This window comes from Gymnoscopelus braueri (genome assembly GCF_963280865.1).
Source record: "Gymnoscopelus braueri genome assembly, chromosome: 17".
Lineage (NCBI taxonomy): Eukaryota > Metazoa > Chordata > Actinopteri > Myctophiformes > Myctophidae > Gymnoscopelus > Gymnoscopelus braueri.
Window position 1 is genome coordinate 39,716,615 of NC_137617.1, and position 72,089 is coordinate 39,788,703.

Below are 72,089 nucleotides of genomic sequence, written 5' to 3' on the forward strand. Positions count from 1 at the left end.
GACACCTACACAGACTGGGGCACCTGCATCGCTACTGCCTGTGTAAGCACATAAATAATTATGATTACTATACAGGATATCAACATTTTAAAACATTGATATTATGAATGGCCTAAGCCTAAAGCTGTTAACATATGTTCGCCTATAATGAGTAATGACATGCCCAACATAAGGATCAATTATGAATCAATTATTTTGTTGAATGAGTTTGATCAACTGTTGCACCGTACATGATTTGACCATCTGCTGTGTTGTTCCATAGGAGGGTCGTGACCCCAGGAAGCTCCACTGGCTGCTGGAGCTGCTCATGGAGAGTCCACTCAGTGGGGAGGCAGGTTCCTTCAGAGATGCCAGGTCTGTGTGTGCGTGTGCGTGTGCGTGTGCGTGCGCGTACGTGTGTGCGTGTCTGTGTGTTTGTGTGTGCGGCAGGGATGGGACGATAATCTACAAATAGTTATTATCGTTTATCGCTTTGTCGTATATATATATATATATATATATATTAGGGCTGGGACTCGATTAAAAAAATTAATCTAATTAATTAGAGGCTTTGTAATTAATTAATCGCAATTAATCGCATTTTAATCGCATATCAATATTTGACCTGAGAACAGTGAAAAAAATTTTTTTCAAATGGATTTTGGCATACGTCTTTAAGTACATGTACTCAAGAACTGTACTTAAGCACAATTTTGAGGTATTTGCACTTGACTCTCGAGTATTTCCAATTTCTAATACTTTTACTTCTACTCCAGTAACTCCACTATATCTCAGAGGCAAATATTGTACTTTTTACTCCGCTACAATTATTTGAAAACTTTAGTTACTAGTTACTTTGTAGATTTCGATTATTATTATAAAACATTACAGTAACCATGTGAAAATAGCAGATCTACAAGCGCAAGGCATTGTGAGCTTGTAGATCTGCTATTTTCCACCACTGGAGGCTGGTAGAGTGTGTTGTTGTTACTGTTGTTTTATAGTAGTTTAATTAATTATGAATAAAAATCGTGCGCATGTGATCCGCACCGCATCGTGGAAGCCCCCCCCCCCCACCAGCGCACCGCCGCCCCCCCTAAACGGGACAAACGCGCGCGTAGGGGGGGGGGGGGCATCCATTACAGATTCTGATTTGCCCGGCCAACATTATCAAGCAGGCATCATGTTTTCATGCACTGTGCTGGCTGCTATTAACTTTGTTTATATATATATATATATATATATATATATATATATATATATATATATATATATATATATATATATATATATTGTGCATATATCGTGTATTGTGGTTCATATCGTATCATATCTTTGTGTACGTGTGCATGCATGTTTGTGTGTGTATGTGTGTGTGTGTGTGTGTGTGTTGTGGTGTATATTTTCATGGGCATCTGACTTCAGACAATATTTGGTTTCCAAATCAGATTTCAGAGCACAGTAGGGGTAACTGGAGCCACACTGAGATAGAGTGTCCCACAGCAATAACACCTCTCCTCTCCTCTCCTCTCCTCTCCTCTCCTCTCCTCTCCTCTCCTCTCCTCTCCTCTCCTCTCCTCCTCTCCTCGATTATAAGGACACATTCAAGTATCTGACAGTGTATAAAGTCACCATACCAACTTTGATGAGGCAGTGTATTGTGTATTGAAAAATTTAAATACTGAATACTTGAGTACATATACTACTTACTTTACACCATTGGTTCTCAAAGTGTGGTCCGGGGACTCCCAGGGGTCCTTGGGGGGGGGGGATACCAGGGGGTCCCCAGCAAAATGTGTTAATATAGCGTCACAATAATTTGAACCACTTTAATATATTTTATACTTTGGCTATTTTTTTTTTAAATCCCTGGAACAATAAAAAAAATTAGATGGGGGGGAGTCCTAGCCTGGTTCCAGACGAATCTGCCTTTGCAAAATTGCATCGCACTTTAGCCCTCGGCAGATTAGGTCTGGCCCCCCTCAATAGAGATTTCATTTCTCTCCCTCCGAAGTCGTGAGGGACCAATCAGGGCCCAGTATCCAAATGTGGGCGGGCTTATCACCTTATTCGGAGCAACGACGCACAATGCAGGAGACTCATTTTCAGTTTTTCACAACAAAGATGGACGCCGCCATAGCATCGGTAGTAAACGCGTTAGAAAATATTTCTTTTCTAAAAGACGAACAAACAATTGCCCTTAAAGCTTTTGTTGGAAAGAAAGATGTGTTAAGAATAGTTTCATCTGGTTATCAGACTAAATACGAGTGGAGCTAGCTTTCGTTGTTTACTATTTCATAGGCCTGACCTCGACTAAGTCGAATAGTCGACTGGTTAGTCGCGGGGGGTCCGAGTCGACTGCGTGTCTCTTAGTCGAATCTAGTCGAGGACATTTTTGGTGAATTTTGGATTTTTTTCCTATTTTTTTTTAATGGCCACATTTTTTTTAAATAGTTTTTTGGCCAAGTGTACACCTGCAACCACACGTAACTTCCACTTTATTCTTCTTATTCCTCGTCTTTGTATTGGTATTGTTTGTGTTGGAGCGCCTCAGTGCGGCTGCAGAGTTCATGTGCAACCTCTTCCAGAGAGAGATAGAGACACTAGAAACTCTGCTGGAGACACAAAACAAACTGTGTAGACTTGGCCCTTTGAAATAAAATGTATTTTGGCCCTTTTTTTTTGCATTAGTCGACTGCCAGTCGACTATTGGCAATTAGTCGCCAATTAGCCTAGTATTTCAGCACCGGCGATTGTGTGTGACGTAGCAGGAAGCACTGCTCTGATTGGTTTTAGGTCTAACCAATAGAGTCCGTTTGGATCTTTTTGTAACCGCCCCTTGGAAAAAAATCTATCGTTGATAGGGACCAGACTAATATCCACGCAGTGTGTCGTGTGATATTGTCTGGCCACGTGAGGCTAGGGGAGTCCCGCAGCCAAATGAGTAATCATTTTGGGGGTCCTTGACATGAAAACGTTTGAGAACCACTGCTTTTTACACCACTGATGGTAGTGACAACATCTTCCTCATCTTATGGTTCTTCCTCAGCCTGCTGTACGTGCTTCAGGGAGGCTTGGCCCAGCAGCAGTGGAGAGTCTCTGAGCTGTTACACAGGCTGCTGTCCTACCTGGAGCCCCAGCTCACACACGTCTACAAGAACGTCAGGGAACGGATCGGCAGGTAAAAAAAAAAAGCTGTACGGTGCCCACTGGTGGTGGTGTGGGATTTTTTAAAGATTTATTTTGGGCTATTCAAAAATAGCAGATAAAAAGGCTCATATGAGCTTGTAGATCTGCTGTATTTTCAGTTGGGCCCTGATCCAGAAACGGGGGCTCACCCCCCCCCCCCCTTTTTAGCATCTATAATCACCTTTAAAGGTCAATGAAACCTGTCCTGTAAGAGGTTAAAACCACAGAAGGCTGACCTTATACCAGAACACTGTAATGTAAGAAACACAGCTGCAGTTAACCCATTAAGACGGGCAAAGCATATGTGTCATTTTAATATTTCTTTGGCTATTCAAAAATAGCAGATATACAAGCTCATAGCGCGGCACCGAGTGCCGCACTATGAGCTTGTATATCTGCTATTTTTGAAAAATCGTGAAAATGTGTGCACATTTTTGAATATATAGTTTTTTAAGTGAGTAACTAAAATCTTTGCTTCTGGGGGGTCCCTGAAACAAAATATCTTGAGATGGGGGTCCGCGGCCAAATGCATGTCATTTTGGGTGGTCATTCACATGGAAAAGTATGAGAACTACTGATATTTCTTTTCAAAAAATGGCAGATCTACAAGCTTGTATATCTGCTATTTTGGAATAGCCAAAGAAATCTTAAAATGACACAGATGCGTTCCCGGTCTTAATGGGTTAATAAAATGAATGTGTGTGTGTTAGATTTAGGCGTGCCCATGTGCAATCACAGTGGTGTTGACTGCTGTCACACTGCTTGCACAGTGGCACACCTAAATCTAACACTCCCATTATTCATTGTATTATGGCTGCAGCTGCATTGCTCACATGACAGAGTATTAATGCCATGCCTGGTTTTTAGCTTCTGTAGTTCTTTAACCTGTACAACCACTTAAAGGGATAGTTCACCCCCCATTATTTTTCTATCGATTAGTCACCCCATGGAGACTTGAATTCATGGAGATTTTTTTATTTTTGTAATGAAATCATTTAATGACCAGCGGACCGGTAGGCAGCGGTTCCTGTAGGAGACACAAAAGAGACTCTTTGTGTCTCCTACCGGAACCGCTGCCGGTCATCAAATTGACTAATCGATAGAAAAAAAGATTTTTTTTTGGGTGAACTATCCCATTAACACATTGCATGCCAGTCGCGTAGATCTACGCGAACCTATTTAAAGCCGCAGCGTGCCAGTCGCGTAGATCTACGCGAACCGCCGATTCCCATGTTAAGTGCCCCAGGTGCACTTTCCGAATTTTTTTGATCCATTTCCGTTTCCGGTTTCCGGTCGGAAACGGAATTATTCGGGTTCCGGTTTTTTCGATCGTATCCGCTTCCTGTCTGGGATCCTGTTTAAAACTCGATTTTCTCTGGTTGTTGTTTTTCTCCTCGCTGATCACTGTTTACCGTTCATCGGCTGTAGCTTCAAGATGGCGGCACGGATTTGGAAACTGTTTTCGCTCGCCGTTTCTCACGGATCCGCTGTGTGTTTAGAACCAAATGAACGCGCACTTTTAACTTATTTAGTGAGGTCTGTGGCGACATGAAAAAAACTAAAAAACAACAATAAAACGCTGGCACTGGTGAGTACATTATGAGATTAAACTCTGGCATGGAATGTGTTAAGCCCTATTTTATACTTTCAGAAATAACCGAAAATAGCAAAAATATAGCCGATTCAGCTCACAATGCATCTCGATGCGGCACGTTGTGAGCTTGTAGATTGGCAGTTTTTTTGCTATGTTTTTTTTTTTACAATTTGAGACAATTTCTGTCTATAATAACATGCCCAAAAGTGGTTAATTGCATGCTTTTATCCAGATGGGTTTTGACAGCTGATTATCAATCCTCAGTATCATTATCCTACTATTCCCTCTCCTCTAATCTCTCTCTGTCTCTCTCTCTCTCTCCCTCCCCCCCTCTCTCTCTCCAGTGTCCTGACCTACATCTTCATGCTGGACGTGGCGCTGCCCCACACGCAGCCCACCTCCTCGCCCCGCGTGGCGGAGTTCACCACGCGGGTCCTGGAGCGCCTCAAGCCCCTCACGTCAGGAGAGCAGGAGATCCACAACCACGTGCACGAGGAGAACACCCAGGAGACGTCGGACACGGAGCGCACGCAGGCCGTCAAGCTGCTGAAGACGGGTCAGTGTGTGTTAGAGGGGTGTTAGAGGGGTGTGGGGGTGCATCATGTGTACCTGTTAAGGTCGAGGGTCCTACGCCCCACACTGTGCCAACATACATAATGATTTAGTTAGGTGAACTTTGCTTATTCTGCTGCAATAAGCTGAATACTGAGCAGGAAGCCTTTCTGGGTTTCATTTTGGAAACTGAAATAGCTTCTCTTTTGGCTGAAAAGTTATGTTATGTTTTTTGTTTATTTATTTGACATGGACATCACAATCACATTGGACAAACGAGATGCATCGTTTAAAGTGTATATAGCACGAGTGCTAGTTTTCAACACCTGTCCACAGGAGGTTTTTCTAAAATAGTGTAACACTGGTCTCAAACCCAATCAAGTACAAAAATAAATAATATATATACTAGTAATAATTAACATCATCAGAATCAGACCCAATACATTAACTTGTGAAACAAAAGTAGACATAATCATTCAGATAACCAGTCAGTAACTATACATGTGAGCACAGTTGATTTGATTTCAACCATAATTTGAGTCATTTGTAGGCAAAGAGTTCCAAAGGTTTGCCCCCTTTACTGAGAAGACAGACTGTCCGAATATGTTTTTGTTTTGCTAATGGGAACAATACAGTCACCATTTGTTGATGCTCGTGTAGTTGCTCTACCAGAGCTCTGACGTCCACCAACCAGTCCAGAAAACAGAGGTGAAACATGATTATGTAAACATTTAAAAAACAATTTGATAGTACAAAATGTTCAAAAGTGAGGTTGTCATCTCACGATTTGTTATTATCTTCTGTTTTGGTGTGAATTCAGTTTTTTTTTCTGGTTTAGGTTCCATTAGCAATCATGTTCTCTCGCTCTATTGTTGTGATGAGCGCCATTCACACTGAGCATGATAACTATAACTATAATCATAATTAAGTTGGTGTCCGCACTGAAGAACAATAAACTTATGTAAACAGTGTATCAAACACGCACAGCACAGTCCAGCTGTGTCTGAGGCGAGCACACACAGAGGGAGAGATTGAATATTTGATTAGACAAAAATGCAAAACAGCACGAGTACAGTCAAACACTTGGTCTGAAAGGATAACACCAAAAAAGTTGTTTCCATTGGGGTCCTAGGTATTCAATTCATCAACATATAAAACATAACATAAAAATTCAATATCATCACAAATATAAAACACTATATGTACAGAGTAGGAAAAAAGGGGGGAATGGGGGTAAAGAAAGAGGGGGGGTCGCTTATCTAAGGGAGAAGTGATAATTACCTCCCCCTTTGGCTTCCTGAAAGGTGAATTTTCAGGTCTGTTTTAAAGGAAGCCAGTGAACCACATTAGATGAGAGACCTCCACCTCCGTGGTGCTGAAAGACTAGATTTATGGATCATTTGGTGATTTATTATCAATTATAAGGAGGTGACAGCCAACCTGCAGTGATGTCAGCTAGCCTGCCAGCTAAGGGTTAGCTATTCATAAACGTCTCCTCCTCATCTCCGTTACTAACAAAGCTTTCTGAGGGTCAGTGAGACCGACTGCAGTCCAGATGTCCTTCTGATGGATTTTTTAATGGCTGTTGAACCAGGCGCGGATCTACTGTAGGCACAGTAAGGCTCAGGCCTTAACCGAGTGAAGCCGTGCCTTCCTTCAGCCATGGGCAGTGTATTTGATATAAAGGCTATCACCCCTTGACTCAAGGCCGACAGACAGCCTCTATTCATTCATTGAGTCTTTTGTGTGTCTGTGTGTATTCTGAGCTTCTTATGTCATTAGGTGTGAAGGTGTCTGTCCGTCTCCCCATTCACAAACCCGCTTTGTAGTGGTGGGAAAAAAACTTTCATTTCAGTGAACGAACGATTTAGTTCACATTAACGTTCACGACAATGATTCGTTCAAATGATTCGTTCACGTTCTCGTTCAGTAGCGCTTCCGGTTCCGGCCGGCAGTGGTAAACAGCGTGAATGGTCCGGTGACAGGTCTAAGCTTAGCCCGCGCCCTCCCGTCCTCCTCTGTGCGTGACGTGCGCGAATCGAATAGCCTACTGTCCTGCGGAGAAAAAAAAAAACGCGGCACTACTGTCATAATCCTCCGCTAACGTTCTGCTGTGTTGAGAGACTTTTCTCCGCAAAACAGAATCAGACGCGCCTGAGAGAGATCACCTCGACTCGTCGCTTGAACTTGATGCTTTCCTCATTTGAAAAAGAAATAGACACTATTTGGATTGCGATGACATTATCAGGGGTTTCAAGTTTTTGTATTGGCCTGTTATTGTTTTAGTGTTTTTCATACCCTGTGTAGGCAATTTTGTATTGCCTGTTGTATGTTGATTGGTCTTTTAAGTCGTGAAAGGCATTTTGTTCATTTTATTTAATTTAATTTCAAACCTTTATTTATTCTCGAAAGACATTGAGGTTGCCCTCATTTGCAGTGTCGTCGAGATACATCACAGTACAATTTCATTTCATTGTAGTATAAGTATGTATGGCTACATCATCTAGCCTGCCTGAGTGGCACATTGATTGATATATGCTTTAAAGCTTGAACAATCGTTTGGAGAAGTTATCCATTGCAAAGCATATTGTAGCCTAATATCAAAGCTAAAAGATGTAAAAACATAAATAAAAATGTTGGCCGCCTTTTATTATTTCCCTCCATTAAAAGTTGAAATATGGAGATATGAGGTTTCTGCTCAACAGCAACAATATGATCACAATAACATAGTTATAAACATACAGTACACTTAGACTTGGTTCTATTTTCTGTTCCTGGATGCGAGCCTAAGAATATCCTTGTCTCCTGCCAGTTTCCAACAACAAAAAGTAAACACAGATAAAATTCTGCAATTATACCTTGATGACACCCGTTTATGACGCATAATTTCTCCTCATGCCTCCGCAGTGACGTGGATTATGCTGATAAATATCCTGCTTCCAAAACAAATGATTCTAAATCATTAAATACTAAATCACAACCCTGGACGATATGCAGTGACTGCCAGAGCAGAGCAGAGCAGAGCACTAAAGCCCCGATGTTGTTGTTGTTGTTGTTGTTGCTGCTTTCTCCTCCTCGCTGGCAGAAACCCAGCAGAATAATGGTGTTTTATGCATTCTCTGTGTGCAGTTTTAAAATGGTTGATGGCCAGCGCAGGGCGCACGTTCACCACCCCTGTACACCAGCAACTGCAGCTTCTGCCTTTACTCTTCAAGGTAACGGCACACACACACACACGCACACACACACACACACACACACATACACATACACATGCACGCATGCACGCGCACACACGCACGCACGCACGCACGCACGCACGCACGCACGCACGCACACACACACACACACACACACACACACACACACACACACACACACACACACACACACACACACACACACACACACACCACACACACACACACACACACACACACACACACGTGCACGCACACGCCACCAGGTCCCCAGCACAGCATTATTACCCACTCAATCTTACTTGCCCATTAAACTCAATTTCTCTCTTCATTTACTCAAAATGGTCCATATCTCTCTGTCTCCCTACCTCTCTCTCTCTCTCTCTCTCTCCCTCTTGGTCTCTCGCCCTCCAGATTGCCCCGGTGGAGATTGATGAGAGCTATGATGAGATGAAGCAGGATGCGCGCACGTGTCTCTCTCTGATGTCCCAGGGCCTGCTGTACCCCCAGCAGATCCCTTTGGTCTTGGCAGCCCTGGAGGAGGTATACAGCAAAAACATACGTGCACACGTGCACGCACTCACACACACACACACACACACACACACACATACGAGCACGCACACGCCACCTGCCTCCGTGATTTACATGTTGCGGTACGGAGGTGTCGTGCGACGAAAATAGCTGATCTACAAGCTCACAAGGCGCCGCGTCCGCGGCGCCTTGTGAGCTTGTAGATCGGCTATTTCAGGTGTTTTTTTAGCCTCGAAATGACCTGTGTTCTTTTAATAATGTGCTTTCACTGACCCAGACGTTTTGAGTGGCAACCCCTTTTGTAAATTGCCAGCTTTTTGAAATTGCTCTTGTCAAATGGACCTCCACACACACACACACACACACACACACACACACACACACACACACACACACACACACACACACACACACACACACACACACACACACACTCATTACGGACCACAGGGTCATGCAAGTCTCCTTTGCCCTCCACTCCACTATAATGCATCTCCCACACACACACACACACACACACACACACACACACACACACACACACACGCCCCCAATCTATGCAGCATCTTATTTCACTTTTCATATTTGATCTTAATAAACATGCTGAGGAGGCGGAAAATTAAACTTACTCACCCTCCTCATACCCAAACACCGCACCTCCCCCCACCCCACACTGTCTCTGTCTCTGTCTGTCTCTCTCTCTCTCTCTTTCCATCTCCCTCTCTTACTCATACCTACACAGTGGTGGAAAAGTACTCACAAAGTAAAAGTATCAATAATGCAATGCAGAAATAGTCTGTTACTTGTACAAGTCTGATATTCAGAATTTACTTGAGTAAAAGTACAAAAGTATTGGCGTAAAAATGTACTTAAAGTACCAAAAGTTAATAATGCAGAAATCCTCCATTTCATGTTTTCAAAATGTATAAAATAATTTGAAAATTGCCAAAGTCTATTTAGGGCTGAAGTGGGTAATGTATCATTTTTTTTTTTTGTAATAATAATCAAAATCTACAAAGTAACTAGTAACTAAAGTTTTCAAATAATTGAGTAAAAGTATAGTATTTTCCTCTTAGACGTAGTGGAGTAGAAGTAAAAGTATTGAAAATTGGAAATACTCCACTAAAGTAAAAAAAAGTACAGTACTTGAGTAAATATACTTATTTTATACTTAATATTACTTTACACCACTGTACCACTGTTTTTTGTTGGCTGGCTGCTACTCTTGGCCAGGTTTTCCTTTCCTTTTCCTTCCAAGAATCTTCATCTCAACGGGGGAACAGATCCGGTTAAATAAAGGTTCAATAACAAACAAAACCCTCTCTCTGCTCCCTAGATGGTGAGCAACAGGTCGTGGCACGCGCGCTACTCTGTGCTGACCTACGTGCAGATCATGGTGTTCTACAACCTGTTCACCCTCCTCAGCCTGCCCGCCGAGGTGCTGCGCATCCGCACGCTGGTGATGCAACTACTGCTGGACGAGCAGCTGGAGGTACAGTAGTAACACAGTAACATCAGAACGTTATGGGGCACTTTGATTGATTGATTGAATATTTTATTAGACAGAAATGTCAAACGGCACCAAGAACAGTCAAACACTTTGTCTAAAAGGATAACACCAAAAAGTCTATTATATATATATTACAGTGGTGGAAAGTAACTAAGTACATTTACTCAAGTACTGTACTTAAGTACAATTTTGAGGTATTTGTACTTTACTTGAGTATTTCCAATTTTCAGTACTTTTACTTCTAATCCACTACATCTCAGAGGCAAATATTGTAATTTTACTCCACTACAATTATTTGAAAACTTTAGTTACTAGTTACTTTGCAGATATAAATTATTACATTATAACACATACATTAAACACTTCAGCCCTATTTTATGCATATGCTATTTGAAAATAGCCGATCTACAAGCTCACAACGCGTCGCATCGCGACGCGTTGTGAGCTTGTAGATCTGCTATTTTCAAACATTTTAGTACTTTTACTTTTTGTACTTTAAGTACATTTTGATACCAATACTTTTGTACTTTTACTCAAGTAAATTTTTTATTCCAGACTTTTACTTGTAACGGAGTACTTCTACATTGCAGTATCGATACTTTTACTTAAGTAAAACATTTGAGTACTTTTTCCACATATAAAGGTATTCAATTCATCAACATATAAAAACAGCACCAAACATTCAATATCATCACAAATATAAAACACTATATGTACAGACTAGCAAAGGGGGGGGGGGGGGGTCGCCTGTCTAAGGGAGAAGTTATACACTGGATAACTACCTCCCCCTTTGGCCTCCTGAAAGGTGAGTTTTAAAGGAACCCAGTGAACCACATTTTTTAAGGGATGGGGGCAGGGCATTCCACACTTGGGTGGCAGTGCTGTAGAAGGAGAATTTACCCATGTTTGTTCCATAAGTGGGTGTTACCAGATCGTACGTTGTTTACACTCCCTCTAGTGTTGTGGCTGTGGCTGTGGCTATTTTTTTTTAGGTATTTAATCAGATATGCGGGTATTGAGGGTATTGATGGCCAGGTGGTTAGGGCACGTATACCACGTACAGTAGCCTTTGATGCCGGACAGCGTGTCCCGGGTTTGATTTCCGAGCCCGTCGGTGGATTCGCTGCGTGTCACACCCAGGGGTGTAATGATACACACGCCCAACATGTTTGTGTTGTAGTGGTGATTTTTTTTAGGTGAGGACGCTATTTTAATGACGGATTTTAATTTCAATGACACACGTGCACATCCGTGCATGTGCGTGCACGTGCTCCTGCTCGTGCGGGACGCCGTGGTACCGTGGAACGAGCACCACACCACTGCCCCTGCGTTCGGAAACATTCGGTACAAGGCTTTCGGTTTTCGGCACGGACTACGAACTGAATGATACGCTATTTTTTTTCTTTCATCAACTTCACATCATGCTGCGCTCAACAAGGCAGTCCAAACAACGCCAGGCAAAGCTGCAATATGCTGTCTCCCTCCCCCCCCCCGAAAATAAACACTACTAATAATATGCTAATAATGCCATTAGAAACATCAGCCGGTCTGGTGTTCCCTGTGAATTAGGAGGCCGACGGCTAAGAGAGAGAGAGAGACTGGTGGATAAAAAGGTTCAGCATGTTGCATCTGCTACATGAGAGCAGGTGACATCAGTCAGACATCACCCCAGTGTGTCGAACAAGGAGCAGCGACATACGCTACAAACATAACCCGCAGCATTTTAGTCAGCCGTAGCCACCTGCCTGGTTCAGAAACAGGGCAAAGTCAATCACCACAGCATTTGGTACAGTACACGTGTTGCCGCTGATATCAGACCGTAGTGCAAAAAAACCTCAGGCTTTATAAACACGCTTATTGTAATTTAGGCCCATTACAACCGTTCCTCCAGGAGGCCATTAACCCATTCAATCCGGGGACGCATCTACAAATGTCTTCTAAATCCTAACAGTTTTTTGAAAAACACTTATGTTGCTATTTATATCAGTGGTGCTCAAACTTGTTCATGTCAAGGACCCCCAAAATGATATGTGTTTGGCCGCGGACCCCCATCTCAAAATATTTTGTTCCAGGGACCCCCAGAAGCAAATATTGGAGTTAAAAATGTTCGCTTTGAAACATATATCTATTCAAAGATTTGCCAAAATGTTCACGTTTTTTTTTTTTTTTTTTTTTCAGATCTACAAGCTCATCGCGCTATGAGCTTGTAGATCTGCTATTTCTGAGTAGCCAAAGAAATCTTAAAATGACACAGATGCTTTCCCGGTCTTAATGGATTAAAAACAGAATTGTTTGTCTTGTCTGTTTTTGTTTATACTGTTAACTAGCCTGCTACAATACCTCAGCTGTTCAGGTATAGCTCCATCATTGTTCAATTAAAGTAAAAACATATATATTTAGACGGAACAGTACATCATAATGCAATTTAAATACACTGGATTTAGCAAAGATGCTAATTTTCATCTGCAGTCCCCACAGAAAACATACAAACAGGCAACAAAACATGCATTACAAGAAAAACACACCATCATAACATTCAAAACATACTTTACGTTTCTTATTTTTCTATTGATTTTTCTTATTTTTCGAGCTTGCGTATCTGCTACTTCTGATGCTTTTGTGTGACTAACCAACTAAAAGTTGCGTACTAAACAAAAAATCACAAAAGTTGAAATACAGTTTTTTTCCAAATAGTAGCCCTACCACAAATAGCCGCCCACTACCTAATACCCACCGGGGGTCTGACACCATTTGACGCCCCGTCCAAATAAACAACCCGGTCTGTGCGTTTATTTGTAGTTTCTTAAGCCTAATTAGAACTGTAACCAAATAATGGCCCGGCGCAGGCCGGTGCAAAAATAATAAAAGCCTGGTGGAAATAGTCGCCTGGTTCCTTTTGATCGATTAAGACCGGGAAAGCATCTGTCATTTTAGATTTGAACCACTTTAACCATTATTTTATACTTTGGCTATTAAAAAATAGCAGATATACAAGCTCATAGAGCAGCACTGAGTGCTGCACTATGAGCTTGTAGATCCACTATTTAAAAAAAAATCATGAACATTTTTGAAAAAAAAATTGCACTTTGAATATATATATTTTAAATCGAACATTTGTAACTCAAATCTTCTGCTTCTGGGGGGTCCCTGGAACAAAATATTTTGAGATGGGGTCCAAGGCCAAATACATATCATTTTGGGTGGTCCCACTCCCTGACATGAAAAAGTTTGAGAACCACTGATATAGAAACATACGTTTTTCATTAAACTGTTAGGATTTAGAAGACATTTGTAGAATCGGCCTCAGGTCTTAATGGGTTAAACGCCCGGGCTACTATTTGGAAATATACAGTATATGGAGATAAGAGGTTTCTGCCCGACAGCATCGATACACTATTCTATATCCAATGCCAAGAGATACAGTGATATAACTAATAATAACAGCTTTGTAATGTTTGAGTTCCACCTCTCTTTGAGCTGAATCTTTCAACTTTTGTCAGAACTTCTAAGTCCCTGTTTGAAGCTCCATGATCCCCCTGATTCTGCCTGTCACCTTCAGGAGGTGAAAATTAATAACAGGGTGTTTTTACTGGGTGTATTTCATTCAGTGTTTCATCAGTTTTGGGGCTTTTTCGTCGTGAAAAGAGCAGAAGGTACTGTTCTCAATTAACCCATTCAATCCGGGAAACGCTTCTGTCATTTTAGATTTCTTTGGCTATTCAAAAATAGCAGATATACAAGCTCATAGCGCGGCACCGAGTGCCGCACTATGAGCTTGTAGATCTGCAATTTCTTTTTAATCGTGAACATTTGTGCAAATCTTTGAATATAATTTTTTTTAAAGCGAACATTTGTAGCTCAAATCTTTGCTGCTGGTGGGGTCCATGGAACAAAATATTTTACAAATGTTCGCTTTAAAAAATAACTCGGTGCTGTGCTACAAGCTTGTATATCTGCTATTTTTGAAAAGCCTAAGAAATCAAAAAAGATAGTTCCCGGATTGAATGGGTTAACAGTTGGGGCAAATATTTAAGCTTCAAGCCTAAACATTGCCGTCACTCAGACCCGAGCACAGCACACACACACACAGAGAATACCGGAGCGTTTCATTTAAACTCCCAGAGCTTTCATTAAAGGTGAACACTCCGGAATTTGCCGTGTATGATAATATCGGCCATCTGCAAAGACAGCTTTGATAATGGATGATAAGGCGGGAAGCATTTCTCATGCTTTTATTTCCCTGCGTCATCAGCGCTTAATCATAATTTGCATGAAGTCGTGCAGAAGAATGGCAATTTTTTTTTTTTTTTTAGGGACGTGCATTTCACCTCACCTCAACTAGACTCACCCTCTCCTCCCATCTCCTCCTCAACCCTCCCATCCCCTCACCTCCTCTCCCCTCCCCTCCCATCTCCTCCCCTCCCCTCCCCTCCCCTCCCATCCCCTCCCATCCCCTCCCCTCCCCTCTCCTTCCTCCTCTCCTCTCCTCTCCTCTCCTCTCCTCTCCTCTCCTCTCCTCTCCTCTCCTCTCCTCTCCTCTCCTCTCCTCTCCTCTCCTCTCCTCTCCTCTCCTCTCCTCTCCTATCCACTCTACTCCCACCTCCTCTCCCTTCCCATGTCTCCCCTCCCCTCCCCTCCCCTCTCTCCCAGTCTCCTGACTCTCCTGTCTACTCTTTCATTAATTGTGAATGTGTTTTCTGCCTCTCAACATGCCGCCTCATGCTTTCTCCTCTTTGTTCCCTCTCTCTCTCTCAGTGTCTGTGTCCCCTCTCTTTCTCTCTGTATGTCATTTCTTTCATTCACTCTCATTCCCCGTCTTCACATAAAACGCTGTCCCCATGGAATAAAGATAAATAAAATCTCATGACTGAAGTATTTTGTCAGGCCAGGTCTTAATCTGTCATTTGTGACACAGCTTGAAAAGAGACTGGTGCTTTGTTTCCTAAGAAAAAAGAATTACACAATATGTAACATTATAGTGTGTAGGTATTATGATTCTAAACCTGTTCTTGCTTATATAGCCAACCAGTTTAGTTGAAGAAATTACAAATTGAGGCTGTATAACCTTTCCTTTTATGAAATATCTAAGACCATTAAAGAGTTTGTGGAAGATGCTTCAATCTGAGTGTGTATTCTGTTATAGCTTGACCACTTCAAATACTCTTTAATCTTAAAAAATAACGAACAACCTGAAATAGACAATCTACAATCTCACAACACGTCACAGCGCGACGTGTTGTGAGATTGTAGATCAGCTATTTTCGGTGCCCAACCAACCCGTTCTCGCTCCCAAGGCGTCACATTTTGCCCCTCTGTCAGTAGCCCTGAAACGTCAAGTTTCGGGACGCCATGGCGACGTCGCATGTTGACAAAACTATGCCTAAACCTAACCCTAATCCTAAACCTAACCTCACAAAACTATGCCTAAAACTAACCCTAAACCTAACCCTAACCGCACAAAAACTATGTGGAGATAGAGAAAAAAAAGCTGAGAGAGAAAGAAAAAGTCACACCCGCGGTGAGATTCACTTGAGGTTGCGATTACCAGCTATGCGCTGCTACCAGGTAAGCCACCAAGGTAGCTGGTCAAACCCTTGATTCGAGTATTTGAAGCCCCAATACTTGCCTTGTAGTTTTTGTAGTCTTAGTGACGCATTAGGGAGTGACAATGACAGAACGGCAATAACTGACGCCTATCTGTCAGAATGTGTTGGCACAACACACTTCCCAAATGACTGAAATGATTTGTGACAACTGAGAACTTTGAATCCCTGTGTTCCTTCCCATTCTGCAGGTGAGGGACATGGCGGCCACCACCCTCAGCGGTCTGCTGCAGTGTCAGTTCTTCCCTCTGGACTCCAGTCTGCAGACGCAGCTCCAGACGCTGAGTCAGACCCGCCTGCCCAAGGCCAGGGGAGAGCTGGCCTCCACAGGTACACACACATGCACACGCACACATGCACACGCACACACGCACGCACGCACACACACTCACACACACATGCACTCACACACACAGGCGCACATGCAGACATGCACACGCACACACACACATACACGCACGCACACATGCACGTATTTATGCAGATATGCATATGCATGCAGATATGTTCCTCTCGTACTCTCATGCTCACTTACATACACACACACGGACACGCGGACGCGCGCGCGCACACGCACACACACACACACACACACACACACACACACACACACACACACACACACACACACACACACACAGGAAGGCAATCATAGCCATACTTGCCCTATTACCTCTCCTTGTCCTGGGGGAGTTATTAGCCTTGAAATTCTCTTCTCTTTCTCCTCTGTGTGTGTGTGTGTGTGTGTGTGTGTGTGTGTGTGTGTGTGTGTGTGTGTGTGTGTGTGTGTGTGTGTGTGTGTGTGTGTGTGTGTGTGTGTGTGTGTGTGTGTGTGTGTGTGTGTGTGTGTGTGTGTGTGTGTGTGTGTGTGTGTGTGTGTGTGTGCGCGCGTATGTGTAGACCTGGTGCGGCGCCATGCTGGAGTGTTGGGGCTCAGTGCGTTTATCCTGTCCAGTCCCTATGACGTCCCAGAATGGATGCCTCACATCCTGATGGAGCTGAGTGACCATCTCAACGACCCCCAGCCAATAGAGGTACACACACACACACACACACACACTCTCACACACACACCTTTGTATTACTACACTTTTGAGGACATCAACGTTTTAGAAAATTGCGAGCATTGTGAGCTTGTAGATCGGCAATTTTTCCTGTGCACGACACCAGCGCGCAACTAAGTATTAATCAGGTATAACTCTAACACTAAACTCCTAAAACTAACCTCTTAAATGTCTAATTCTAACCCTAACTACAACCTGAAAATAGCACAAAACAACAATTTGTTCTTCTGAGGACATTGTCAGTTTCTAAAATTATACTATATACTTGTGAGGACATTTGGCCCTCACAACTAGTAATACAACACACACACACACACACACACACACACACACACACACACACACACACACACACACACACACACACACACACACACACATGCAAGTGTACAGTACACACACGCTCACACACAGGCAAATGTTCAGCTCGGCACACAGTGAGCTGAACGAACATAATTTCATTGTCCAGTTGAGGAGAAAATGATGTATTTGGCCATAATTGATGCGTGAGGACATGCCACGTACCGCCCGGTGCAAACACATTACAGTGATCACTATCAATACGCTGATAGTTATGTCAATTAATACGTTTGTTTTCTTTGTGTGCAGCAGCATTGTTATCTGTTTTTTTTACACATAGTTTAATGATTTAACTTGCTCTTCTTCTCAAGACTATACTGTAGAGGGAAAATGATGAGGCCAATAGTAAACATGTCGTGCCCTATTAGTGATGTAATTTCCCCCTTGGGTCAGTCAGTCAGTGACTGACAACTATTTCAATGTAGTAACATTTATTTCTTCAGGCTATGTGACTATGCTGTACGTTCTGACTGTGCTGACTATGTCTGCCAGATTGCACACAATCCTACCTAACGTTATACGCTAACTTCACCGTTGATAATAGGAAGTTTTGTCCAAAAGGCTAATATGGACATTAATTATGTTGTTTATATAATATACAACTATAAATAAATCCTCAGTGTTATTGATGATCAGTTGTATTTCCAGTTGTCGTTGTTTTTTGCTGCCCTTGTGCAAATTTCTATGCTCACCAGACTCCTTACACCATGCATAATATTTTTTGTGGTAAAAATACATTTATAGGTATACTGTAGGGCCATTCGTAAATGCATAGGCTACATAGATTTAGTATTTATACATATGGTGATAATGATGATGATGGTGACGGTGGTGATGGCTCCACAGATGACGGTGAAGAAGACGCTGTCTGACTTCAGGCGCACTCACCACGACAACTGGCAGGAACACCGGCAGTGTTTTACCGACGATCAGCTACTGGTGCTCACTGACCTGCTGGTGTCTCCCTGTTACTACGCCTAGACGCTGGCTCATCGACCTGCTGGTGTCTCCCTGTTACTACGCCTAAACGCTGGCTCATCGACCTGCTGGTGTCTCCCTGTTACTACATCGAGGCGGTGCGCTGCGCTGGTTCCCACTGGTCATAGAATCACGTGATCACCACTTGAAGGGAAGATCACCGATTTGGTTTTAACCACTTGAACTCTCTATTCTTAGAGAGACGGACTTGAGTTACAATTGTACTCTGACCGTTTTTACCCCCTCGGCTACACCAAATAGCAGATCTACAAGCTCAACACTGCTATTTTTGGGCGAATGTGCCACCGCTGGGGTGGCACATTAAGTATGCCGTTATTGACTCTTTAACTGCCAGAGTAATAGTGTAATAGTGTGACGCTACTGCAGCGAAAACAAGTGATTTCACTGACCTTTGAAAAATCATGGAACATTATCCGTGATCGCTGCCCTCACGGAGTTCGCCTCATTACACACTTACGGTGCGTTTTAACAGCGGGCGATTCAGGAGAGTATTCTCCGGAAGTGCATTATATGTCTATGAGAGCCGGCAACTACTGGCGATAGCTGGGCGAAGAGGCGAAGTGGGCAGGGGGGGCGATGTTGATCTGAAAAGATGGATTTTATTTATCTTTTGGACGATGTCGTCCGGCGATCGTCCGGAGAGTCGCCCGCTGTTAAAACGTACTGTTAGGGGTCTCGGGAGTCTCGGGAAAAAAATGTATCCGGTTGCGGTAATCCATTGCATAGCTGTGGCCAGTTGAATGTGGCTTGTTTTTGCCGTAAAGCAACATAAACTGAGATAAAGCCATTTTCCCACAGGAGAGTAAACGAGCGGATTTATTTTTTAAGTAACATCAATTCCGGGTCTGTCGTCATCTGGCAGTGAAAGCATCATTCATAGGGTAGCGAACAGCGCCATCTGGTGGAAAACCACTGAAAACACGAATCTCGTCATTCTCGTCAGTGGCAGGCTGCGCCTTGGCAGAATCCGACGGTGGCAGGCAAAGAGTTAAGGCGATTTTCACTAACTTACCACCAGCACTAAGATGTGTAAAAATGAATCTCTATAATCTGCACCTACTGTGCATTTAGAGGGGTTTATAGCGGAGTGGCGTGTCTGCTGCTTGTGTTGTCCCATAGCGCGAGCAAACAAGGATGGAGATATTTACAAACTAGTTTTTTGTCTCTTTTCTATGGAGCTGACAAAACGTTGCTCCACACTCCATGTGAGTAGTTAACACATGGATATCATTTGGATTGTGTTATTGAAGATAAGATAATGTTAAACGGAACACGATGCTGTGATATTGTCACACCAAGCACAGACACCTACTTTTTCAAACGGGAGCTGTTGTCAGAATAGCGGAGACATTGATATTAAATAGATGTCTCCGCCCGCCCCCAGGAAGTTTTGAGAACTCTATTAGGAGCCCTGTGGCTCCCCAGGCTGCCTCAGTGTGTTAGCAGAAACATCACAGTTAACTTCTTGTGCCGAAACTTCTAATGTTGTTGGGTATATAGAAAGCCTGCCTCTTGCCTCCATGTTGGCCTTGGATTGAATTCCTTCCAGAAAGCAAGACGTGGGCGAACTATAGATATCTGACCGTGGTTTCAATTATTTGACGTAGGCAGTGTGCTTTTTTTTTTCTTCTCTTTTTCTTATCAGGCACGACAACCACCCCCAAATGAGAACACATTCCTCTAGAGATAAGATAAACTGAACGCTCCTCTTGGTGTTGTTGTTGTCTTTTTCAATCCAAAACGTTCAACCACTATTTTGTCCATGTCTACCAGAAAGCTGTCTCTCTCTCTCTTTCACATTTCAGTTCTGTGACACAAACCCTCTCTGTTTCACACTTTCTGCCATGTCAGCAGTGTTGATTTCGTCTAAAACTATGACGAGAAATATTCGTCGACTACCTTTTTTCACAGACGAAAACTAAATAAAAACGAAATAAAAACTAAGCTACGATGACTAAAACTATGACTAAATATATTGACAATTTCGTCAACAAATAAAAACTAGACAAAAATGTTAAGGAGGGACTAGTGGAGAAGTGATCCAGTAGAACTAAAAGACGAGTCATTTGGTTGTTGCGCACTGAAAATAGCAGATCTACAAGCTCACAACACGTCGCGCTGCAACGCGTTGTGAGCTTGTAGATCGGCTAGTTTCAGCCATTACGCGCCATCAAGGCACCGCCAAAATACATTTTTGTCGACTAAATCAGCTGTAGATTTAGTCGACTAAAATGTTATAATATTTAGTCGACTAAACCTAGACAAAAACTAAAACATTTCAGATGACTAAAATATGACTAAAACTAAATGGAATTTTATTCAAAAGACTATGACTAAAATGAAATCAAAATTTGCTGTCAAAATCATCTGCGTGTCAGTAGTGAAAAGAAGTATGTAGGGATATGGGACTGCCTAAGACAGGGGTCTTCAACAGGGGGTCCGGGACCCCTAGGGGGTCCTCAGAGTTACTACAGGGGGGCCGGCAAATCTTTGTGCGATTGGATTCTCTTTTTTTTTTTTACATTAACCACATGAACCCTATTATCCCTATTGAGTGATTTCCTCCCCCTAAAACATAATCATCAGGTATTATGGTTATACTAGGAGGAAGATTTTTTTCAAAAAATGTGTACAGAAAGTGTTAAAATTATGTTTTATGTGGACACGCCTCCAGTTCATTAAGTATACCTGGTTCTCACCTTAGCACCTCCTCCACCACCTTAGCACCACCCACCTGTCCTAGTCCCTCCTCCTCCTCATGCCCACACCTGTTGTGTTATGATAATGAGGGGGAGGGTATATTTTTACTGTCATTAAAGTGCTGTTTTTCTATCGGCACGTTTGACCCTCAAGGTTTCAGCCTCCAGGAAGAAACTAAAAAAATCACACCCTGTGTGAAGTGGGCGGTGTCTTGCTAGCTAATCACAATACTGAATGGAGTCAACCAATCATGTACAAAAGATAAATACATTTATTGAAACACTCTTTATGATGGACGAAACCATAACTCGAAAAAAACAAAGGTTTGGTTTTTTTCGAGTTATGGTTGCTTATATAGGGCTATGCACATGTGTCATGTGACACTGGCCAATCACAGTCCTGAATAGATTGTGATTGGCCAATCACAGCGCAGGATAATTCTACTAATTTCCTGGGCCCAGATCACAGCGCAGGAAAATGTACATTTTTCCAAATCTCACTTATAGGGGCGGTTTCACCGCCCAAAAATATTTATTTTTTTGAAGTGAGTGGTGCTATTTATAGGTTATTAATTTCATCATGCGTCTCGCTAGCCAATCACAGTACTGAGCAAAGGGTGTGAATAGAGTCAGCCAATCACAGTACAGCGAAAGACACATTTTCACGACAGTCTTTTCACGACGGTCCCAAACCCACTTCTAGGAGCTGCTACACCGCTCAAAAACACCACCAGGAGGCTTAATGAAGTTCTATCAACCTCATAGACACATGAAAAACTGAAAAAGTGCAAAACAATGGCTACACCTCTTTAAGCCAAAAATAGCAGATCTACAAGCTCATGAGCTTGTAGATCGGCTATTTTCGGCAGAGAGGTTTGGTGTTGGTCAATGAAATCTATGAAAATACAAATGTATACAGTATGTAGTGGGGGGGTCCCTGCTACATCTCTTTTTCAGCTCGGGGGTCCTTGGGCTGAAAAACGTTGAAGACCCCTGGCCTAAGACCATGATAAACCACAATGAATATAATATTCATATTATTTAAATACATCAACATTATAACTATAATACTGTACTAAAATGGCATTGCTATAATGTGTATAATCATATTATAATAATACTGTGTTATGACATAGTATATGAAAATGTAAATGCAGAACTTTATCATTACATTAGTAAATAGTAAGCGCAGTTTTTCTGGGAAAAGACACAATTGTATTGTATTGTACATTGTACATAAGTCAGTGCTGAGTTTACCATTTGATAAATCTATTATATAACTTGTGTAGTGGACAATAATGAGTGTGGTGTGCTGTTTTTGTATGCCAAGATGAGTCATTCTCAAGTGTATATATTTATATATAATTATATTTATAGCTATTCATAGTTTCTTGTACTTGGCACAAAGGACTGGCAGTATGCGTGGCGATAAAGAGATCTCTTTAAAGGAATAAGAGGCGTAGTTTAGTGCCAAATTGTTCTATAGCTGTGCTGTAGAGCTGCTATTACTGAATAAAGCCAATAAATACTGCCAACTGGCTACCATGTCCTCTGTGTCCGTGAGAGAGAGCGTGTGTGCGTGTGTGCGTGTGTGTGTGTGTGTGTGTACTGTGTGTGTGTGTGTGTGTGTGTGTGTGTGTGTGTGTGTGTGTGTGTGTGTGTGTGTGTGTGTGTGTGCGCGTGCGTGTGAGGGCCAATGTCCTCACTCAAACATAGTAGAATTTGAGAAATAGACATTTTTCTGGTCCTCAGTAGAAACTAGAAATTGCTTTATAAATAGATATATGGAGTTGAGAGGGGGGGGTCCCTGGAACAAAATATTTTGAGATGGGGGGGGGGCGCAGCCAAATACATATGATTTTGGGGGTCCTTGACAACGAAAAAGTTTTGTTCCAGGGACCCCCAGAAGCACAGATTTGAGGTAAAAATGTATATACTCAAAGATTTGCAAACATTTTCACGATAAAAAGAAAATAGCAGATCGGCAAGCTCATAGCGCGGCACCGAGCCGCGCTATGAGCTTGTTTATCAGCTATTTTTTTAATAGCCAAAGTATAACATAATGGTCAGAGGCTATATAGCTTGGGCTTACTATTAGGGAAAGATCCAGGTTGAGGTAAGATTTGTATTGACGTTAGGTTTAAGGGTTAGGGTTGGAATAGTTGATCTACAAGCTCACAAGGCGTCGCAATGCGATGTGTGAGCGTGTAGATCAGCTATACTCGGTTGCACCGGCATTCAAGTATTAATAACTGGCTTTAGATTTAGGGTTAAAAAATGGCATTCATACAATTACAAGTACCAACGTGTATGTGTAAGAAAGACAATTAACAAGACTTTTATTTATTTATTATTATTTTATAATTTTATTTTGTTCTTCATGTTTTCAGTATGTTACATGTTTATGACATTCCAATAGGCGAACATAGTTTGACAAAGACCAGAACAAACAGAATGTACATCTATGGCTTTAAAGTATGCTTTATTATTAAGACCTTCCTACTGTACTTTCTCAGTACGTTGATTAGTTAGTGTGCGTGTGCGTGTGCGGGTGTGTGTGTCGTTGCTGTGTCCTGAGTGTATGGATGTGGTTTATATAGAGGGGGGATTTATACCGTATGGACTTTTTTTTCGTCCTTTAAAAGCCTAATTGAAAAAATGGTTTGTAACCATTTCTTTCAGAACATATAAAGGATTCTGAAATCCTTATATCCTGAAAGCCTGACTATACTGTGACTGTGAGTGTCCTCTTTTAAGCTTATTAAGGCAATGCTTTAATGTTTAAAGCTACTGTACCTGAGCATGATATAAGACCGAATAGTGTCCTTTGTCTGCTGTTTCTGTGGGTTCATGAGTGAGAAACTGAAGGTAGTGATTCCATTCTAATTGTCTGATGAAAAAGCTCTCAAAATCACAGCCTTAGTTAGCACATAATACAAACTCTCTACCAATATGAAAGAACTGGCCCTGATCTTGTACTTGTACGTCATTTTGGTAAGGTGAAACGGCTGCATTCATGTTAAATCGCCCTCAATGGATGCTCTCAAGTGCAACACAAATCGATACGTCACCAATATCGGTGTAACATGAGCAATGACGTCAGCATATTGGCAGAATCATCTTAGTTTGTGCTCATTGTACATTGTGTGCTAAAAGTTTCACTACACAGAGAGCGAATATAATTGATACTTTTGGTCCCTCGATCACAGCGTGAGAATCAACATACCTAGATAAAGATGATGGAGAATATTTGGACTTATATCATGAGCAGGGAACTATACCAGTGGTTCTCAAACTTGTCAAGGACCCCTAAATGTATGTGTTTTTGGTCACGGACCCCCATCTGATAATATTTAGTGCTCATACAAGATTTGTGTTGTCAAAATGTTTCAAAACTATTCAAATGTTTTCAAATTATTTTTTAAAATCACATATACTGTATACAGTACTGACGGTTTAAAGTGGTTAAACTGATTAACTCATTTTGCTCGGGACCCCCTGGAACCCCTCCCCAAGGACTCCTGGGGGTCCCCACACCCCACTTTGAGAACCACTGAGCTACACAATGCAAGGCCCCACCAAAGTTCAACATCGCTCTAAACAAATCCCCTGAAGGATTGTACTTGGAGGCTGATATTGAGATGTACTGTGTTTGGTGTGCTGGCAGGCTACTGAACCCATCAGTGCCCTGTATTTATCACAATCATGCCAAACAAGTTGATAAATAGGGCCCAACTTCAAGAACAGCTAAGCTATTCTTTAAATAGTCGTTCCTGGAGGGAGAAGAACCATCATAATATGGTAATCATATTGCACAGACAACAGAAATCAGTAGACAAAGGAAAACATTATCAGGCCCACTCAACTGACATTATTAGTTCATCTATGAAGCAAATCTTCAATGTGTTTTAGAAAAAAAAATTGTAAGCTTGTCACAATATTAACTTGCCTTTACACATTGGCAGTCTCTGCTCTCCACAGACAGTAAAATGTCATGATTAAATGTCTTTGTTACACTAAGAGGAAAAAAAGAAAAAGACTGTCAGCATTGCTAATGAGCTAGCAGTACGTATATGGTCGAAGTGTATTTATATATATTAGGGCTGTCCCCTTATGGCTGATTAATGGTTGTTTTGGTCGTTTAGTTGATGATTAGTGGGGGTTTTGTGCTTTTTCCCAAGCACATCTCTGGCTGGCAAACTGATATAATTCTTTAATTATGCCAATCTATAACTTTCAACAGCCATGGATTGTTAGTTTCTCAACCTCACCAACCTGTAAACGGCTGCATGATTATGTGCAACAAACACAATTTGACAGATTTGTTGATTAAAGAAATCGATTCCTTTGACTATTAGTCAGTGGTGTAAAGTAACTAAGTACATTTACTCAAGTACTACTGTACTTAAGTACAATTTTGAGGTATTTATACTTTAGTGGAGTATTTCCAATGTTCAATACTTTTACTTCTACTCCACTACATCTCAGAGGCAAATATTATACTTTTACTCCACTATAATTATTTGAACACTTTAGTTACTAGTTACTTTGTAGATTTTGATTATTATTACAAAACATCCATTACCCACTTCAGCCCTAAATAGACTTTGGCTATTTGAAAATAAGCGATCTACAAGCTCACGACGCGTCACATCGCGACGCGTTGTGAGCTTGTAGATCTGCTATTTTCAAATGATTTTATACATTTTGAAAACATGAAATGGATTCTGCATAATGAGTACTTTTACATTTGGTACTTTAAATACATGTTGATGCCAATACTTGTGTACTTTTACTCAAGTAAATTCTGAATACCGGACTTGTACTTGTAACAGATCATATTTCTGCATTGATACTTTTACGTAAGTAAACAATTTGAGTACTTTTTCCACCACTGCTATTAGTTGACTAAAAATATCTTTAGTTGAAGATAGCCCTACTATCCATCTATTACCCTGAGATGAGTTGAGGCCGGTTAAGATGTGTGTGCGTGGGCGTGCATGTGCGTGTGTGCATGTGTGTGTGTGTGTATATGTGTGTTACTCCCCAGTCTCTAGTCTCTCTCTGACCAGGGTTTCTAGAGAGAAGAGGTGTGAGTCTGCGTCCTCGGGCAGCAGTGTCCTCAACGCATCAGCGAGCTGAAACAGGTACTCCGTGTTGCGCCCGCTGGGGCCCGTGGCGCCGACGATCTGGCTGGCTATCTGCTCCAGAGGGGCGGGGCCGAGGTAGTCGGGGTTGTCCTGAGAGCCGATGTAGAGCAGCGTCTGGCCGGGCGGCGGGTCGGGGTCGACGTCGACGAAGGGCGGACGGGGGTGAAAGGTCACGTTGATGACCTGGTAGCCACCTTTCTCCCGGTGGTCGAGGTAGCGCTTCACTTCCTGCTCCCGGCCCGTCGGCAGCTTGTAGGCCACGCCCCAGACACACCCCTGAGGAGAGAGAGAGAGAGAATATTTTTTTAATGAACCACTTTCAACCTGGGGTCCCTGTTTTGGGCATGTTAATCCAAGACCGGGATCGCATCTGTGTCATTTTAAGATTTCTTTGGCTATTCAAAAATAGCAGATATATTAGCTCATAACGCGGCACTGAGTGCCGCACTATGAGCTTGTAGATCTGCAAAAAAAAAAATATCATGGAAAATGTGTGCAAATCTTTGAATATATATATGTTTTAAATCGAAATTTGTTAACTCCGATCTGTGCTTCTGGGGGTCCCTGGAATATATTTTGAGTTGGGGGTCCGTGGCCCTTCAAATGAAAAAGTTGGAGCGCCACTGATATAGCAACATACTGTTGCTAGAAAACATTTTTAGATATCTATTTGGCCGCGGACCCCTATCTCAAAATGTTTTGTTCCAGGGACCCCGAGAAGCAAAGATTTGAGTTAAACATTTTCGCTTTAGAAAAATATGTATTTAAAGATTTGCAAAAAAATATATATATATTTTTTAAATAGCAGATCTACAAGCTCATAGCGTGGCACTTGGTGCCGCACTATGAGCTTATACATCTGCTATTTTTGAATAACCAAAGAAATCAAAAAAATTACACAGATGCTTTTCCGGTCTAAATGCGTTAATAGAGGCAAAGATTTTCAAAAATACTGAATATAGCCGATCTACAAGCTCACAACGTGCTGCGATGCGACACGTTGTGAGCTCGTAGATGGCTATTTTCGTGCACGCTAAACCATCGTACAACGAAGTATAAAAACAGGGCGCACTGTATGTGGTTAATTAAGAGATACAGCAGCAGTTCAGGCAGAAAAACCCTTCCAACATAAGAGGATGAGAGAAATTACAGCACAGTGATTCATTTGTGTATTACCTTTTAAAGGTGTTAAAATGTGGAACAGCACCCCAGACAGAATAGGATGAACAAATTGGAGCTGAGAAGAACTAGTTCAGGCTGCTTAGACACTTGACAATAGGTCCAGTTCAGCTTTATTTTTCATGTTTATTATAATACAATGCAATGCTTAAGAAGAGGACACACACTAAAGAGGACACACCATCACCAAAAACCCAACAAAATACACATAAGACTGTGTTCAAAAAGACTTTCGCGTGTACATTATCCCATTAAGACCAGGAACGTATGTGTTTTTAGATTTCTTTCTTTCTTTGGCTATTCAAAAATAGCAGATATACAAGCTCAGAGTGCCACGCTATGAGCTTTTTGAAAAATCTTGAAAGTTTGTGCAAATCTTTGAATATATATTTTTACCTACTTACTCTGTTACAACTCCTGGGGGTCCCTGGAACAAAATATTTTGAGATGGGGGTCCACGGCCAAATACGTATCCTTTTGAGAACCACTGATATTATAGCAACATAGATTTTTTTTTTAACTGTTAGGATTTAGAAGACATTTGTAGAATCCCCCAGAAGCAAAGATTTGAGTTACAAATGTTCGCTTTAAAAATATACATATTCAAGATTTGCACAAAATGTACATGATTATTCCAAAAAAATGCAGATCTACAAGCTCCTAGCGAGGCACTCAGTGCCGTGCTATGAGCTTGTATACAGTATTTTTTGAATAGCGCAAAGAAATCTAGAAATGACGCATGCGTTCCCGGTTTGAATGGGTTATATACACAATGTATATAATCTTTGTTCCAGACAGAAGTCCATTGTATATAAAGGTGACAACCCTAACAACATAAGAGACATACAACAAAAGTAAAACGGATAAAAAGTGCAATAGTGCAATCCTACCTAATCAGCAGCAGGCACTGTCAGGCTGAGCCAGTGTGCTTGCGAACGCCTGGACGTGACCCGATAACGGCTCTTCACAGGGTTTGTTAGAAACCACTGTGATGCTGTTATTAGACACACACACACACATCCAGGGCGCCTCATAAAATTGTACATCAGTCGCCTTCAAACAGCAGTGCCTCACAAGTGGGCACACCACCAACCAACAGAAGTAAAACAACTGACTGACACGGTGCCACCTGGGAAACACAGCCTCATGGCATCGTTTACCATACAATAATACAGTACACAATAACATTACATATTACACTGTGTGTGGGGATTATATAAGGGTGCGTCGGCTGCTTGTGGAAACAAAACTGCTTACTGAGATGGTATGGTATGTGTGGTTTAATGCTCCGGTAATGTTTATGAGGAGGAGAGAGAGAACAGAACATGAGCAGGGTGGCTAGTGTTCTTATTAACCCCTTCAATCCGGGAAAGCATCTGTGTCATTTAGTTTTTATGTTAGCTATGTATCGTAGCTGTCGGGCAGAAACCTTGAATCTTCATGTTTCAACTTTTAATGTTTTTTCTCCGTAAATTAATGCCCTACTTCAACATACAAGAGTGTCGAAAAAGTAGTGAAAATAGCCGACCTCACAACTTGTAGCTTGTAGATCGGCTATTTTCACAATTTTAAAGGGATAGTTCACCCAAAATATATATATTTTTCTATTGATTAGTCACCCCATGGAGACTTGGAATTCATGGATATCTTTTAGTTTTTGTCGCATTCCTAAGCCAATAATTGCGGACCGATCAAATTATTGGCTTAGGAATGCGACAAAAACAAAACAATATCCATGAATTCAAGTCTCCATTCGGTGACTAATCGATAGAAAAAAAGTCATTTTGCGGGTGAAGTATCCCTTTAATGCCCTACATCATCATACAAGAGTGTCAAAAAAGTAGTGAAAATAGCAGACCTACAAGCTCAAAACGCCTCGCGACGCAAGGCGTTTTGAGCTTGTAGATCGGCTGTTTTCATCATTTTGAAATGTTTTTTTGTACTTTGTAATGGTTCATGTATTGCACGTTTTGGACATACAGTACAAGGTTTTCCACCCCAACAACGATGACATAGCAACTTTCAGAAAACCGTTTTGGATTTGGAAAGCATTTTTTGGGGAATCGGCCTACAGGTCTAAATGGTTTAATGATGTTTTGGACGGTATTTATTTTGCAACAAGTGGTGTAATTGTTATGAAGTTGTGGTATACAGTAGTTCTGCACCAATGGTTTTTGTTGCTGCTGTCTTTATACGGTCTCTCTATGTTAGCAGTCTGCGGTCCTGAGCAGTCAGGTTTGCCAAACCACACCGTGACACAGCCTGTCAGAACACTCTCAATTATGGTACGTACATACAGTGGTAAAAAGTTTACAAGAACTCTAGGTACCAAAACAAAAAGTGCTTTCTTATGAGGATGCAGTTTGGTGTTTAGAGACCATGTGAGGAGGGGTGTCTGAGATGTGTGTATGCCAAGAAAACTAAGACTATCAACAATTATTTCCAACAGAATCTCTACAGTACAGAATTTCATCGATCTTCTCACTACAACACACACACACACACTTTTCGTCGACTAAAACTATGACGAAACACTTCTGTTGACTACCTTTTTTCACTAACGAAAACAAAATAATAGTGAGTGACTACTAGTGGAGAGGAGATCCAGTAGAACTAAAAGACAAGTCAGTTTGGTTGCGCTCGGGTATTGCGCTCTGAAAATATCAGATCTACAAGCTTACGACGCGTCACGCTGCGACACGTTGTGAGCTTGTAGATCGGCTATTTTCAGCATGCAACCAAGTGTAAAATCAGCCATTACGACGCCATCAAGGCACCGCCAAAATACATTTGAGTCGACTAAATCAACTGTAGATTCAGTCGACTAAAACTAGGCAAAAACTAAAACATTTCAGATGACTAAAATATGACTGAAACTAATTGGAATTTTACTCAAAAGGCTATGACTAAAACTAAATCAAAATTTGCTGTCAAAATCAACCCTGCAACTCTGCCTACAATATTCCACTTCTCAGTTTGCAGTCCCCCCCCCCCACCCAAACCCTGCATTTCATCACACCCAACTCAACCTATAGGATCTGATTCTATAGACACAAATTTTAACCATTTATTTATGTCCACACAAAGGAGAGCATACAAGGACACAAATATTAAGCAGTAAGTTTACATTCACAAAATCATGGCATATGTCTTCATGAATCATGATACAATAAGCATGTCACTCAGTCAGTACTCTATGGGTATAAGTAACAGCATCTCCGCCATATGTGGGGGCTGCCAATTATAGCAGAGACAGCACAATACTTTGCCAGCCTTTTTGCTTCCTTTTTGGGGCATCCCAAGTTGTTGAAACCCTCTAACAACCAGTCTGTGGGTATGTCCTATAGGCTGCCAAATATAAAAACAAATAGTCTGCACCTATAGCTCAGCTCTGGGATGTTATGTACTGTAGAAGTGGTTGCTATTTAATGACCTTGGTCATAAAAGCTTCCTCTCTAGGCTAGGATCAGAGGTGCAGGCTATCTGTAATACAGACACTTCTCTAGACTCTTCATCAACCACCACAACATCTGGTGTATTAGCTGTCAAAGATGTAAAGACACGCACGCACGCACACGCACACACACTTCCTCTGAACTACAGTAGGTAAACAAGCCCTCAGGGCTTTTTCATGTTATCCTCTTATGACTTATGACTGTACTCCCGTTCTGTTATCAAACATGTTATAATAAAGTGTTCAATCAATCAATTAAAAGTACCTCACGTCAGATAAAAACAACCACTAGCTGATGGTCTGTTTGATAGTTTGAACCGGCATATAAATGATCAAGTAATGAGGGTCTCGCTATGTACCTGGTGACAGTTTGAACAACCCCCTGAGATATAAATATGAAGTGTGTGTGTGTGTCGGGAACAAAATGAGATGGAGAAGCCACTGTGTTTTGCCTGGTCCACTATGCAATTTGAACATCCAATTTCCTTCACTCTTAACCCATTTAGACCTGGAAAAAGCGTATACGTAGTTAAACCTTTCAATCCGGGAAAGTGTCCGTGTCATTTTAGTTGTTGCTATATATCGTCACTGTCCGGCAGAAACCTTGTATCTCCAAGTTTCAAATTTGTATGTTTTTTTCTATAAATTAAAGCCTTTCTTCATCATACAAGAATGTCGCAGAAAAGTAGTGAAAATAGCAGATGCTATTTTCACTATTTTAAATAGTTTTTAAAATAATAATCAGGTGATAAGAAGCGGCCTGCTTAGCTCCTCATGTATTGAAGCAGGCATCAGCTCAGTTCGGGGCTCTCCCCAGCCTGGTAGAGGGAGAGTAGCGCCCAGGATATTGATTACAGCTTAGGCATTGGCACTGGGTGAAAAAATAGGGGTTACAAAATCGTGGGATTAAAATTATAAAAGAAAAAAAAAAGAAAACTTAGGTTAGGATTTAGAAGGTGTTTGTAGAATCTCAGCCTCAGGTCTAAATGGATTAATAAAGCTTCTGCCAATCAAAATAGCTGTATTCCAGGAACGGTCGCAAAAGCAGCGTGCAGCAGATCTCGACCAATATACAAATTATTTGGGGTGGGGACACGGCCACACAAAAACTCGCTAAAATAGAGAGAGGGGCGAACGAATATTTGAGGGGTGGACATCATCACTGGCACAACTAGCGCTGTCGCTCGTGTTTCAATCAGGATCAGTCTGATTGAAACACACTCCTTTTAATGACTTTTTCTCGCTCGTTGGGCTCACGACGGCTGTATGCCAGGGTGGGTTGTATAACTAAGGACCTTTTAGGGTACAGTGAGCCACTAAATGCACGAATACAGGGGAGTGGCCAATACATGTCAAAGGCTACATCTGCATCAAATCTCACCAAAGCTGAAACCAATGCAAGTACACCAAAGTAAACAGAGTAGAGCAGCCCCTTTTGTGTGTGTGCGTGTGCGTGTGCGTGTGCGTGTGCGCGTGCGTGTGCGCGTGCGTGCACGTGATACGGTACCTCCCTCATTCCAGTGCAGTGCGAGTGTCATTGACCCTTTCTGTCAAGGCCTTTAACCCATTAAAAACCCCGAAAGCATCCGTTTCATTTTAGATTTTAGCTATATATATATATATATATATATAGCTGAGGAAAACATGAAAAAAAATTTCATGAACAAAAATCCCACACACTGCTCTTGCTCAGCAGCCTCTGCTTTTATTTAAATTGACAGACGCTTTGGTCCCACTGGACTTTCATCAAGAGTGTCTTACAGCAATGATACCAACATCTTCTCATACTGTATATATATACACCCCTTGGAGAAGATGTTGGTATCATTGACTCTTGATGAAGGTCCAGTGGGACCAAAACGTCAATTTAAATAAAAGCAAGGACAGTGTGCAGGATTTTTCATGAAAATATTTTTTTCATGTTTGCTTCAGTTTTCATTGTCCAACACACCTGCATCCGAATGAAGTGGATGTGTGAATAATTCCTTTACATAGATGTATATAGCAACATACGTTTCTCAGAAAACTAGAACAGTGGTTCTCAAAAATAGCAGATATACAAGCTCACAGCGCGTCTCTTCGTGCCGGGCTGCGAGTTTGTACATCTGCTATTTTTGAACATTTTTGAAAAATCGTGAAAGTGTTTTTGAAAAGTTTTTGAATAATTTTTAACACAAATCTTCTCTTCTGGGGGTCCCTGGCACAAAACATTTTCAGATGGGGGGGGGGGGGGGTCCGCAACCAAATACATCATTTCGGGGGTCCTTGACATGAAAAAGTTTGAGAACTACTGATTTAGAAGGCATTTTGTAAAATCGGCCTCGGGTCTTAACAGTTTAAAAAAAAAATATTATGTTATAATCAGGGGTTCTCAAACTTTTTGTGTCAAAGACCCCCAAAATGATATATATTTGGCCGCGGACCCCCATCTCAAAATCTGTTGTTTCAGGGACCCCCCAGAAGCACAGATTGGAGTAAAATATGTTCGCTTTAAAACATCAACTGTGTACCATACCATACCATTCATTCTCAATACATCTGTTTGTCTGGACTGAACTGAACTACTAGAAGCTGGATTGTGTCTCACCTGTTCCTAATTGGGCTTATTCCTTGTTCTAGTCTTTACCCGACAAAACAGAAGAAAAGACTGTCTGTATTGCAGTACAGTGTGTGAAGCTGGATGCGAGCCTTAAAAAGCCAGTCAATCAGGCCCATTTGTTATTTTGTTTTTCTGTCTTGCAGTGAGTTTGTCTGAGGCTTATTCCTCGTTTAAACTTCCACAACAAAAGAGAAGAAAAGACTGTTGTATTACAGTTTGTAAAGTTGGCTGTCAGCCCTGAAAAAAAGAAGAAAAGAAACCAGTAAATCAGGCCCATTTTGTTCTTCTGTGTTAGGGTGAGTTTGAGGCCAACGGACGAGACACCTGCAAGCCATCGCGCAACAAAAATAACTGATTCGCAATACGTTACGAGCTTGTAGATCGGCTATGTTCGGCAAATCTTTGTGCGACAAGGTATAAATCGGGCTTTAATCTGAAAGAAAAAAGGCAGAGGACAAGAGGAGAGAGCAATGCAACCTGACGTTGATCTGCCGGGTTTTAATTGTGTGACAGAGATGAGGTAATTAACCTGCAATCCCAGTAGTATCAAAGGGTGTTGTTCTTTTTTTTTGTCGCAGATGTCACAGCTTGCTGTATAGTTCTCTGCATAGATTTGGTATCTCCCCACGCACTCTTCAAATCATTAACTTATTATCCTTGACAAGCTTCAGCTACTTGATAATGAGTTGATAGTTAGAATCAGGGGTGTTAAAAGGATCCCTTGCTAATAAGCCAAATATGCCTTAATACATTATAATTGCCCTCTATAAATTAAATTAAAAACACCTTAAATATTTTATTTATTTTATAAATAGTTCATCTTTTACTCAGAGGGACAATGCCTGTCACAAGTTGATATCATTTGTCCATGTGTGGTCTAGCCCTATGGAATGTATGGAATGCATGTGCTAATAAAAAAATTAATTTAAATATTGTTTTGATTCTCATATTAACCATAGGAATTAATAAGTCGTTTTTTATTAAGACATTCTAATAACATTCCTTAGGGCTGGACCACACATGGACAAATGACATCACCAACTTGCGAAGGGCATTGTCTCCCTTGAGTAAAAGAGAACTATTATATAAGAACTATTTATGTGAAATAAATAAAATATTTAAGGTGTTTTGAATTTTTTATATTAGTTATAGAGGGCATTTATAAAGAAAAACATCACATGGATGCACCTGGGACGTACCATCAGTGTTGTAGCCTGGGGTCGACGGGTGTTTCGGTTCTCGCAACAACATACACCCTCTCCCAGGTGACCCAGCCGGGGTTGATCAAGCCCCCCCGACTCACGTCCCAGTAGCTACCCACGGTCAGTCCTCTTTGGGAAAGACAGGGCCACTCAATCTGCTTCTCCGGAACTACTCTGACGGGACTGGGGAGAGGCTCTGGCACGTGGAGGGACTAGGCTCTGTGCGTGGCCTCCTGGCCGGGCTCCTCCTTCGTCTCACCAGGTCCAGGACCTGAGCGTTGCACCAGACTCCCCCCGTTCCAAACATTTCCTTCTGGCGTGATGGTTTTTAGAATGTATTAAGACATATTTGGCCCATTAGCCAGGGATTGTGACATTCCAAAATCACTTTCTGCCTAAGTCATTTTAGGTCAACTCTTTGACTAATAGGCAAAAAATGTGTTTTAATGTAACAAGCATTCTGATAGGCTGAGGACATAGGCAATAAGGCAGGATGAATCAGCAGTGTGAGGAGAGTAGAGTTAGGCAAAAATAAATAAAGGCAGATAAACATGACTTAGGCTAAATTAGTTTTTTTTCCTCATGATTGCCTATAAGTCAACTAGATGACTTAGGCAGATACTAGTGATTTTTCCATTTCTCCTTTTCTGAAAACCTTTAAAATATGACTCAGGCAATTATGCTATATGAGGCTAACGATATTGATCTTACTGCTCTTCAGCTAATCTGCATTGTTTTTCCCTTTAGCTATTTGTGGCACAAACACAGTTATGATGATTATGTGCATATATTAACAGGTGTTTAATCCATTAAGCCCGGGGAACGCATGTGTGTCATTTTAGGATTTCTTTGGCTATTCAAAAAAATAGCAGATCTACAAGCTCATAAGGCGGCACCGAGTGCCGCGTTATGAGCTTGCAGATCTGCTATTTTTTTTAAATAGTGGATTTTTTGGCAAATCTTTCGATATATATTTTCTTAAAGCAAATATTTGTAAAATATTTTGTTCGCTTTAAAAACATATATTTAAAGATTTGCACAGATTTTAAAGATTTTTCAAAAATAGCAGATCTACAAGCTCGCCGCGCTATGAGCTTGTACAGTAGATCTGCTATTTTTGAATAGCCAAAGAAATGACACAGATGCTTTCCGGTCTTAATGGGTTAATTAGTGAACAACGCACCTCAGGGTCCTCTGTGAGGGTCACCACACGGCCAGGCTGTGAAGAGACAGACAGAGACATGATGAGTCATTTATTTTACTCTGACTGCACTGAGCTCTCTCACCCAAACTCACTGACTCACATTCAGTGGTGGAAGAAGTACTCAATTTTTTTAACTTAAATAAAAGTACCAATACTGCAATGTAGAAATACTCTCTCTGCTACTAGTAAAAGTCCGGAATTCAAAATGTACTTGAGTAAAAGTACAGAAGTATTGGCATCAAAATATACTGAAAGTAAAGTACCAAAAGTAGAAATTACTCATTATGCAGGATGTCCCATTCCAAGTTTTCAAATGTATAAAAATCTTTTGAAAATAGCTGATCTACAAGCTCACAATGTGTCGCATCGCGGCGCATTGTGAGCTTGTAGATTGGCTATTTTCAAATGGACGAAATGCATATAGGGCTGAAGTGGTTAGTGTATGTTTTGTAATAATAATGAAAATCTACGAAGTAACTAGTAACTAAAGTTTTCAGATAATTGTGGTGCAGTAAAAGTACAATATTTGCCTCCGAGATGTAGTTGAGTAGAAAGTACTGAAAATAGGAAATACTCCAGTAAAGTAAAAACTCATCAAAAGTGTACTTAAGTAAGTACTTGCGTACATGTACTTAGTTACTTTACACCACTGTGCTGACTCACATTCATGCATACAGAGACAGAGAGATGGGGGAAGGACTGATGGTGGCTTTTCAGCCAGTAAACTTGACATTAAACTGTGTTCCAAAGAGCTGCCGGGCAGAAACCTCATATCTCCACTATATTTCAACGTTTTCTTTTTTTCTCTCGTAAAAATGCATGCCCTAAGGCTACTTCAGCACTGTGACAAGAGTGTCACACAAAAGTAGTGAAAATAGCAGATCTGTGAGCTTGTTCAAGTACTGTACTTAAAGTGTAAGTACAATTTTGAGGTACTTTTACTTACCTTGTACCTACTTTTTACTCCACTATTTTAAAACTTTAGTTACTTTGTTGATTTTGATTATTATTACTAAACATACATTAACCACTTCACCACCTACACTTCGGCTATTTTGATAATAGCCGATCTACAAGCAATTTTTTATACATTTTAGAAATTTGAAAACTTGTGAAATGGGGACATTCTGCATAATGAGTATTTTTACTTTTGATACTTTAAGTACATTTTGATAGCAATACTTTTGTACTTTTACTCAAGTACACTTTGAATACAGGACTTTTACTTGTAATTACAGAGTATTTCTACAATGCAGTATTGATACTTTCAATACTGTAACACATACAATGTTTTGTAAAACAATGTGAGTACTTATGTGAGTTTTACACCACTGTTTATTAATAATAATAAAAAATAAAAAAGGAACTGATTTGGAGTGGACATACAAGGTTTCCACCCGACAGCAACACCCCTGAGGCACAGCATGACAGCCAGGGCACTGTACGGGCCATATGGACTCACTCACCTTCCCAGGGACTCCTCGGTGGTCCGTGGACCCCTGCCAGAAGCGGCGGCTGAAGCCCTTGATGTAGCCGATCCGCTTCTCCTCGTAGGGAAAGTCCACTTTCCATATGAGAGACCCGTATCCGAACACCCACATGATATATATGACTGACTGACAGCTGTCACTCACTATTACAGGGTAAGTGACAACTAACTAACAGCTACACTAAACGGTACAGGCTGTACAGACTGCTATAACAAGTACTAAACATTTATAATAACTGCCTACATTTATAATGTATACAACAGCTGATAATAACACTCATTTGCTCTAAAGCTCATGTTTACCTGCGGTCAGTGTTACAGTATTACTGTAACATTATGTTATGAATAGATTTACTGAATGGCTCTGGCTGTGCCAGCCAAACGCTTCCGATGACGTTGACGTCAAACCACCACGTAACTCCACCCACACGACGTCTTTGTTAATACCCCATAGCCCAGAGAGATGGTCTGCGCTGTGATTGGCTAGATCGTTCTGGCATAAAAAAAAGAGGAGAGAGTAGAGAGAGAGAGAGAGAGAGAGAGAGAGAGAGAGCAGGGGGCTTAGCGGTTGCCACGACAACCAGTTCGTTCCCCTGGGCTATGGGATTGACACTCTCCATGTCCTGACAGCAGGGGGTGCAGACCTTCCACAGTCTTATTAATACCCACACAGTGTAAACAAACAACAGTGTTGTGTGTGTGTGTCCGCCGTTCAAACACACGTTCAGGGTCAGACAAATGGACATTTTGAGACAGTCTGAGCTGAACATTTATAAAACACAGCAAAGCAGGTAAGAGCCCGAGCCTTTACACCAGTGTTTCTCATCAAACATTTTCATGTCAAGGACCACTAATTGATATGTATTTGAAAAGGCTTTGTAGAAACCCCATTAAGACAAGAATTGTGTTGTTAAATTCTTTCCAAATTATTCCAAATAGTTCACGGCTATTTTTGAATAGGCAAAGTTTAAAACAGGGTTAAAGTGGTTAAACTGATTTTTTGTTATGCCATATTAACAAATTCAGCTGGGGACCCCCTGGAACCCCCTCCCTCAAGGACTTTTTACACCACACTACAACATTCCACTTAATACAGTGGTTCTCAAACTTTTTCATGTCAAGGACCCCCAAATTGACACTTATTAGCCTGCGGACCCCCATTTGAAAAGATATACTAGGGACCCCCATAAGAGAAGATTTTTACGGCTCTAGCAGTGATTCTCAACCATTTTATTTTCGAGGACCCCCAGTTTGACATGCATTAGGCTACGGACCCCCATTTAATGGCATTTATATCTCTGGGACCCCAATTTATATTGTAAAATCAATGTTAATTTAACTCTGAGAGTATACAAATGGAACCAAATGGACCTGTTAGGGTCCATTTGGTTCCATTTGTACATTCTCTGAGTTATAGACCCATAAGGCTCTATTTGGTTCCTATTCCTAACTATCCATCATTTAGCTGGGGACCCCTTGGAACCCCCTCAAGGACCCCTGGGGGCCCCCGTACCCCACTTTGAAATGACTTAATACCTCCATCTGTACCGTACCACACCACAGCTCTCAACCACTTATTAGCTTTTCTCAGAAATGTTGAAGGCTCTCTGAATTCTTGCTACGGAGGTTATACTGTAGAGAGAGACTCTACAGTCGGTACTGTAGCATGTCAAATACCCAATGAGGCTTTCAGCGGCTTCGGTATGAGCTCATTTGCTGTGGAAATATCTGTGCTTTTTTTGCCAGTGCCATCTTATGTGAACTCTTTAGTGAACTGAACTCCACTTAACGATGAAGGCCAGATTAAAGACCTTTTTAAATGCTACTGCTGTACTGTAGTCTAAACCCTGTCCAGCAGCGTTTTTAAATAGCATATTTCCGTGCGGATTTCTGCTGACATTTTTAGTTATGTTTGGTGTTCTAACTGTCACATCTGAAATTAATAAGGACTATTTCTGTCAAAGTGTAAAAAATAAAAAATGAAAAATAAACTTGAAATAGCTAATGCTACTGTATTAGGATGTTGAAAATGGATGAGAGACACAGCACTTGGTGGTGAGGCAGCCTACTAGGTGGTATCCAGCACTATCCAGCATAGACCGCCGAAGTCTGACGTAATTTACACATCCTTTGTTTGTCTACCTGGTTCGCAGTTTTCCACCCCCGTTCTGAATCCCATAGACGTATTTAATATCGCGTCAAATAAGAACTGTGTTCCAAAAATAAACACATGACCCCGGCGTGTTGACTCTTATGGATATGAAGCATCAACTGACGGTGAGAAAACGCTAATGTTACTTCCGCCGAATTAGTTACATTTTCGCCAGAAACAGACTGTATCAAATATAAGTGACTGACTATCATAAACGATACAGAACCCCCTCCCTGACAATAACGCCGACACGCGGTGTTTATTTTTGGACCACAATTCTTATATGAGACGATTCTAAGATGACCCAATGTTATTCTCCATAGAGAAATTACTTCCGCAAACCTGGGGATGAACGAGTCACGTCAGGACTTCGGTGCTCTATTACCTTGCCTTCATGGGAACAAGGGCCCAGCATTGGCCTTTGAAATTGAGTCTATATAGGAAGTGACAGTTCATATGAATGGCCTGTATAGTTTCGCTGTTTTACCCCTGCTGGTGTCAGAAAGATTTATTTCTCAATGCAAGCGTATGGGTTTTGATTGACAAGCTACCCAACCAATAGCATTCATTTCCGGTTGCATTAGCTATATGACGCGATATGATGCGATATAGAAAGATGGCGGATTTGAAATTCCTGAACCATCAATCGGCTTCAATTAAGGTCTGTAGAAATCAATGGCGTCGCTTTGTCCTTCATTTTTACAGTCTATGCTTGGGAACCAATGGTTCCTGAGCCATGTGGCCCTATAGGTCAGGAGTCGATCTCCTGTTTCCTTGATGTACAAGCACACCCCCTGGACATGACACTATGTCGCAGGGACTTACCCCCAGATGCTGAGTGCCAAGCAGGGAGCTATCGGATACCGTTTTTATGGTCTTTGGTATGACTCGGCCGGGGATTGAACTCGGCCGACCTCCCCCACTGTCTCAGGGCGGACACTAAACGGACACTAAACACAAGCCAAGGCCACTGAGCAGTGTTGCCAGATTTTGTGAGAGAAATAAGCAACCAGGTCTAGGAAAACAAGGTTCAAAAGAAGCGACTATTTATGGGCCACATGGGCACTTTAAACCTACAGTATATACTGTGCATTGGCTATTTGAAAATAGCCGATCTACAAGCTCTCAACGCATCGCTTCGCTAATCTGCTATTTTCAAAATAATCTTGATTTTTTTTTTTATATATTTGGAAGATTTTTTAAACATTCTAACAACACAAATCTGGTAGGGGCTCCATGGCACAACACATTTTCAGATGGGGGGTTAGGGACAGATACATTAATTTGGGGGGGTCCATGACATGACATATTTGACAACCACTGGTTTAAATAATAAATAATAAATAATAAAAATAATTGGAAGCAAGCCCAAATAAGCAACTAAACAACACTTTAGAAACAAGCCCAAAAAAAAAACACAACCCTCAACTACCAATATTTTACAAGCAACTTTACAGAAAAACAAGCCCAAAATTGCTTATAATAAGCGGACATGGCAACACTGCCACTGAGCTGCATGGTGCATCACAGTAACTACTGTGTATAAGCAGCATCTGCCAGGTGAAAAGTGCAAACATGATGTAAAACGTTTCAGACTTGGACTTGATAAACATTGTATCAATTAAGATGAAGACATGCTAAATAGACAAACAACAGCATGCTATCTGTCTGTCACAGTAAATGGTGTAGAGTGGAATAATTTAACTGCAGATATTGAATTAAGTTTTTTTTTTAAATCTGTTTGCTTTTGCTTGTTTGTTTTTATTGATTTCTTTGTTAGAAGATACTATTATTATTTCTGTTATTGTCCCACTATTAGTGGGAGAGTGAATCGATACAAGAATAAAATAAATAATAGAAAACTATTAAATGAGATAAAAATGTATGGATGGAGATTGATTCAAGAGGGGGGGTTTGAAATATGCGTTGTTACAACTTTTCCTGCCTTTTCTCCGTCTTTGCATCACCCTGGGATCCATGGGATGATGAAATTACCATAGAAAACAAAAAAAAATCCTCCTGGTTTTGTCTTTTTGATTTAAAATTGATTAATTCCAAGAAAATGAATACGAGACAAGGGGAAGTCTATCCTGGAACGTGTTTTTGTAACAAACATAAATAAATGTAGTTATTTTCCTTTTTTTCCTCTCATTTCATCTTTGTGAGCGAAATAACAGATGCCATGTTAAAGCAGCACTATTGTAACTTTTTAACAACTATATAGGATATTATGTCCCACAAAATTATAAAGTTGCATGTTTAAGCAATAACAATCATCCTTCCATAAATGTATAGGGGGTCCCTGATAGGGGCTTGACTGTATTACTATATGTATAGGGAAGAAAATGAGTTCCATCCTGGAATTTGCCACGGCAGAACTGCCAGTCAAAGCGAAGACTGGCCATGCAGCTCGTCCTCGCATGACATGCTTGCAGAGACTCTTGGGTAATGAAGTCAAAGACTTTATTGTGAAAGCTTTACTGCTGACAATAAAAAAGCAGCAAAAATAAATGTGCCGGGCAGGAGCCTTTTATCTCCATATTTCAATTTTTTATGTTGCATTTCTTTCTTAAAGGAATGCCCTACTTCATCATACAAGAGTGTCGCACAAAAGTTGTGAAAATAGCCGATCTACAAGCTCACAACGCCTCGCAAATCGTTTTTAAAATAATAATAAAAAAGGAACAGTTTTGGACAGGTTTTATTTCCACCCGACAGCGACTATATACTGTATATATAGAATAAAAGGATAATGGACACGTTTTTTATTTACATTTTCTTGAGCTTAGAAACATGTAAAAACCCAACCTAACCTAATCCCCCAGTCACAGAAAGTGACTCGACAAGTGGCCTCCTAGGAGACAGTTCCAAAAGAAACGTCTTTATTCGGGTTCCTGCTTGCGTCATGCGATTTGGTGGCAGCAGGCATCCTCAGTGCAGACAGCCTTTTTGCACAACAGTTAAGGTCTAAAGTACTGTACAGTATAGACAGGCATGGGATTGGAGGTTTTGTACACCAAGACGTGTAAGTCACCGGAAGTCGTGGACAGACAGTGGAAGAGTCAAGTGCAGTATAAGAATCAGTTTGAGTCCAAGTTATAGAGAAAGAGAAAGCTAGTGCCACTAAGGAAGTTTCAGCTGCTGCCCTTTCTAGAGTTGAGTGGGCGTCAATGCCAGAGGAGACTTCACTTCCGCGGAGAGAGAGAGGAAGAGATGATGAAGAGGAGTCAGAGCCGGAGTCTGTGTCTGCGTCAGTGTGGAACCAACCAAATAATTGCTGGAAGGGAGCCAGGACCAAAGCCGGTAGGAGTCTGAGCTGATGTCTGCGTTGCAAGTGGAGTGGAGGAGGAGGGAGTGCAGACCACAGGGGAACTGGAGCCGAGAGAGATGGGGGAGCCGGAGGAAAAGGAGTTGGGGGCGAGCCAAGGCATGATCACAGGAGTCTGGAGAGAATTGGGAGAGCTGAGCTGGAAAAAGATGAAGAAAGAGCAGATATTAACTTTTTGGTGGAGTGACAAAAGGACTGAGTAGAGATGACAATTAAAGATTGTGCCCGTCAGTGAAGACGTTTTTATTTTTCTTCTAAATTTAGAGGAGCCAATTATTTTTTAACCCCCTATTTTCTCCCACTTTAGTTGTTATTCCATTTAATTCCTCCCCACACGTTTCTGTTTTGCCACTGCTATTGTATCATGCTGTGCTGGCTTATACCTGATACCTGTCAGTGAGTAGCCCCTATGAGAACGTAGCTCAGCTACGCCTCCATCCTAATCCTCCCGTATAACATGTGCATGTTTGCTCCTGGAAACACTGTGCTACACCAGTGGGTCTCAAAGTGTGGTCCAGGTACCCTCATGATTCCTTAAAGGGTTAGTTCAGATTTTTTGAGTATTTTCTGTAGGAAATACTTACCATTAATGTAGTGGTTGCAAAGGTATTAATTGATTGCCCGAGTCCCGTGGTCAGAGTTATGGTCCGTTTCTGATAAATATTTCGTTCAATTTCGACCCCTCTGTCACATTGTACTATTTTTTGTGTCATATATTTTGTGCGTGATTAGGCTGCCGCGGCGCAGTGATTCTGGACACAAACATTAGTACCATGTGACAGAGGGGTCGAAATTGAACGAAACCTGCTCTATATGGTAGAAATAGGTCAACAATACAAATGACGCTAGTTTTTTTAATTAATTTATTTTTAATGAGCGGCCCCCACCAAATCTACTAATCTACCGGTACTACTTCATATTTATCAGAAACGGACCATAACTCTGACCACGGGACTCGGGCAATCAATTAATACCTTTGCATTAATGGTAAGTATTTCCTACAGAAAATACTCAAAAAATCTGAACTAACCCTTTAAGGGGGTTCCAAATGGCCCCTTACGGGTGTGTAACTCTGAGAGTGTGCAAATGGAACCAAATGGATCCGTAAGGGTCCATTTGCACCCTCTCAGAGTTATGGGGGTCCCTGAAATTAAAATGTCTGAGAGAACCACTGTGCTACACTAAATGGAACAGAGCCTTTATTAGCATCATTGGTAACACCTGTGAAGGAAGTAAGGAAGAAGCCCAATTTCTTGCCAACATGGCTTCTGTGCCTAGAGATCAGCCAAGTCAGATATGCGCCACGGTTGATTCAAACCCCTAGTGGGCATATACTTTACCCCCTGTGCCACTCGATTACCTATGAAGATGTTGTTGAACGTCACTGTGTAAGTGATGATGGTGAGTCATGAAGAAGTTGAGAATATCAACTATAATGTCTGGCTGAAAACAGACGGGAGGGGGTTGATGAACTTCTCTGCTTATCTGCTCCTCCCCTCATTGCTGGGAGTGTGGAGAAAACAAAAACATTTTGACTCTAATTTGGTTTTACATTTTCATTTGCACGCCCGCATACTGACTACCGAAAACAAGGCTCTCAACCAAAATAATCATTAATCTAATTTAGCGTTCAGGATGACAACTCTAACCTATACCAACAGAGTAACCACTCTGATAATCAAGTGCTCTCTCTCTCTCCTGCCGGAGAGTGTTTGTTTGTTTTATTTATTTCATTTCTTTATTTAATGATTTATTTATCTCCCCTAGATTCCTCTTTCGTCTGGCTTCAGCTGGCCTGTGTTTCTGGTGTGGGCCCGTTTCTCTGCCATCAGCATCTTGTTCGCTGCTCTCTAGCTGTGCTGCCTGCCGCTGAAGATAGATGCTGTTCATATTGAGTATGTTGGTTTTATTTATCATCATAATCCTCTTTCTCACTTCTGTGAAATTCTCCTTTGTCTTCTTTAAATGTGCCCGAATGACTCTCTTTCTGCCCTCGGGAGGTATTGTTGCTGAGATGACCTGTCCAGCAGATTGTGGCTGACCCTCCTCCCTGCCCTGCACAGCAAAATCCTCGAGTGTTTATGAAACAGTTCAACAAAAGTACAATACCGGAGGTCTGTCATGTGTCGACTACGGCTCACGGTGTTATACTTGACAACGCTGCCAACCATTTTCTAAAGCATACTGTGTGGCTTGTTTGATTTTCTCCTCTGCCTTAGCTTTGTTAAAGGAGCTTCTTCTCAGCTCTTGAATGTCTCGCATTTCCATTGTTAGCCTTCGGCTGCATGATGGACTGACAAGCCTCTAATCCTCCAGATATTTGCTTGTTTCTCCGCACAGCATTGATCGCCACCGAGGCCAAACCTACTGTATAAGCCCTCATTCATATTGAAAAGAATTAAGCACAAAAGAAGAACAACTGCAAATCTTTTTCAACCACATGAACCCTATCGTCCCTGTTCTGGGGGGGCGAAACATTCAGTGGATATAGCTAGATTTTCAAGCTCCCAATGCGTCGCACCGAGATGAGTTGTGATCTCTCTGAGCCGTAGATCGACTATTTTTTGCAGAATATAATTTAGTATAGAGCTAAAACAGGAGGAGGCCGAGTATAGAGCCCTGGGGGGACTCTGGTCAATATAGTTTATCCCATTAAGACCTGAGGCCGATTCTACAAAATGTCTTCTAAATCCTAACAGTTTTCAGAAAAACTTAAGTTGCTGCATCAGTGGTGCTCAAACTTTTTCATGTCAAGGACCACCCAAAGTTATTATGTATTTGGCCGCCGACCCCCATCTCAAAATATGTAGTTCCAGGGACCCCCAGAAGCAAAGATTTGAGTTAAAAATGTTTTTTCAAAAATAGCAGATCTACAAGATCATAGCGCGGCACGAAGTGACGCGCTATGAGCTTGTAGATCTGCTATTTTTGAATGGCCAAAGACAAAGTATAAAATTATGCTTTTTTGGGTTAAAATCTAAAATGACACAGATTCTTTCCCGGTGTTAATGGTTTAAGTGGTTAACTGCTGCTTTAACCTTGCCAGACATATTCAGAGTTTGGAAGAACTCCACAGCCGTGGTGTATGAGACGTTATGGGGGCGCAGGAGAGTTGTTGTAGCGCCCCCCAGGCCTTCAGTCTCTTTGATTTGCTTAACTTTGGATAATTCGATAATTAGGGATGTCAGCCATGTCGATCCACTACTTATTTTAATGCTCCTCGGGTGTTCTAATGTTTGAAACATAATATGGAAATTATGGAATATAATATGGAAATTATGGATTTTCATTTACTCACCTCCTTGACTCCACTTAAGTTCAAAGCATAGCTTTTACTTAATGTTATTGCTGAAATAGTGGGCCTGTACATACTATATTATGTGACTGACACACCCGTGAGAAAGACAAACAAAGGACCGTTTTCGAAGGCCCTGCTCGACTTGTGCTAACCGTATAGAGTTATAATATATCTAGAGAACGGACGGCCCCGCCCCCCCCACCTATTCATTTCAATGAAAGTTGCTCACAAGTGCATGAAGCACCCGAAAGTACACTCTTCTTCTGGGATTGGCTCTAACGTTGGAGCCAATAGAGCAGAGCGCACTAGCGTTTCAGACAATAGAAGCATGCGCAGTAGCGTCCTAAATGTGGGAAGTCTTGCAATACCAGATTTGGCCACCAGGCTTTGTGGCTTCGATAATCGTCCGCGGTTCTGGGGGCTTGATGCTAACCAGACCCATAGAGAGAGAGAGAGAGTTGCGTCACGCTTTGATCTCGCCGCAAATCGGCATGTTGCCTCCTGTAGTTCCAAACATTGGATCGTCCTCATTGAGATTCCCATTCTTACAATAAGAGTCTATGCTAGTGACGTAACTCTCTCTCTCTCTATGGGGCTTGGTGCTAACCACCTGTGTCTACACTGACGTGAAACGTCAGAGACGTGAGAGATACCATACTGGAGGTCATGTGATAATCACTATCCTGTTGCTTGTTATTGCTGTTGTCTTGTTATTGAACAACACATAGCATTGCATTCTATGTCATCGAGCAGTTGATCAAAACCCCATATTCACAGTTCATATGTTTTCCACACCCGCCCCGTCGGTACATTCGTCTGTCCAACACTATGGTCCCAAACAAGATTATCTCGAAAGCTACTGCCTGAATGGCCATGGAATTAGATGTGTAATTAAATGTGCGCTTTCATGCATGGCAGGATGAACCCTACTGATTTTTGTGACCCCATGAAAAGATGCAAAAGTGATAGGCTGCCCTATGTGGAAGCTTCTTTCTTCCTTAATTTAGTTTAATTTCCTGCACCGGGGATACTATTGTTGTTATCAAATGACGACTTTAATCCCATAAATTATGAGCTCACAGTGAAACGATATGGTCAGTGAAATGAAAAAGATGGAAGGAGCCTCTGTTTTATATCCTTATTCATCTTATTTGTTTATGAAACTACAGTGGATAATTCCGGTGAATGATGCTGGGCATGTATTGTGGCCGACTCAACGTCGAACGTAACACAATTTTGTAGGACTTTTCACAGACGACTGCAGAACGCAGGTCACCTCAATTGTACTCTGAGTGGCTCTCTCCAAAATTGTAACGGAAAGAAACATCAATTATAAAGAATGAAATATGTTGGCTGTTTCAATGAAAATCACCTTTTTATAGATTAAAAATCACAACAGCTTACAGATCTATTTAGATTATTTCTCCTTTATTTCCATTTCTGTGAAGGATTTGTGTAAACAGAAACACACACACACACACACACACACACACACACACACACACACACACACACACACACACACACACACACACACACACACACACACACACGGGATATACATTTATCTCAACCGTGAGCCATCTAATTGACAGTTATTTTTGCAAGAGCAGATGTGGAATACTGGAGTAATAGTTCGACAAGTTCAAGCTGACATAAAGACAAAGCCAGAACCTTAGCTGTGTTCACTATATTCTTGCAGTTTAATTGCGCTGGTCAGTGGGCAAGATGTTTACTGTTCCTCGGGGTCCATTAGTGTGCACTCGTAAATGCCTTTAAGCTTACTTTAATTTCCTCCTGAAAATGTACTAACGACGTGATCGGAATATACTAAATTCCCCTTAATTTGGCGACTGGGTCCCCTAATTTCACTTTGGAAGACATCCCTTAATCCTATATGAAGATGTACAGTCAGTCCTCTTCGCTACACGTTCCCATTGTTTGATTTTCAAAAAACAACACAAAAAAACAGAAGGGGGACATTTTCTTAACCATTTCAACTCTATATGATAAATAGCTAAAATATTCTATCTACAACCTCACAATGCATCGTGATACGGCATGCTGTGAGCTTGTACATCGGCTATTTTCACCATTTGTCATATAAACAAATAGCTAAAATTGCCAATCTACAACCTCACAAGAGCTTGTACATCGGCTATTTTTGATATATCCTTTCATTAAAAGAACCTTCGCAACATTTTGACAAACATTGACAAATTTGATAATTTTTATCAAATAGGGACACACCAGGGTTCATCTGATTTTAACATGCATTTAATTTGATCATAAATCTCAATCATATCAGACAGTCTACATTTACAAAAAGGAAATGCATGTCACTGGCGCCTGAATATTTCCCCCGCGGGACCAATAAAGGTATCTGTCTATCTATGTATTGACGACAGTCTTACCAGAAGCAGGGATAAAACACACCCCCATCAGTGATAAGAACTAAATGGCCAGAGAGAGGGGGATATCGAAAGCAGAGGCATGGATTTCCCAGCAAATCAAATTAAATCCTGTGCATTTCCACTTCTCGTGATTTACCTTCACATTTACATCCACTGTACAGCACTGTAACTTTTTACATTTAGATCCACTGTAGACACATACTGTATACAGTACAGAACTGTAACTGTTTACATTTAGATCCACTGTACTGTACAGCATTGTAACTGTTTACTTTTAGATCCACTGTAGACACATACTGTATACAGTACAGCACTGTAACTGTTTACATTTAGATCCACTGTAGACACACATACAGTACAGCACTGTAACTGTTTACATTTAGATCCACTGTACAGCACTGTAACTGTTTACATTTAGATCCACTAGACACATATACAGTACAGCACTGTAACTGTTCACATTTAGATCCACTGTAGACACATACACAGCACAGCTCCATACAGTAACTGTTTACTTTTAGATCCACTGTAGACACATACATTACAGTACAGCACTGTAACTGTTTACATTTAGATCCACTGTAGACACACATACAATACAGCACTGTAAGTGTTTACATATAGATCCAGTGTAGACACATGCATTACAGTACACAGCAGTGTAACTGTTTACTTGGCAGCTTTATGAGCATCCACATACTTTCACACCAGAGTAACTCGCAGGGCTTCGCAGTCAGCTTCCACTAACAAGCTCAGCGTGCATCATCCTCCTCCTCCTCCTCCTCCTCCCCTCCTCCCTCCCATTTCAAACGCTTTTGTTTTCAATTCCTTCAGTTTTTTATCCGGAGTGTTTTGGAGCGGGGCAGGCAAGGCAGGCAGGCAGGGTGGATGGAATGGTACCAGATTCCAGGCTTGGTTGATGTGATTAGGTGGCCAGAAGTGTGCGCGGGGGCCATGATTGGAGAGTTAACCAGCTCCACCAGGGGGAACCTACGTAATTGTTTTTTTTTCTTCTTTTTTCCCGGGGTGATAAGAGGTTACACCAGGGTACAGAGAGGGAAAAAAGGAAAAGTATAAGGGCAGAGAGTGGAAAAGGTATGGGGGTGGGGGGCTGGGTAGGAGGGGGGGGGGGGGGTGACGCGTAGCACCACCCTTTCATCCTCCGCTGTCGCTTGTATCAGCCGGTCCCTCCTCCTCGCCTTGTCCTCCTGTTCCTTGTCCTTTAGTCAAATCAGATAGGAGAAGATGTATTCATTCTAAAGGTGCTATTGAGATACCCATCTGCGATAACAGTGTGTGTGCATATAATTGTGCGTGTGCGTGTGCGTGTGTGTGTGCGTGTGTGTGTGTGTGAGCGCGTGTGAGCGTGTGTGTGTTTGTGTGTGAGCGTGTGTGTTGTGTGAGCGCGTGTGTGTTTGTGTGTGTGTGTATGTGTTTTTCATGACAGTTACGTGAGCTTGTCATCCTGCTCCTCTAGATCAATGGAGCACAGTTGCCTAGCAACCTGCCGATCGGGAGGCGGGGGGGGGAGAGAGAGAGGAGGGAGAGCGCGAGAGCGGCAGCATAGAAGAAGAAAGCGGAGAGAGAGAGAGAAATGGAGGAGTCTGGAGAGGAGGAAGAAGAAGAAGAAAAAGAAAGCAGGAGGGGGGTGAGATCATCAGGACAGAAACGGAATGCTGGGGGCTATAGAACAGCGCTAGACCATGGCCAGACTCAGGCCTTTGGGCCGTAACCTAAATCTGAGATAAAACACAGGTGGTGGTGTGTGGGTGGGGGTGGGTTTGGGTGGGGTGGGTTCGAATCAGGAGAGAGAAGTTAACCCATTTAATCCAGGAACGCATCTCTGTCATTTAAAGATTTCCTTTGGCTATTCAAAATAGCAGATATACAAGCTCATATCGCGGCACTAAGTGCCGCGCTATGAGCTTGTATATCTGCTTGTATATCTGCTATTTATGACATTTGTCGAATATTTTGTTCCAGGGACCCCCCAGAAGCAAAGATTTGAGTTACAAATGTACGCTTTAAAAAATATATATATATTCAAAGATTTGCCTAAATGTTCACGATTTTTTCCAGAAATAGCAGATCTAAGCTCATAGCGTGGCACTCTGTGAGCTTGTAGATCTGCTATTTTTGAGTAGCCAAAGAAATCTAAAAATGACAGAGATGCGTTCCCGGATTGAATGGTTTAAAGAGAGACAAATGTGGATGGAAGGAAATTAGAAGAGTGGAGAGGGGGGAGCGGGGGAGAGCAAGGACGAGGGGAAATGAAACACGAAGAGAGGAAGGAGAGGAGAGACGAGGAAAAGGAGGAAGGGATGGAGAGAGAGAGAGAGAGACAGAGAGAGAGAGAGAGAGGGAGGGAGAGACAGTCTGCTGATCAGGTGTTCAGACGCCCGGTCTCCAGAGAGGGTCTGTGCATATGCTGCAGGTCTCCTCTGATATTTATACCGTCTTCCTCTGCCAGTGATGGAGGGAGAAAGATTTAAGGAAGGAGGGGGGGGAGAGAGAGGGGAGAAAAGGAGGGAGAGAGAAAGACAGACAGACAGAGAGAGAGAGAGAGAGAGAGAGAGAGAGAGAGAGAGAGAGAGAGAGAGAGAGAGAGAGAGAGAGAGAGAGAGAGAGAGAGAGAGAGAGAGAGAGAGAGAGAGAGAGAGAGAGAGAGAGAGAGAGAGAGAGAGAGAGAGAGAGAGAGAGCTGCGCGCGTCCCAGTGGTATACTGTGTGACGGAGTTAGAATAACATGTGGAGAGGCATAGCGGTTGTTAAACTTTATGGAGGATTGAAAATGGACAATTAGCATCTCCAACGATCTCACACTGTCACCTGGAACATTCAGCCGCCCCGGTTGTCATAGAAACCCCCTCCTCTCTCTCTCTTTCTCTCTCTCTCTCTCTCTGCTCTTCCTATTTCACGCTAGCCCTTCCTTCCCGCGGCCGGCCCGGTGTGTTATTGCATGCATGAGTGTATACAGTACAGTACACAGAGTACACAGTTAAAATTCATCGGTGTGAGGGTCCGTTTGGAGTTACAGAATGGGTTTAATAGGAGGATGAGGGACAGACTCACTGGCCATGCGTGGACGATCCCTCTATAATCCCCCTTCTTCAGAGGATCCAAACTTTTCCACGCCAAGGACCCCCAAATAACCATAGCCTCTGGCTGAGGCCCCTATTGTGAAAGCCAAGGGGGAAAAGAATGCCGATCGGCTATTTTGAAAATCGTCAAAATGTTGCCGATCCACAGCACGTTTTTGTTAGTTCTTTTAGTACTGTTTGGATTGATTGATTAATTGATTGAATATTTTATTAGACAGAAATGTAAAACAGTCAAACACTTTGTCTTTGTTTCCATTGGGGTCCTAGGTATTCAATTCATCAACATATAATTATAAACAGTTTTTACAGAGCAACGGTAAATGGAGGTAAAAAACTAATTAAGTGTCCATTGCAGACAGTGCTCTCACTGTATTTCATAAAAAGAACACAAATATTAATAATTATCAGTGCAATGACAATCAAAAAAGTGTCCATTTGGTCAGTGCAAAAAGTGTGAGAAGTGAAAGTGTTAACAGCGAAAAACAGCACAAAGAACCCCACCCTAGGAATCTCAGAGGTCAGAGGTCAGGTCAGAAAAAAATCTATTTATTCCAGGTTAAACCCATTTTCAACCTATGTTCATATAATTGGTCCTCACTAATGCTCATGGTAAAATGGTACAATTTGTTTCTACTCACTCTGTCTCAAAGGAGAGCTGTGAAGATTAAAAAAAAAACACGAGAACAATGGCTTCCATTATAGCATGCTAACTTTCCAGGAATAGAAATAAAGCCTGCTGTTTCTATTAGCTTGGATTCCCCATCGATGATGTCACTGGTAGGCCAGTTTCTTGAACTTTCCACAGCCCTCCTCTGAGACACAGACCAAGGACAAACATGGTACCATGTTATAATGTGCATTAGTATTGAGAGGACCAATTATATTTCAAGATAACGGTTGTCCTGGTCAAGCGACCGTTGTGTGTCTCGTCGTAGCTCTTCAAAGCAAACCGGCACAAAGGACTTTCCAAGTCTCTGACATCACCTCCGCCCCGGGTTAGGTGAATCTGTCGTTTCCTCTCTTCCTCAGGTACCCAATTATCTCTAGGTGGAGAGGGGGGTGGGAGGCATTATTCATGATGGCATCCGGCTTCCTTGCTGTACACTCCCTGGCAGTGGTGGAAAAAAGTACTCAAATGTTTTACTTAATTCAAAGTACCAATACTGCAATATAGAAATACTCTGTTACAGGTAAAAGTCCAAAATGTAAAATTTACTTGAGTAAAAGTACAAAAGTATTGGCATCAAAATGTACTTAAAGTACCGAAATTAAAAGTACTAAAATGTTTGAAAATAGCAGATCTACAAGCTCACAACGCGTCGCATCGCGACGCGTTGTGAGCTTGTAGATCGGCTATTTTCAAATAGCCTATGTATAAAATAGGGCTAAAGTGGTTAATGTATGTTTATAATGTAATAATTTATATCTGCAAAGTAACTAATAACTAAAGTTTTCAAATAATTGTTGTGGTGTAAAAGTATAATATTTGCTGCTGAGATGTAGTGGAGTAGAAGTAAGTAGAAGTAAAAGTATTGGAAATTGGAAATACTCAAGTAAAGTACAAATACCCCAAAATTGTACATAAGTACAGTACTTACGTTTAGTTACTTTCCATCACTGGGTGGGAGGCATTATTCGTGATGGCATCCGGCTTCCTTGCTGTACACTCCCTGGCCACACCCCCCCCCCCCCCCAAGACGGAGCCCGCCTTCCTCACCAGCCTGTTTAGATCGTCTGTTTAGAAGTGTCACCCGCTCTGTGGTGCCCCCCCCCCCCTCAGCACGTAATTCCAAAGAAGAAAGCACTTGCCATAACAGACTGATAAAACATCTGTAGCATCCTGTTACAGACATCAAACGATCTGAGCCTTCTCAGGAAGAACAGCCTGCTCTTCCCCTCGCTGTGAAGTGCCTCAGCGTTGTCAGACCGGTCCAACGAGCTGTTCAGGTGCATCACGACCTAAAGCAGAGAGTGTCTATAGGGAAGGACTTCCGTTGTACGCGTTTCCCCCAGAAACTATATTTTTCTATCTTTTTCGACCAATCGTTAGTTATTATTAGATTATTGGTTTAAGGGATCAAAGTGTTCCCTACATTTCTTTGAGCAGTATATTACTTTATTATTAGATTACTATTTTTATGCATTTGATGTATTATTGATGTATTATCTTGTCCTGGCTTACTGTAAATCACTCTGGATTAAGAGCGTCTGCTAAATGCCTGAACTGTAAACTGTAAACTGTAATCATAACACTCGTTTCATTCACAGAGAATGTAAACAGATTTGTAAAGCGTCGACGTCATTTCCTTGGGCGGTACCTCCGCCAAATTTCTGTACTTCCGTTAAGACACTCAACCGCCTAGGTCTTGCCCAGCGTGCTGCCTTCCCCACTCTCTGCTCCCCCCCTCACCCCCTGTGCGTCGTGATCGACAGACTGAGCTCCTCCCGGGTTCACAGCTGCGAGCTGTTGGCCTAATGACTGCCTATTTTGGCCAGAGACTATTTAAGACTATTTGTGACTGCTCTCTGTGCTGGTTCATTGTACTGTTGTTTGCTTCGTAAACTGTCCTCCTTGGTTTCTCTGAGTTTTGAGTCCCTGACAGTGACTAGACCCGTAAGGGTCCATTTGGTTCCATTTACGCACTCTCAGAGTCATGGGGCCCTTGAAATAAAAAAAGTTTGCTGAATGTCAATGGAAGGGCACAAATGAAGATAGCTACGTTGGCAAACTAGTCCACTGTGATTCTTTGAGTCACAACGTGAGTCAGGCTACAGTATATGTACTGTAAATAGTCTGAATACATAACGTTATTGACAGACGAACAGAGAGCAAACGGTCACATAGATTAATCGGCAACTTAGTCCACTGTGATTCTTTGCGTCACAATGTGAGTCAGGCTGTGTGTACTGTAAATAGTCTGAATAAATAACGTCAAAAAATATTGACAGACGAACAGAGAGCAGAACAGTCAGCCAAAAGACGTAAGTAAAGCCTGCCAGGGTGTTAGATAATGTTTACATCATTCTACTGAGTCATCCATAACAACGTGTGGTTAACGCTGAGGATTTGACTGTGTATGCAGAATCAGAATCAGAATCAGCTTTATTGTCACATCGCAGGTTTACAGAAGTAAATTCATTCATAAACGTGCATCTTTTGTTTAGTTTTTTCTTGATGTAAAAAATGTTATCTAGATCATTGGTTCTCAACGTAGGGTCCGGAGACCCCCAGGGGTCCTTGGTGGGGTACCAGGGGGACCCCAGCTAAATTAGTTAATACAGTATACTGTAGCGACACAATCATTTGAACCATTTGAACCATATTTTATACTTTGGCTATTCAAAAATATCAGATATACAAGCTCATAGCACGTCACTTCGTGCCGCGCTATGAGCTTGTAGAGCTGCTATTTTTGAAAAATCGTGGACATTTGTGATTTCTTTTTAATATATATATTTCTTTAAAGAGAACATTTGTAACTCAAGTCTTTGCTTCTGGGGGGGTCCCTGGAACAAAATATTTTACAAATGTTTGCTTTGAAAAATATATATTCAAAGATTTGCAAACATTTTCACGATTTTTTTTTCTTCTGGACAATATCTGGCACCAAATATTTTTCAGATGGGGGTCCGGACCGCAGCCAATCAATTTGGGGCGTCCTTGACATTACAATGTTTGAGACAGTGATCTAGATGGCATGTTATCAGATAGATACTAGGTTCATTGTCTGCCTGGTATCCTGTAGTTTCAATGTACAGATTAGTATTTTTTTTTTGGTAGTACATTGAATTCTTTAGACTGAAGCTATACTGTAGGTTCTTTGTTTACCTGGCTGTGATCCTAGTTTAACTGAGGCACTACACTGTCTCTTTGCATTCTATGTATTGTACGTCGCTCTGGATAAGCGCGTCTGCTAAATGCCTAAATCGTAAATTGTACATAAAGTAGCCCCCCCCCCCCCCCCCCCACAACCCCCATTCGTCATCTCCGTTCAGCTTCAGGCTGTAGGTCAGAGGTCGGCGATGCTGCGGTCCTTTGCGTGCGCCGAGCAGCCCGCGCGTTGACATTTATAGAGGTCGGGAAGAAATCAGGTGAGAAGTGGAAAGGTGGCGGTGTGTCCCTTGTTACCGTCTGTCCGGGTTGATCATCAACTCTGGAGGTCTATTTCATGGCACATAGCCACCGCGACCCCTCTGACCCCCTCCTCGGTATACAGGAGCCCTGAAAGCCTTGGGGGCCCCAGTGGACCCCCATTGCCGTGGCAACCGGTGGCCAACTCATCAAAATTGCTAGTTGTTCTGTGGCGCGGACATGGACACACACACACACACACACACACACACACACACACACACACACACACACACACACACACACACACACACACACACACACACACACACACACACACACACACACACAGGTTACTCAGTGGTCTGTGGAGGCATGTAATAAACTATGGATCCCAGGGTGTTCCATTAGGACGTGCACGAGACTGGAGCATGTGTGCTCACACACACACACACACACACACACACACACACACACACACACACACACACACACACACACACACACACACACACACACACGTAGACAGGCTTTGTTTGGCCCTTGTCGGTCAGTCTCATCTGCTGGTCAGGTGATCAATGCTAATGCCTGTAGAGAGTTCTAATGACGTACAGATCTATACGCCAATAAAACACACTGTGTGTGTGTGTGTGTGTGTGTGTGTGTGTGTGTGTGTGTGTGTGTGTGTGTGTGTGTGTGTGTGTGTGTGTGTGTGTGTGTGTGTGTGTGTGTGTGTGTGTGTGTGTGTGTGTGTGTGTGTGTGTGTGTGTGTGCGCGCGCACGCACGTGTGTGCACGAGTTAATGCTATTTCTGTTCAGAAATTGCAATCCTTTTGATGAGGACAGGGCAGTGCTATTGTTATAAATGAGAGGAAGATTGCAGGGAGGTGACCCCTTGCCGCACAAATGCACGCACAAACACACAACCTTATACACTCACAAACACACAACCTTATACACTCACAAACACACAACCTTATACACACAAAAGCACACACACACACACGCACACACACACAGACTCATTCTCCGATACACACACACACCCTCAGTCTCTTATGCACACAAAAAAAAGACGCACGCGTGCGCGTCCCTGCGTGCACGCACACACACACGTGTGCGCGTAGCTGTTTGCGCTATTGGCAAGTGGAATTAGTGAATGTATGAGCTACACAGAAACTCATTACAACGCGATTAGAGGCAAACCTCCCATTTAATCTCATTTAGGAAGGGGTGGTTGCTTGTCAAGCACACTCACGCATACACACACTAACTCACTTATACGCACGCGCCCGCACACACACACACACACACAGACACGTGCACGTGCACATCTACACAGAGCCTACTCCTACAGTATATCCGGAGTGTCTGTCTGACCCATATTCTCAACACTGTTGTTCTTGTTCTTAGCGTGGTGAAAGAATACTCGCATCTTAATCAATGTTCTGACTCTTGAAGAAGAATATCGTATATGGATATTATAATAACTCTTTATAGAGCACTCATATAAATAAGGTTACAAAGTGCTTCACATAAAACTGAAGAAATAAAATAAAGCTTTTATTCTGCAACGGAATAAAATAAACGATGAATAAAATATATCGAATAAAAAGTGCAGTGAGAAATCAAACATTAATCACTTAAACCTAATTACTCTGTTAAGCGGTGTCTCGATCTATACTTGGCCACCTCCTTTTTTCCCTCTACACTGAAATCTGTTAGCCAAAATCAGCTGATCTACAAGCTCACAATGCACAACAATGTATGAGCTTGTAGATGTAGATTAGCTATTTTCACTATATTTACAATGGGGCTTACGTGGTTGACCCATTAAGACCTGGAACGCATCTGTGTCACTTTAGATTTCTTTGGCTATTCAAAAATAGCAGATATACAAGCTCATAGCACGGCACCGAGTGCCGCGCTATGAGCTTGTAGATCTGCTATTTTTGAAAAATCTTGGAAACATTTTTTTTTTGGATTTTTTTCAAAAAACTGTTAGGATTTTTAAGAATCGCCTCAGGTCTTAATGGGTTAATTCATCATATATTTGTGTACGTTTCGGTCCCAAAAGTCCCTTCCTAGAAATGCAGTGGAGTGTGGAATGTTTCTATTTAAAATGTAGCAGAGTGAAAGTCATCAGCAAAAAACAAACACTCCAAAAATCTAAGTACCTACACGTACAAGTAAACGGTGTCTGTCGGTTGGAAACCTTGTGAGGTATTTTTACTTTATTGGAGTATTTCCAATTTTCTGTACTTTTTCTGCTACTCCATATTGTACTTTTACTCCACTACAATTATTTGAAAACTTTAGTTACTAGTTACTTTGTAGATTTTGATTATTATTACAAAACATATATTAACCACTTCAGCCCTGTATATACATTTCGGCCATTTGAAAATAGCCTACAAGCTCACAATGCGTTGCGATGCGACGCTTTGTGAGTTTGTAGATCTGCTATTTTCAAAAGATTGTTATACATTTTATACATTTAACAACTTTTAAGTGTATTTTGATGCCAATACTTTTGAACTTTTACTCAAGTCAATTTTGTTCCTTCTCCTCTCTCTCTCTCTTCTCTCTCTTCTCTCTCTCTCCTGGGCTTAGTCTATGAGTGATGTCACAAGTGTGACAGGGGCAGAACGATGAGTTCCTGCCTATGGCGGCATTATCACAAGTGTGACGGGGGCAGAACGATGAGTTCCTTCCTATGGTGGCCTATGATGAGCAATGTCACAAGTGTGACAGGGGCAGAACTAGAGCGATTAGTTCCTTCCTATGGCCTCGGTAGAGTTGATACTCTTCTTCGTTGGGTAGTAATGAGGCTAAGCACCGATTCTTTGGGGACGATTATAGCTTATATGCTATGAGTGATGACGCAGGTGTGACATCACGCTGGCCTCATGCCCCGATTAGGTGGCTAGGCCTCAGTTACTCTGCAACACTTTTCCCACCACTGGTTATTGTCCACCACTGTCAAGGAGCCCTGGCAGCAAAGTCACGCTCACCCTTTGTCTTCAGCCTCCACTTGGTAGTAGCATCCTCTGCCCCCCACCCCCCAACCCTCCTTTTGGGCGGTGAAACCGCCCCTATAAGTGAGGTTTGGAAATTTGTACAATTATCCTGCGCTGTGATTGGCCAATCACAGTCTATTCAGGACTGTGATTGGCCAGTGTCACATGACACATGTGCATAGCCCTATATAAGAAACCATAACTTGAAAAAAACCATAATCTTGTTTTTTTCAAGTTATGGTTTCGTCCATCATAAAGAGTGTTTCAATAAATGTATTTATTTTTTGTACATGATTGGTTGACTCCATTCAGTATTGTGATTAGCTAGCAAGACACCGCCCACTTCACACAGGGTGTGATTTTTGGGCGGTGAAACCGCCCCTATAAGTGAGATTTGGAAAAATGTACAAATATCCTGGGCAGTGAAACCGCCCCTAAATGTGAGGTTTGGAAATTTGTACAATTATCCTGCGCTGTGATTGGCCAATCACAATCTATTCAGGACTGTGATTGGCCAGTGTCACATGACGCATGTGCATAGCCCTATATAAGCAACCATAACTTAAAAAAAAACATACGTTTTTTTTTTTTAAGTTATGGTTTTGTCCATCATAAAGAGTGTTTCAATAAATGTATTTATCTTTTGTACATGATTGATCGACCCCATTCAGTATTGTGATTAGCTAGCAAGACACATGGCCCTATATAAGAAACCATAACTTTAAAAAAAACATAAATCTGTTTTCTTTAAGTTATGGTTTCGTCCATCATAAATAGTGTTTCAATAAATGTATTTATTTTTTGTACATGATTGGTTGACTCCATTCAGTATTGTGATTAGCTAGCAAGACACCGCCCACTTCACACAGGGTGTGATTTTTTCTGTAAATACACCTTTTGTATGAATGAATTGAGTACAATGGACCGCAATGGAAACAAAGCCCCTGGGGCTTTTTTAGTGCTATCATTTTAGCATAACCTTTGACTGTACTACTGTTAATTATTCTTGATAATAAATCAATCAATCATGAACCACTCAGGCTCAACTACCATGCAGCTTCCTGCCCGAGGACCTCAAGCTGGAGCACAGGCTCCTGAAGGGTTAATGAGTCTAAAATGTAATTAGGGGGCCGGGCCAGGGAAGTGCCTTAAAAAGTAATCATCTTAAAATCAATCCTAAAAGGGATTGACTTCCCTACACAGACACACATTGTAGGGAAGTTAAATTAGGAGTCATTATGTTCTCCTCTCCCGGTTTTAGTTAAAAGCATATAGCAGCAGTGTTCTGTACCTGCAAAAGGCTCTATGCACAACAGCCATATTGGAAAGAAATTGGGCCTCTTCCTTACTTCCTTCACAGGTGTTACCAATGATACTAATGAAGACTCTGTTCCATTCTGGTCGAACAGAGTCAGGGTGCTGATATTGTGCATGTTGACTCACTGGAAACACTTTTCTACAGTACATCAGTGGGTCTCAAAGTGTGGGCCCTCATGGTTCCTTGAGGGGGTTCCAAATGGCCCCTTATGGGTCCATTTGGTTCCATTTGTACACTCTCAGAGTTATGGGGGTCCTTGAAATTAAAAGGTTTGAGAACCACTGCCACTAAATGGAACAGAGCCTTCATTAGAACCATTGGTAACACCTGTGAAGGAAGTAAGGAAGAGGCCCAATTTCTTTCCAACATGGCTGCTGTGCATAGAGCCTTTTTGCTGAAGACATCAAAACACAATTGCAATCGTCAAGGCGCGAGGAAATGAAAGCAAGAACGATAATGTTGGTGCCTTTAATCACGTGAACTCTAGCGTCCGTTTCTGGGGCGAACATAACATGGAAAAAAAGCTTGTAGATCGGCTATTTTCTGTGAAAAGATTTTGGTGTAGAGGGAAAAAGGAGGCAACCAAGTACAGACCATGCTGGGGTAACCTGGTCAAACTATAGGGTTTCAGTGATTCGAATTCAAAATGTATCTGATCTTGGATATTATATTCCTGACATGATATAATCTGAAAATGCGTAGGCTGGGCTCAATAAGACACAGTGTTTTGTCATCAGACCTGACATTGGATAAGGCCAAGGACGACTGAATCTGAGAATGTAAGTGATTTGAGCCAACAATGACAATTTGTCAGAGTTCAATAGAAGGAATTTATTTGACATCCCAGTCTGCGAGACAGTTAGGCTGGCTAACTAGACAGGACAATTTTGTAGCGTTGCTGCGCTTCACCAGAAGATATAATTGCATATCGTCTGCATAACAATGGAAGGAGATGCGTAGCTCTCTCCCATCCTTAATTAATTTATTGTAAGAGTTCCATTAAGACCTTCAGCCCTGTTTTCCGCCAGCCTTCCACAGTGCATTCTCTTTTCAAATTGAGGATATTCTCAGTGCATTAGGGACATGTCCTTGTATTATGCATAACCCTGGATTTAAGAGGTGCCACAACATATCTCAAATGGGGAGTAGATTAAAACCATTAACTAAATTATCATCATCACAATGTTGGAGTTAATAATATTAGCCGAAAAGATGGTGGAAAACGGTATCAAATGAACTGCATCAGACACAGACACCACTCTGTATATAAATACAACGTCTAAAATATGCCCACCGTTATGTGTGGGATGCAGCACTTGTTTCAGGCCAAAAGTGAGTGATATTTAAAACGTCAAAAGAATACCAATTAAGGAGATGAATCTACTGTATCTACTTATCGTTGCTGTCGGGCAGAAACCTTGTATCTCCATATTTCAACTTCTGATGTTTTTCCGTGAAATAAATGGCCTTCACACAAAAGAAGCCAAAATAGCCAATCTACAAGCTGTTCCCTACTAGTAGATCACTCTATCTGCATTGTTCCCCCCCACAATATGGATGCTGTACTATTAAACACTGAGCTTGTGAATCTGCTCATTTTGCCGCAGAATATGGTAGCTGGGATTGAACCCATGACCTTGTGGTACAAAGGCAAGAGATCTACCGACTGAGCTACAACCCAGACACTGAAAAGGTATTGTGTGTGAGTGAGCTTTATTGGTGACAGGAGGACAGCACTGGTACCAGTGTTGATTTTGTCGACTAAAACTATGACGTAAAACTATGACTGTTGATTACCTTTTTTCACAGACGAAAACTAAACGAAAACAAAATCAAAACTAAGCTATGATGACTAAAACTATGACTAAAAATATATTGACAATTTCGTCAACAAATAAAAACTAGACAAAACTGGAGGGAGGTACTAGTGGAGAAGAGATCCAGTAGAACTAAGACAAGTCATCATGGGTGTTTTCAATGTCCGTGCTGACACACAGTAAACCCTGACCTCCACTAATAACCACTTAATCCCTGTATATACTTTGTTTACCGGGGTCCCCCAGGGCTCTATACTAACTAATTCCTCTAACCCAAATCTCTTCAGCGAAAATAGACGATCTATAAAAGCTATAGCTAGAGCTGGTGCTCATTTCGCCACTGAAGAATGCTTTCCCCCAGAATGTGGACGATAGGGTTCATGTGGTCATGGTGGAGCTGGATGCCTTCGGTCTATAACGGACACAATGATAGAACAAACACCGCTACTATCTGCTTCAATCCATGCTCTCATCATAAATGTCAGGAATGTCATCCTCTGTCTTCCTTATTCTCCTCACACACAGCTCTCCCATTCATTCTGAACCCCACCATGCTTCCTGTTTTTCTGCATCTCGGGTCGATCCGCTGGTCTCTCCCAATTTACCCCCCCATGCCCCCCCCCCTCCCCGTTGCCCCAGATTGCATCCTCGAATTCTCGGCTGCCCCACCACGAGAGAGAGAAGATTCTCTTGTCTTCCCAAAGTCGAAAATAGTTTGAGATGGAATGTCAAGACGATGGTGATGGCACCGGACAGAACCCCTCAACACACACACACACACACACACACACACACACACACACACACACACACACACACACACACACACACACACACACACACACACACACACACACACACACACACACACACACACACACACGTCCTGCCTGCAGCTTGAACTGACAAAGACTGAGTGGAGCACATGTGGATGTTTTTTTCTGTGCACGACAGCGTTTTTTTCATCGTTCGGCCGTGTGCGCGTCAACATTTGGTCGTGTGCGCGTGGGCGCACGCTACAGGGAACATTGGATAGGGTTCCTTCTTTGACGAATACAACGTGTGGTCAATTGCATTTTAGGGGGAAAAAACAACAACCAGTCAACCTAAAAGTACTCAGTACTTTTCAGCCTTCATAGAAATTTACTCGAGTAAAAGTAAAATATTTGTCTTGGAAATGTACTCGAGTAAGAGTAATAAGTATAAAAGAAATCTAATACTTAAGTAAAGTACAGATCCTCGGAATATGTACTTAACAGTACTCAAGTAAATTTACTCAGTTACTGTCCACCTCTGATGCTGGGGTTCAAGTGGTTCACTCATTTACTGCCAATGACGTGTTTGACGTGTTGTGGTGTTTTCAGTGTTAGACAAAAAACAGCCACATTCACTTCCATTCTAATGGATTTGGAAGAATGCCCTTTTCTCTGCTTTGAGTGCTTTTTGAGTGATTATACAAGACTCGGATACGTCTTTTAAAGCGATCGGTGGATGGATTGTTGTAAAAAATAATATTCTATGATTTTTCAGAGGTTAGTGGCAAGGTCAGCTATAGACAATGTTTTATTCTGGCAGTGAATGAGTTAAGCAAATGTCCCAAGCTGGAAGGGATGTTGCAGTAAAAAGGTGAGCACTCAGGCAGGGCACCCAGCCACACTCGCAGAATGACCCATGTTGTCAAGTTTAAAACTCTGTTCTCCACCATGACCATCCATAGCCCTTAGTTTTGTCATCACAACACTGTTCAAAAGGTCTTTATATACTGTAGATCGTATTGTTCTGGAAGTTTTTATTGCTTTTATTCACACAGGACGGTGCCGAGAGAGACAGAAAACGGAATGATGGCATTCAGAGAGAAATTTCCCCCCAAAATCTCCAACAAAAGAAAATCACCACTTGAGACACCGTAGCACCTCTTAAATCCAGGGTTATGCATAATACAAGGACATCTCTCTGGTACACAGAGAATATCCTCAATTTTGTTGCTGTCGGGCAGAAACCTCATATCTTCATTGTCTTCAATTAATGCCCTACTTCATCACACAAGAGTGTCGCACAAAAGTGGTGAAAATAGCAGATCTACAAGGTCACAACAATCTCACCTAGCCTGGCCTGGCATTGGCCGGACTAATACCGTGGATTCACTCACATACGTTCCAAGTGTGAGTGGATCCGCGTTGTCGGTCTGGCTGTTGTGCCAGGCTAACACTAACCTAATTAGCACTGTCTCTAACCCCCAAGAGACAGTGGGGGCTGTAGCATGCCACTTGGACACAGGCCGGGGTCTGATCAGCCTCGGTCGGGTCGCCTGGAGGAGGGTGTCTGTTGCAAGACCCCCAAACCCCCAGTGACTCCAAGAAACAACACTGATGATGTGTCCAAGTTTGTGCATCAGTTGATGTTTTATTAGCATGTTGCAATGCATTATTATTATTATTATAATTAGTTGAAACAAAGCATAAGTTGTTAATTCATAATCGTTCCCTTCCTAGAAATGTAATGTTGAGTCAAAAGTACAATATTTTGTCTTTGAAATGTAGTGGAGTCACTGGAGTGAAAGTCAAAAGTATTTAAAAAAAAAAATACAAATACTTACAGATTCTCAAAAACAATTTGATTGAATACTTTATTAACATGATTATTAACAACATTATTATCGAGGTACAGTCAAAGGTTATGCTAAAGGGATAACACAAGAAGCACCGCTTTTTTCCATTTTAATCCATTGTACTCAATTAATCAGTGATACATAATACAATACAATACAACAATACTGGAATAAAGCTTAGTAAAATCATAATGTATGTTTACAGAGAAAGAAAGGGAGGGGGATAGTAGAGGATTCTACCATCAAGTTGTTCAAGGAGTTAAACTATATGTTCACTTGTATTTTGAGGACCGCAATTATTTTAGGTTAGTTTTGAGTCTGGGTAGGGAGACCTTTATGTCTTTTGGTATGTCATTACACATTTTGGTTGAGCCGAATTCTGGGGGTAACGAGGTCAGATGATGTCCTTCTGGTTGACTCACTTAAAATTGACTTACTGTGTGTACAGTACTCAAGTAAAAATGTACATCGTTATGGTCAGCCACTGGGAATTGAACCGAGGGATGTTGCAATTATGTGGCTGTGACACGCGGCATCCATCCAGTCGGCTAGTGGTGGACCACGTAACGGCTTGATATTTTGTCACTAAATATTGAGCGGTAAACCAGGGCTAATTTTGATGCTCCACACGCAATATTTTGGAGTGAGACTCTCCACACCACGAAACGTGTCCAATTAAAAATGAAGAGGGAAATTGATTAAATTGTCATAATAAGGCCCACTTCAGTGTGTGTGTGTGTGTGCGTGTGTGTGTGTGTGTGTGTGTGTGTGTGTGTGTGTGCGTGTGTGTGTGTGTGTGTGACTGTACCTGTGTGTTTTTGTGCGTGCGTGTGTGCGTTCGTGTGTGTGTGTGTGTGTGTGTGTGTGTGTGTGTGTGTGTGTGTGTGTGCGTGACTGACTGTGTGTGTGTGCGTGTGCCTGTGCGTGTGTGTGTGCGTGCGTGCGTGCGTGCGTGCGTGCGTGCGTGCGTGCGTGTGTGTGTCAGTGAAAGCACATCAAGGCGTGATATGATGCATCATCAGTGTGTAAGAGGCGCAGGGAAATACATTTCACCGCAAGCAGTTTAAATTGCTGCAACTATATCAGCCAACATTAAGCGTGACAGATATGGGACGCCTCTGATTACATTAGTCCTTATTGAATGGGGAGGCGGAGGAGGAGAGAGCTCCTTTCTGTATTATTCCTCCATCTCTTTTGTTCTCCCCACCTCCCCTCCTCTCCTCCCCCACAAGCTCTCCTCTCCTCTCTTAGCCTGAGAATGTATAACGAGGCACGCAAAGGGCAACGGTAACTGACTCTCTGTGACTTGGCAGCATTAAGACGTTGTGTGACTGTTGTAACATCCAATCTGTTGTCCAATCTCTGGTCTTGTGCTGATGTGTGTCATAACTATATGATGTGATATATGAAAAAGTACTCAAAAGTATCAATACCACAATGCAGAAATACGCTGTTACAAGTAAAAGTCCAGTATTCTAAAAAAGTATTGGCATCAAAATATACTTAAAGTACCAAAAGTAAAAGTAGCCCACTAAAATGTTTGAAAATAGCCGATCTACAAGCTCACAACACTTCGCGATGCGACGCGTTGTTAGTAGTTGTTAGTAGTTGCTTGTAGATTGTATTGGAGTAAAAGTACAATATTTGCCTCTGAAATGTAGTGGAGTAGAAGTAAAAGCATGGAAAATTGGAAATACTCCAGTAAAGTAAAAATACCTCAAATTCGTACTTAAGTACAGTTCTTAAAGGGGTACTTCACTTTCGGGCCGGGGACACATTTAAAAAAAATATTAAAAATAAATGAAAAAAGTTATGGAAAATTCATGGCCCCCTCACACATTAGTAGGACACTGCGTGTCGTGAGGGGGCCATGAATTTTCCATAACTTTTTTCATTTATTTTTAATATTTTTTTTAAATGTGTCCCCCGGCGGAAAGTGAAGTATCCCTTTAAGTAAATGTACTTAGTAACTTTACACCACTGATTACCGTACTACTCAAAATCATCAATGTATCCAGCAAGATAGCTGGTTTACAACTTGAGAGTATGACATCAATGTATGATACCCGGGTATTTAATATTAATAATAATAATAATAATAATAATAATAATAATAATAACTAGAGGATGTGCTCCTCGGAGCACAGGTCTCCGCCAGGTCAGGTAGGTATGATATGAGTGATGTCATCATGTGTCTCGCTAGCCAATCACAGTTGGTGACAGACGGACACACACACACACAAAGTGAAAACATACTCTCCTCCATGCCTTCGGCCTGGCGGAGACAATAATAATTCTCCTCACATAGATCTACCGTTATGGCACTCAACGGGTGTATTTGCAAAACCGTAGAGCTCCGGTTTTGGCACTCAACGTGTTAAGTTATTTGTCATATCTGCCCTGTGCAATTTGCGTTTATAAAGTCATAAAAGGCAAACAGAAAAGTAATTTGTATTCCTATTATGTACCCATGTTCAATGCCTCAAAAACACATTTAAATCGTTAATCACAAATATTTGTCTGACAATGAATTGTGGAGTAAAATGTCATGCTGGTGACAGACCTAACGACGGCTTGTGTTGTGAGTGACGTCAGACCACAGCTCTGCTCCGCCTATATAACGTGTTACACATGTCCAGAAAGACTGCGTGTCCGTAGAGGAAGAGATCGGGAGAGAGAGACAGATAGGGAGAGAGAGAGACAGATAGGGAGAGAGAGACAGATAGGGAAACCGAGAAGACAAACAGATAGTCATGTTGCGCTGGACGTTGCATTTGCGTAAAAGAGGAACTAAGAATCCCTACACAGCAGCTGTAGCCGTGGGGCAGACGATCTATGTGTTCGGAGGCCACGGGACGGTCGGCGGCCATATGTGGGTGCATGTCTTCAACACAGTGTCGTTGAGCTGGGTGAAGACGCCTCCATTGACGACCAGAAGAGGTGAAAGTCGCCTGGAGGTTCCCTCCATGCGCCGTGGCCAGACGGCTGTGCTGGTGCAAGATGGTATCTACGTCTGGGGCGGTTCCACGTCACGTCCGAGTCGGAGTTTAGACAAAGGGGTTTTAGACGAGCTTTACACGTTTGATCTGAACACCCACAGATGGTTGAAGCCCCAGGCTTCTGGGAGCGTTCCAGAGGCGAGGTACGGCCACTCAGCCTGTGTCTTGGGGAAGGTCATGTATATTCACGGAGGAATAACCCAGCCTGGAAGCACTAATGACATCGACAAGTTGGACACCACCTCAATGGTCTGGTCTGTAATTAACACCAGAGGCAACGCACCACCTGCTTCATCCCATCACTCTTCCACCATCATCGGGACAAAGATTTTGTATTTGGGGGCCACCAGGGGGACATCAGAGTGTTTGACACAGAGACCGACTGCTGGCTGAACGTTCCTGCAAACCTTCATCCAGAAGGAAGACGCTGGACTCATTCAGCCTTTGCCTACAACGATGAGCTGTACATATGCGGTGGCAAATACTTTGACAATGTTCTGTGGAAATTCAACCCAGTCAGTCTGGATCGGTCTGAACTTCCACACGACATCAGGTGGGAACTGGCAGCCATGACTACCGACGGCGGCAGAAAATATGAATGTCCTGGCTGCTAGTGAGCCCACACATGAATAAAATATAAATAAACAGAAAGCCCACAAAAAAATTTAAACAGAGCCAAAAATATATAAAAACATATTTAAAACTAGAAAATGTGCTCCTCGGAGCACAAGTCTCCGCCAGCAGACCCGTGCTATTTTAATCAAACGGCTTTGCCGTAGGGATATCTGAATTTGATCTTTGACTTGTTGTGCTTCCACCATGTACTGAGCTGCCAGGAGATAGTCTATGTCTTTAGCAAAACGGCCATCACAATGCAATAGGCGTTGGTTAAAATATTTTCTGTGTGTGATGTTTTTTGCTCTTTCTGTTTTTAAACCACCGCGGCCATAAGGGTACTTTGATGGGTTTGCCAACTCTTCAAACTTGTCGTCTTGGTAGAATGCGCGTGGTTTTTGGTGTTCTGCAGGGGCGACTGAATATGTAGTGTCTGCATCTAAAAAAAAATCTTCTTGAAGCAATGTGTCATATGGGAGTCCTCGTAATTGACTGGTTTGTGCAAATGCTTGTCTGTCTTCTTCATCTTCATTGTCTTGAACAGTGTCAGCAGTTGATTGGTGTGTTTGATCTATGTCAGTTTTCTCTAGTGCTACATAATGTATTTGATCAAGGTGGCCAATTGTTACAGTATTAAGACTTCGGCCTTGTTGTGGGATCAATTCAACTCTATAGTCCTCTTCTGTGTTACTGTTGTAGATGAGTATGCTTTCTTAGCTTTGGCCTTCTGCGCCTTTGCTTCTTCATCAGACGATGATTTGCTGCTTCTTCAGTTTGCGTAATGGGAGTTAGTTTCATTGTGTGATCTCAGCTGTGATCTCTGTTTGTACTGGAAAGTACTGTTCCTGTCTAAGCTATTTATATATTTATATTACATATTGTGATGTCACGTGAAACTTGACCAATGTTAGGTGTTCTCAGAGGGACACACGCACGGACGGGTGATTTGTACTGGAAGGTACTGTTCCAATCAAGACTGATTGATCCTGTCTTACCTCACTTCAAAAAACATAAATGGCTGTTTGAAGTGACACACCTATTTATAGGATTTTATTTCGTCATGCGTCTCGCTAGCCAATCAAAAGCATTGGTGACAACATATTGTCACGTGTCACGTGAAGTTTGACCAATGTTAGCTTGGCTAGGGGGGGGGGACACACAGCGGGACAGAACGAAAACATACTCTCCACCTCCGGCGGAGACAATAACAACAAAATTGTCTAGCACCTTTCATGACCTTAAATGCAGCTCAAAGTGCTTTACAGAGCAAGAATAAAGCACAAGTGCTTTACAGAAAAGCTAAAAGAAGAAAAAAAAAAGAAAAGCAAAAGCATAAAACATCATTAATAATAACAAGAAAGGCAGTGGGCAAAACAATAAAGACATAATTATGAATAACAACACAGAGATTAAAAAATAAACTAAAAGCAAGAGTGAAAAAAATTGTTGGGAAAGGGGGTAGAGGAAGGAAAGGGGAAAGCTATTACTAGGGATAGAACTGCGATACACCTTTTACCGGTTGCAACTTTGGTATGTAGTATCGAAATTACAAGCTCGGGCTCAGAGATCGTTTGTCCCCACGTCACAAGTATAGGACCTTTGGACAAATAGACCCTACCTCAGTTTTGCGCATAATGTGATATTATGCGATGCCTCTTTCGACTGGTAGCCAATTCTATTTTCCTCTCTGTAAGAGAGGTGTTGTGTAAATGTGTACAGTATTGTCAATGTATTGTGCGATCTGTCTATGTATTGTGTATTTGTTTACATATTGTGATTTCTGTGTCCTGATGGCTGCTTGGCGCAAAATGAATATCCGCCAAGGACAACTAAAGAATCTATCATCTATCTACTCTTTTTCATGTTGTGCATCAGGCAGCAGGATTGTATAGAGTGTATACGTCTGTATACGTTTATATTTACAGTATATTACATATTTATATAAATATTTATAGTCTCTTGTTCTGCACTAGGCAGGATGATTGTATACATCTGTATACTTTATTCATATTTGTTTGTGGGTGTCTTTGTTGCGATCTTTTGTACCTATTTTACTTCTATGCCCTGTGTGACGGCCCCCTGGGGCCTTTGCCAGGATTGTGGATTGTCTCACTGTGTGCCTGATGCTGCGTTCACACGGGCAGATAAGACACAAAAATACACAGCATGTTTGTCTCTTTGTATCTGTGTTGTTCAACGCGGTCGTTGACGTCATCAAACGCTGCGTCATCGGAGCTACAGTTGTAGTTTGTAGCTGGAGGTTGAACCCAGCTCAACTTGAATTTGCAGCTTTGTATCTTTGTAGCTTTTGTAGCAGCTACAAACGTCGGATGTATCTTTGTATCTTCATGTCGCTGGCTTCCATCGAAAATGAATGGTAGACTGTATCTTTGTATCTGCCCGTGTGAACGCAGCATAACTGTCTTGCAGGGTGCTGATTGGAGAGGTAATCAGGGGAAGGGGAGAAACCTGGCCACTGTCTCTTCAGAGTATAAAAGACCTGGCCTTCCCTGGTTATGTCTCTTCTTCCACCTGGGACACTGCTTTGGCATGGCCACTCAAAGAGCAATTTTTGTTTGTGTTTGCATTGCTTTAATTCGATATCTACAAATAATGTTCAATTGAATATACTCACACAATACAGACAATATAGACATTTAATTATTGTAATAGTTTTTTTCAATTAGAATGTTTTTGCGTCGATTCATCAACATAAATAATGACAAACTTAAAACTGTGTTTCTCGGTTATTCGATAAATTGAAAAGCGGTAATAAAATAGACCGATAAGAGAGTGATTGATAGTTGCAGCCCTCAAATATAACACAGGGGTTCCTCTCCTCTCCTCTCCTCTCCTCTCCTCTCCTCTCCTCTCCTCTCCTCTCCTCTCCTCTCCTCTCCTCTCCTCTCCTCTCCTCTCTACTCGCTCTGACAGGCTGACAGCGAGCAGTGACCCCTGACTCGATGCCCACTCAGCACAGAGAAGGTCAGTATTTCTGCGTTTGGAGTGTGCATGTGTGATACGCGTGTCCTCGTGTTGGTGTGTTTGTGTTGCCTGCATGCGCGCGCATGTGTGCACCGTAATATGTGTCTGAACTGCCAGCAGAGTGAATACACAGCCAAAAATAAAACCTCATCTGTCAGCATGGAGAGAGTGTGTCAGTGTGTGTGCGTATGTACGTGCCTGTGTGTGTGTGTGTGTGTGTGTGTGTGTGTGTGTGTGTGTGTGTGTGTGTGTGTGTGTGTGTGTGTGTGTGTGTGTGTGTGTGTGTGTGTGTGTGTGTGTGTGTGTGTGTGTGTGTGTGTGTGTGTGTGTGTGTGTGTGTGTGTGCGTGTGAACCCATATTTGCTCTTGTATTTGTGTGTATTGGAGAGCTACAGTGTTTGCAGCTGAAATTCAGATGGTGATGTGTTTACCGCGAATGGGGTTGTGTGCGGTAACGAACCATATGGGGACTGAAATACCATATGTGGGTAGAGTGCAGCTCCAGAGATGTTACACTCGCATGTAAAGTGAGAACACCTCTCCTTACCGCATGCAGTTTGTGTGACAGTATAAGACTACTGTACAACACCGGCGTTTCTATTTGTAACACTACAGCATACTTCTACAAGGTACAAGCAGAAGCATAGTCTACTTTAAGGGGCACTACTCTGAAGGCTTTGTACACTATAGAGCAGTGGTTTTCAAACCTTTTCATCATCAAAGTCCATTATTTATTCAACATTTGAGCCACGGACCACCGTTTGATGAGATTTAGACTCTCAGAACCCAAGACTTTTATTATT

The 72,089-nt window shown here is 41.9% G+C and overlaps 2 protein-coding genes across 4 annotated transcripts in view; one reads left to right on the plus strand and one right to left on the minus strand.

Annotated features, from left to right (window-relative positions):
* The window catches only part of LOC308105137 (proteasome activator complex subunit 4B-like), a gene marked incomplete at its 5' end in the record, with an annotated part of 75,792 nt that extends 57,146 nt beyond the window's left edge, over positions 1 to 18,646 (plus strand). Inside the window, 10 exons of the mRNA XM_080455770.1 lie at positions 1 to 42; positions 263 to 354; positions 3,029 to 3,160; positions 5,107 to 5,318; positions 8,444 to 8,529; positions 8,929 to 9,057; positions 10,385 to 10,540; positions 16,353 to 16,491; positions 17,062 to 17,195; positions 18,432 to 18,646. The exon at positions 1 to 42 is cut by the window's left edge and continues 63 nt beyond it. Of these exons, the coding sequence (XP_080311896.1) occupies positions 1 to 42; positions 263 to 354; positions 3,029 to 3,160; positions 5,107 to 5,318; positions 8,444 to 8,529; positions 8,929 to 9,057; positions 10,385 to 10,540; positions 16,353 to 16,491; positions 17,062 to 17,195; positions 18,432 to 18,566 (1,257 nt within the window). The 3' untranslated portion in view covers positions 18,567 to 18,646. The remainder of the gene's footprint in view (positions 43 to 262; positions 355 to 3,028; positions 3,161 to 5,106; positions 5,319 to 8,443; positions 8,530 to 8,928; positions 9,058 to 10,384; positions 10,541 to 16,352; positions 16,492 to 17,061; positions 17,196 to 18,431) is intronic.
* A 4,987-nt stretch (positions 18,647 to 23,633) lies between these two features.
* chac2 (ChaC, cation transport regulator homolog 2 (E. coli)) lies at positions 23,634 to 37,924 on the minus strand. Of its 3 annotated transcripts, XR_013934832.1 has the most exons (4): positions 37,538 to 37,924; positions 36,051 to 36,086; positions 24,789 to 26,709; positions 23,634 to 24,592 (listed from the first exon to the last, which is right to left on the minus strand). XR_013934832.1 is itself a non-coding variant. In XM_080454950.1 (3 exons), exons 1-3 carry the CDS (start codon positions 37,670 to 37,672, stop codon positions 26,323 to 26,325), a joined length of 558 nt encoding a protein of 185 aa, XP_080311076.1. In that variant the 5' UTR covers positions 37,673 to 37,924; the 3' UTR covers positions 23,634 to 26,322. The 3 variants fall into 3 exon arrangements, 2 of the variants coding, with proteins under 2 accessions (XP_080311076.1, XP_080311077.1); XM_080454950.1 differs by having other exon boundaries at positions 23,634 to 26,709; XM_080454951.1 differs by lacking the exon at positions 36,051 to 36,086 and having other exon boundaries at positions 23,634 to 26,709.
* Positions 37,925 to 72,089: the final 34,165 nt, after the last annotated feature.

What these genes read in the sequence shown, in the direction of transcription:
- chac2 (XM_080454950.1), bottom strand. Translation starts at nt 37,672, where the DNA reads ATGTGGGTGTTCGGATACGGGTCTCTCATATGGAAAGTGGACTTTCCC. An exon ending in ACCGAGGAGTCCCTGGGAAG is followed by an intron (nt 36,087 to 37,537) that starts GTGAGTGAGTCC and finishes GTCTCTTCACAG; the next exon opens with CCTGGCCGTGTGGTGACCCT. An exon ending in CCCTCACAGAGGACCCTGAG is followed by an intron (nt 26,710 to 36,050) that starts GTGCGTTGTTCA and finishes CTCTCTCCTCAG; the next exon opens with GGGTGTGTCTGGGGCGTGGC.